The 72,089-nt window shown below is 48.0% G+C and overlaps 1 protein-coding gene across 1 annotated transcript; it reads left to right on the top strand.

Moving 5' to 3' along the window:
* The first annotated feature begins 21,825 nt into the window (after positions 1-21,825).
* On the top strand, positions 21,826-65,481 carry LOC142259099 (uncharacterized). The gene is made up of 3 exons (XM_075331615.1): positions 21,826-21,844; positions 22,958-24,273; positions 62,789-65,481. The coding sequence occupies exons 1-3, from the start codon at positions 21,826-21,828 to the stop codon at positions 64,493-64,495; spliced, it is 3,042 nt and encodes a 1,013-aa protein (XP_075187730.1). The 3' UTR covers positions 64,496-65,481.
* Positions 65,482-72,089: the final 6,608 nt, after the last annotated feature.

Here is a 72,089-nt window from a genome sequence, read left to right as displayed (position 1 = left end):
ACCCTTCTAACTTCCTAACCCCCAAAAATTTTGTTTCAGAAATTGCGCTAATGTAAAGTAGACATTTGGGAAATGTTATTTATTAACTATTTTGTGTGACATAACTCTCTGGTTTAAGGGCATAAAAACTAAAAGTTTGAAAACTGCAAAATGTTCATCAAATTTCTGATTTTTGCACAATTAAAAGCAAAAAATATCGTTCTAAATTTATAACTATCGTGAAGTACAATATATCACGAAAAAATAATTTCAGACTCACTGGGATCCGTTGAAGCGTTCCAGAGTTATAACCTCATAAAGGGACACTGGTCAGAATTGCAAAAAATAGCCTGGGCATTAAGTATAAAACTGGCTTCGTCCTTAAGGGGTTAACATGTAAAAAAACAGAAAAAAAAATCCAAATAAGAAACCAACTTCAACATCGAGTTTTTATTGCTGATGTCGAGCGATACTATGTGTATATAGCACACTGTGCTATATACAGGCTGTATACTACATGAAGGTGCTTAATGCTATCTGGGTCTGTACTGTGCTATATGGGGCTGTATACTACATGAAGTTGCCTAATGCTATCTGGGTCTGTACTGCGCTATATTGGGCTGTATGTTACATGAAAGTGCCTAATGCTATATGGCTCTACACTGTGCTATATACGAGCTGTATACTACATGAGGGTGCCTAATGCTATCTGGGTATGTACTGTGCTATATGGGGCTGTATACTACATGAAGTTGCCTAATGCTATCAGGGTCTGTACTGCGCTATATGGGGCTGTATGTTACATGAAAGTGCCTAATGCTATATGGCTCTACACTGTGCTATATACGAGCTGTATACTACATGAGGGTGCCTAATGCTATCTGGGTATGTACTGTGCTATATGGGGCTGTATACTACATGAGGATGCCTAATGCTATCTGGGTCTGCATTGTGCTATACACAGGCTGTATACTAGATGGGATGCCTAATGCTATCTGGCTCTGCACTGTGCTATAAGAGGCTGAATACTACATGAAGGTGCCTAATGCTATCTGGCTCTGCACTGTGCTATATTGGGCTGTATACTACATGAAGGTGCCTGATGCTATCTGGCTCTGCACTGTGCTATATAGGGGCTGTATACTACATGAGGGTGCCTAATGCTATATGGTTCTGCATTGTGCTATATGGGCAACGCTTAATGTGATATGGAGATTGCATAGTGCCATATGGGGGCTGCATAATACCATATGGGGGCTGCATAATGCCATATGGGGGCTGCATAGTGCAATATGGGGGCTGCATAATGCTACATGGGTCTACATAATACTATATTGAGGACTATGGGGGCTTCATAACACTATATGGAGGAGTATGGGGGCTGCATACTACTATAACCCAGGAGTTGTATGTCCCCTCCACCCCAGCGCTGTATACCCCCCAGAGCGGTATGTCCCGTGCACCCCAAAGCTGTATACCCCCAGAGCTGCATGTAACCCCCACCTCATAGCTGTTTTTCCCCCCACCCCAGAGCCACTGCCCCCTCTAGAGCTGTATGCCACCCATTGCTGTATACCTCTTTCCTCAGTAATATGTATGCCCCCCAGTAATGTGTATGTCCCCATCCTCTCTTGTGATATATATGCAGCAGTGTTAGTGTGCTCTATGTACGACCATGTCTGTTAGTGACGGCCACCAATCAGCGTGGCACAGACACATGCCCAGAAGGAGCTGGATGGAGACCTGCGGGGAGGTGAATGAGTCAGTTGCCGGCTTCCCAATATTAGAAATATCTCTAATGTGTCTGTGTGTGCATGTATGATGTGTATCTATGTACAGTTAGGTCCAGAAATATTTGGACAGTGACACAATTTTCGCGAGTTGGGCTCTGCATGCCACCACATTGGATTTGAAATGAAACCTCTACAACAGAATTCAAGTGCAGATTGTAACGTTTAATTTGAAGGTTTGAACAAAAATATCTGATAGAAATTGTAGGAATTGTACACATTTCTTTACAAACAGTCCACATTTTAGGAGGTCAAAAGTAATTGGACAAATAAACCAAACCCAAACAAAATATTTTTATTTTCAATATTTTGTTGCGAATCCTTTGGAGGCAATCACTGCCTTAAGTCTGGAACCCATGGACATCACCAAACGCTGGGTTTCCTCTTTCTTAATGCTTTGCCAGGCCTTTATAGCCGCAGCCTTCAGGTCTTGCTTGTTTGTGGGTCTTTCCGTCTTAAGTCTGGATTTGAGCAAGTGAAATGCATGCTCAATTGGGTTAAGATCTGGTGATTGACTTGGCCATTGCAGAATGTTCCACTTTTTAGCACTCATGAACTCCTGGGTAGCTTTGGCTGTATGCTTGGGGTCATTGTCCATCTGTACTATGAAGCGCCGTCCGATCAACTTTGCGGCATTTGGCTGAATCTGGGCTGAAAGTATATCCCGGTACACTTCAGAATTCATCCGGCTACTCTTGTCTGCTGTTATGTCATCAATAAACACAAGTGACCCAGTGCCATTGAAAACCATGCATGCCCATGCCATCACGTTGCCACCACCATGTTTTACAGAGGATGTGGTGTGCCTTGGATCATGTGCCGTTCCCTTTCTTCTCCAAACTTTTTTCTTCCCATCATTCTGGTACAGGTTGATCTTTGTCTCATCTGTCCATAGAATACTTTTCCAGAACTGAGCTGGCTTCATGAGGTGTTTTTCAGCAAATTTAACTCTGGCCTGTCTATTTTTGGAATTGATGAATGGTTTGCATCTAGATGTGAACCCTTTGTATTTACTTTCATGGAGTCTTCTCTTTACTGTTGACTTAGAGACAGATACACCTACTTCACTGAGAGTGTTCTGGACTTCAGTTGATGTTGTGAACGGGTTCTTCTTCACCAAAGAAAGTATGCGGCGATCATCCACCACTGTTGGCATTCGTGGACGCCCAGGCCTTTTTGAGTTCCCAAGCTCACCAGTCAATTCCTTTTTTCTCAGAATGTACCCGACTGTTGATTTTGCTACTCCAAGCATGTCTGCTATCTCTCTGATGGATTTTTTCTTTTTTTTCAGCCTCAGGATGTTCTGCTTCACCTCAATTGAGAGTTCCTTAGACCGCATATTGTCTGGTCACAGCAACAGCTTCCAAATGCTAAACCACACACCTGTAATCAACCCCAGACCTTTTAACTACTTCATTGATTACAGGTTAATGAGGGAGACGCCTTCAGAGTTAATTGCAGCCCTTAGAGTCCCTTGTCCAATTACTTTTGGTCCCTTGAAAAAGAGGAGGCTATGCATTACAGAGCTATGATTCCTAAACCCTTTCTCCGATTTGGATGTGAAAACTCTCATATTGCAGCTGGGAGTGTGCACTTTCAGCCCATATTATATATATAATTGTATTTCTGAACATGTTTTTGTAAACAGCTAAAATAACAAAACTTGTGTCACTGTCCAAATATTTCTGGCCCTGACTGTATGTTAGTGTATATGACTGTGTCTAGATTTATGTCTGTTTATGTGTTTTTGTGAATTTCTCTTTAGATATATATGTGTACGTATGTCTCTATGTGTATGTATCTGAGCATGTCTACGTGTGGATGGGGCCCACTGAGACTCTTTCACCCAGGGCCCACAAAAACCTGGAGCCAGCTCTGCTAGCAGGCCTGTGATGCCCCAGGTATGTGTACCGCCCCCGTGCCAGCGACCGAGCCGCTCAGATCCGGAGCCGCGATGGCTCGAGGGGTCTTCGGACCCAGGGGTTTGCATGGACACTCGAATTAAAGAAGAGAGAGGGAGATATGTACAGGGAGGATGTGTACGTTCGTGACACCACCCACGGTGCGTGTTACTGGGGGAGACCACCGCTGCTGTTGGGGAGCCCGATGGAGATGGTGGAGCAGCAGGATGTTTAACCCCTCCGTGGTTAGGGGGTTTGTGCCCCTGAGCCCGCTGGATTGTTGGTGATTGGGGTCCGTTGGGTAGAGGAAAAGGGGCTTTCAGTGTACTCACTCAATCCAGGAATAATAACACTGACAACTTGTAAACCAGAATTCTGAGCACCACTGCAGGTTAAAGGGACCACGCTTGGGTCCGTGCCCTTGGTGTTGCTGTTAGCCTGTGGCCCTTTCCTTGGCACCTGTTTTCCTCTAGTTGGACCCTTAAGCATAAAACTTTTCGGGTCCCGCTCACCCGTGTGGCTAACAGAGTGAGCTTGCTCTCAGGGTTCACGCGTAGGATTTCCTTGGACTGTATTGGGAAAGTCCTATTCCATCGGTGCGCTAGTACCCCAATTTTAGAGCGGGTTGTAAATGAATCTTGAAGTCTTCATCCCCGTCGGGTAAATTACCGGGAAGCGTGAAGCTACTTCCCGGCCTAGGGTCCACGTGCCCCGTCGTGTCCTGGCCCCTGCGCGGTGATGGCTCAAGGCTGCCGGCTGCCCCCTTGACACGATCCCCTGCGACCGGGGGTTCCAGCTCCTACCAGACCAACGTCTGCCACTTAGTAACTACAGGAGCCCTGCTCCAGGCCGGTGACCTCTCTCTCTCAGAGAGTCATCTCCACCTCCTTCTCCTTCCACTCCCGTTTCACACTTTCTTCCAAGTGTCACTTTCTCACTTTCCCCTCACCAACACCCCATCTGAGCGGCCCTATTCCCTTCAGGCCCCCAATGGTGTGTCTGATGGTTACGGTGTAAAGTGTTTCTAGGATTTTGATTGGCTAAGCTGTTAGCAACACGAAAGGACAAGAATCCGTAACCAAGGAGGAGTAGATACTGTACAGAAGGGAAGATTGTACAATACGATGTGACGACCTGATAGGCCAGGGCGTCACATTCCCCCTTGGTTAAACGTAGCTCGTCCCCGAGCTACAGGACACCAGAGGTTTATTTTTGTTTTTAAACTGCAAAAGGGGAAAAAAAACATTTTAAACAACACACTTTTATTAACGGGTTCCATCCCACATAGGGGAGGCACTTTACTTAAACGTTACTAAAAATTGTTAAGAGTTCGTCGCCCAATGGTGGGACGCTACCTGTTTCTATGGTAACGGAGGCTCAACCTACTCCATTGCAGCCCCTTCCTGCGACATTCCAGTCCCAATGTCCCGGATCCAATAACCCGCCACCCAAACAACCTGTTCCCCCTGGAATCCTATGGTGGGTCCATGGCCAGGTTAAGGTCCCGGGTGTTGTCTTTCAGATAACTCTGGTTGGCACAGGAGGTGCAACTATTATACAAGACACAAGTTTGTGTTGGTTACGCCAGTCCTGTGACCATGGTCCATTTTTACCTATATAAAACTTTTAACGAAGTCCATGTACCGGTTGTACACTTTTTCAACAATTTTTCTTGCAAATCAGGTAACTTTCACTCTTTTCATTAAAACTGGTTGATTAGGCACTCATTTACTAACATTTTCTATATGGAAAATAACAAACTATGGAAAATAACAAACGAAAGCACCGATAAATAACAATTCTATGGCATCGTAACTATTGGTACTCTAACATTTGTTTTAACACTCTTCTCTGTACCTCCGTGGAGGTTGCCCAAAGTTTGCACAGATTGACCTCCTTAACTCTGGGCTCTCGCTCCTCTCTAATGAAGTTTCCACACCCTCTACACGTCCCTCTCCCTCCATGCTAGGTGTAACTGGCAGGATCCTACGTGTACGTGTCAAGGGGACTGGTGATACTCTAGATGCTGGAGTGGATGCAGTGTCAGTAAGCCTTTCCTGCTCTGGTTCTTCCACAGGTTGTGGGAATGTTAACACAGGGACTATTAGTGCTCCATTCTGCATCGGCCAATTTTCTGGAAAATCACCTAGGATCGTGTGGATCACCTTCTTCCTTCTTTCCACCACTGGAGACTGGGACTGAGGCTCTTCTGCTCTTTTCAAAGGTTCTGGGCACTTCTTCAGGTAGTCTCTGGACACCGTAGCTGTAGTTCGTCCATCGTCTTTGCTAATCAAACAAGTCTTCTGATTTTCGAAATTGGACAACTGTATCACATACGGCTCTTTCTCCCACTGGTCTTCCAACTTGTGTTGTTTCCTCTTTCTTTTTAATACAATTTCACCAGGGGCGAAGGGGGCTGACCTAGCTTGCTTATTAAAATTCCTCTCTTGCCGCTCCCGGGTCTGATCCAAACTTTCTTCAACGTACATCTGGATCTGTTTGTACTGAGCTTGGCGACATGAGTCCCAATCTTCTCCGAATGCGTAAGTTTCAGGCAACTCTACCTCCATCTCTAGATCTACCGGGAGTCTTACAGGCGGGCTCTCATCAGGTAGGCTGGGGTACACTTGGTCAATCCTACTGGAATGTTATTATAAATGTCAACCAAATCTGGCAGCTTTTCGGGCCACCGATTCCGTTCTTCAAGAGGGAGGGTTTTCAGCAAATTAATTACCAGATGATTCATCTTCTCGCACATCCCATTTGTCTGTGCGTGGTAAGGTGTGGTGCAGATCTTCTTGCACCCACATAGGCTGCAGAACTCTTGAAAAATCTCGGCTTCAAACGCAGGACCCTGGTCCGTCAAAACTCGGTCGGGATACCCATGCGGCCTACAGAAATGGGCCTGGAACACCTTTGCTGCTGTGTTGGCAGTCAAATCCTTCACGGGCACCACCAACAGGAAGCAGGAGTAGTGATCAACTATCGTGAGTGCATACGTGGACACACATCTGCTGGAGGTCAATTTAACATGGTCCAGAGGCACAATCTCTAGAGTTTGTTTAGTGTCAATGGGTTGGAGGGGTGCACACTGGCTAGTGCCATCTCGTCTTCTCAAGGCGCAGGGACTGCAATTTCTACACCAGGCTTCTATGGAGTCTCTCATTCCTATCCAGTAGAAACGGCTTCTCAGCAACATCTCCAGCTTCTTCTTCTTCTCAGTGCCCGGCTCCGTCATGATATGCCTCCAGCACCACTGGGACATTTGACTTAAGCCTGCTTTACACGGGACAACTGATCGTGCGATTTCACGATCGATCGTACCCGCCCCCGTCATTTGTGCGTCACGGGCAAATCGCTGCCCGTGTCACACAAAGTTGTGAAACCCGCGTCACACGTACTTACCTGCTGAGCGACCTCGCTGTGGGCGGCGAACGTCCACTTCCTGAATGGGGAGGGACATTCGGCGTCACAGCGACGTCACACAGCCGCCGGCCAATAGAAGCGGAGGGGCAGAGATGAGCAAAACATGAGTAAACATCCCGCCCACCTCCTTCCTTCCACATAGCCGGCGGGAGCCGCGGGAAGCAGGTAAGCGATGCACGGAGCAACGTGTGATACCACGGAAACGATGAACAACCAGCGCCATGTTTCATAAACGATTTTATGAAACCTAGCGACGACTACACGACTCACGATTTTTGAGCGATACTGCGTCGCTAGGAGGTGTCACACAGGCCGACGTCGCAAGCGACACCGGATGTGCGTCACAAAACCGTAACCCCGACGATCTATCGCATGATAGATCGTCTCGTGTAAAGCAGCCTTTAGGGACCACGATCTGGCAGATTCTCTCATGAGTCTTGGAGTTGGTCCGACTTCTGCACAATTTACCTTGATGCAGGTAAAGCCGACTCCGATCTTGCCACAACTTCTTGGCCTCTTCTGGAGCGACTGGTCCAAGACGGGCATCAGGTCTGGTCAGCAGTACTTTGACTAACTTAATCACTGGGTCTCGATCCTGAGCCTCCAGCCAGCCATTGTGGGGCAACGGATTACAGGTCATCTCTTGTTGTCGGGCACTGGATCTGGATTGTTCCTCCCATGGAGGCTGGTGGAACGCAGGTAGCTCGACCTCTTCCAGGTCCTCTTCATTTCCACCATCATTGGACAAGTGAGGCATCCGGGATAGGGCGTCTGCATTAGTGTTCTTATGGATAGCCCTGTACTTAATAACGAAATCGTGTCGTGCGACCCATCGTTGCTCCAAAGCCCCCAACTTTGCTGTATCCAAATGAGTCAATGGATTATTATCAGTGTACAACGTGAACTTAGCAGCAGCGAGGTAATGTTTGAACTGTACAGTTACCACCAAGACAAGTGCCAGAAATTCCAATTAGAAGCAGCTATAATTCTCTGGATTTCTTTCCGTAGGTCTTAGCTTCCGGCTGGCATAAGCAATCACCTTTTCTTTGCCCTTCTGTACTTGGGACAAAACGGCTCCCAACCCTACATTGCTGGCATCAGTGTACAACACGAAGGGGAGGCCATAATCGGGATGAGCCAATATTTCTTCCCCGGTTAGGGCGGACTTCATCCTCTTGAAAGAATCTTCTTGTTCTGCGCCCCATTTGAACGGAGGCCCCAAGGATTTACCGTGTGCAGCCTGGCCCACCAGGAGATTCTGCAAGGGGGCCGCCATTTGGGTATACCCCTTCAGAAACCTCCGGTAGTACACCATCAGGCCTAGGAACTGTTGCACTTCTCTGACTGTAGTGGGCTGTGGCCAATTCTGGATGGCTGTGATCTTTTCGGGGTCCAGGGCCACACCTTCAGCACTCACCACATGCCCCAAGTACTGCACCTTTGGTTTCAACAAGTGACACTTGGACGGCTTGAGCTTCATTCCGTACAAGGAACAGAGCGTCAAACACCTCGGCCAGATGCTCCAAGTGTGCTTCGTAGGTCTTGGAGTAAACAATAACGTCGTCCAGATACAGCAAGACGGTTTCAAAGTTACAATGGCCCAAACAGCACTCCATTAGCCTCTGGAATGTCCCGGATGTATTGCACAGCTCGAATGGCATACTATTAAACTCACACAGATTCATCGGGGTAACAAAGGCGGTCTTCTCCCGGTCTTCCTCGGCAACTGCGACCTGCCAGTACCCGCTGGTAAGGTCAAGGGTGGAAAAGTACGTTGGGACTTTAGAGCGGCTAATGACTCCTCAATGCGGGGCAGAGGGTAGGCATCTTTATGGGTAATCTTGTTAATCTGGTGGTAGTCTACGCACATCCTCATGGTCCCATCCTTCTTCTTTACCAGCACCAGTGGGGCGGCCCACGGACTGCAGCTATCACGGATCACTCCTGCTTCTTTCATACTTCTGAGCATGTCCTTGGCACATTGATAATGGGCAGGTGGTATAGGCCTGTACCTTTCTTTGATAGGTGGGTGCGTGCCAGTGGGTATGTGGTGTTGTACCCCCTTAATTCACCCAAAATCCAATGGGTGCTTGCTAAAGACCTGCTCATATTCCTTGACCACCCTGTAGACCCCTTGTTTGTGATGTGCGGGTGTAGAGTCGGTGCCCACATGTAGCTCCTGACACCCCTTCTCTACTGGACCCTGGGGATCAGCGCCAGGATGTTGACTTTGCTCGCCTGAAGACCCTGTTGCATGAATGTCATCTGCATTTACTGTAAACAGCTTGGCTATGATGGCATAGAGGGGCAATGTGGCCTCCTCTTCCCCATAGTCTAGCACGCGCACGGGCACCCTCCCCTTCTGGACATCCACTACCCATCTGGCCGTGAACACAGTGGGCCAATGTTCTGAGTGTAGGGGTTCTACCACTGCTTGGTAACCCTGTCCCCGGGAGCCTATAGCTGCTCTGCACCATATCAACATTTCACTTTGTGGGGGCACTACTAGGGGGGTTGCATCCATTACCCGTACACCACCTATCTCACCTCCAGAGAGATTTACCTGTTGCCGCTGCAGGAGAGCACGGATCTCACGTTGCAGGACCCTCTGTCGCCCTGCTCCTGCAGTCTCAGACAGCTGTTGAAGCAAAAACAACACTTCACCCATGCAGTTCTCAATGACATTTGTTCCTAAAATGATCTTCGGGTTCCGATCACTATGGTCATTTTGTAATACTATCAGGCCTTGTCTGACTAATTCTACTCGGCCTACTTTTACAGTCACCTCCTTGAACCCAATTTGAGTCACAGGTAACCCGTTGACAGCATAGATGGTCAAACCGTCGTCTGGGGGCATCAAGTCATCATCAAGTCAGAACTTCTTATAGAGTACATAAGGGATAGTTGTTACCTGTGAGCCGGTGTCAAGAAGTGCAGAGGTAGGGATCCCATCCAATGTAATAGAGACGATGGGCCGTCCCCTGACATACCGCTCTCTCCAGTCTGCTGGGCCTTGGCAATTTATTCCTGGGGATTGGCCCTTGGCCCCAGGGGTTGCCCGTTTAAAGGACAGCTTCGTGCGTAGTGGCCGGTCTTGTTACATTGATAACAAACAGGTGGATCATACCGGTCACCACCTCGTTCTCTGTATGCTGAGGTCCGCTTTCTCATCGAGGGGACGTCCTCTGGGCAATCCGCCAGTTGGATCTCTCTCGAGGGATGGTCTTTGACTTCAGTAGCATGGCTTACAGGCGACATCCTTAGTTGTTGCACTTGGGTAGATAAATCGGGTACTACTCTCCCAGTTGCTGTTAAGGGAGTCGTTGCAGGCAGGGCCAGGGCAGAGGGCTTTACTTGTGCTGGGGAGGCATCGGCCTGCCAAGCCAGGAGTGGGGAGTCAGGAGTCTCTGGGGGCTGTAGGGCCTTGATTGCCCGTTCTTTCAGGATAGCAAAGTGCAAAGCAGGGTGCTCCAAAGCCCATAGCCGGAGCTGCTTGCGGTCCTCCACCGACCCGAGGCCTTTTAGGAACTGCTCCACTAGCATCTTGTTCCCTTCCGGCTCTCTGATATCGTTGGTCAGTCTCAGGGTCCGCAGCGCTGCTTGCAATCTCAAGGCGTAATCTCGGATGTTATTGTACTGCCCCGCGCTCGGCTGCAACCGAGCCGCTCGGATCCGGACTCGTTTGTCGGTGGCTCGAGCACCTCCGGACCGGGAGTTACTTTGCTCTGAAAGGGGATGGCGCTTTGAAGGGGGTTTAGGGTTACAGCTGGGGCCATGGTGTTTGTTGTTAGAGTTCATGACGCCACCCACGGGTTGTGCTGAATGTGGACACCACCGCTGCTGTTCACTAGGCACCCGGGGGAGATGTTGTGCAGCTTTGGTGTTAACCCCTCCGTGGGCAGGGGAGATAGCCCCTGGACCCGTTTGGTGTGAGGTATCGGTGCTTGGCGGTGCAGGGCGATGCGTGGCCTGAGGGCACAGTTGTACTCACTATTACAGATGCACAAGAGTCTCTGGTAAACCAAAAAGATGGTGGTCGGTGCCCGCAGCCGGCTGCGTCTGGTCCCCCAGGCGGGTTGGTGGTCTCCGCCTTTCTCCTGCACCTTCTGTGTAGCTATGGACAACCCGTGCTTCAGCAACGGGAGCCCGCTCCCCGGGATTATGTGTCGGGAGAGCCCGTTTGCCCACAGACGCTGGCCCTTTGGATCTCTTAGCCTGAGCGGTGGCTTTTTATCCCTTTTCGGTGGGCTGTTGTCTTCAGTCGGGACTTGGGTGGGAAAGGACCTAAAGTCCAGACCTCAATCAGTTCATTAACTGGATCCGGTAGTTTCAGGACCGCGTTTCAGGGTCTGAGTACCCCCCTTTGTGCTCCAGTTTCCAGTCGGTTCCCCGGTTCGGTACCGGCAGGCCATTACCCTGTCCCGGTCCCTTATAGTTTCACCGAGCCATCTTCCCGACTCCTGCAGGCTGAGGCCACCATCTGCCTCCTAGCCAGAGGTGACTGGGCTCCGACCCAGAGACCCGGAGTTAGGCGGGCTTTGCACGTTGCGACATCGCAAGCCGATACTGCGATGTCGCACGCGATAGTCCCCGCCCCCGTCGCAGGTACGATATCTTGTGATAGCTGGCGTAGCGAAAATTATCGCTATGCCAGCTTCACATGCACTGACCTGCCCTGCAACCGTCGCTCTGGCCGGCGACCCACCTCCTTCCCAAGGGGGCGGGCCGTGCGGCGTCATAGCGACGTCACACAGCAGGCGGCCAATAGCGGCGGAGGGACGGAGATGAGCAGGATGTAAACATCCCGCCCACCTCCTTCCTTCCGCATAGCCGCCGGCGGCAGGTAAGGTGATGTTCCTCGCTCCTGCGGCGTAACACACAGCGATGTGTGCTGCCGCAGGAACGAGGAACAACATCGTACCTGTCGCGGCAGCGTAATTATAGAAAAGTCGGAGCCTGCACCGATGATACGATAACGACACTTTTGAGCTCGTTAATCGTATCATCTAGAATTTACACACAACGATGTCGAAAGTGACGCCGGATGTGCGTCACTTTCGATTTGACCCCACCGACATCGCACGTGCGATGTTGCAACGTGCAAAGCCGCCCTTAGACTGGGGCAGACTTGGGCACAGGTCTGCCTCTGCACTTGTACTTCACTCCTCCACTCCTCAAACTAATCTAACTGTTTTTCCTGCCTCAGGAGCTGTGAACTCCTCGGTGGGTGTGGCCAACTGCCTGGCTCCACCCCCCTGGTGTGAACATCAAATCCTGAGGGAGGTGACTAGGGTTTTAAGGGTGGCTGATGACACCTTTTTAGGGCACGGGTGTTTGTGCAAGGGCCTACCTGTGACTATCTGGCTAGTCCAGGGCGTCACATTCCCCCTTGGTTTAATACAGACCGTCCGCGGGCTGTCCGACCACCACCGGTTTATTTTTGTTGTAACTGCAAAAGATAAACGGGAAAAACAGATACAAGTATAATAACATTATTTACATTATAAGCAAGTGTGGAAATCATCCCTTATGGGGGGCATGTTACTTTAACGTTGCAAACATAAAACATTTTTACTAAACGGGAACGGGTCCTTTCATTTGCCCACCCAAGCAAACCTACCCCTTGATGCTGCCTCTAAGAACAGGTCAGCACCCCTCTTCCCCAGTCCAGGAATCGGGTCCGGGTATTGCCCACAATGGGCCAGGTACAAAGTTCCATACCCGGCAGTCTCTCAGAGGTCCCACGTCCAGGGGACCCCTGGACCCGGAGGGTTGTCACCGGTTGCCATGGTGACGGGACCTCAGCCGAATCTACAGCAGGCCCTTCGTCCAACCAGCCTCTCCGGAAACCGTAGACATGAAAGGTGTTCCAGGGGCTTTTTACAAAGCCCAAAAGTTATTGGGTGGTCTGCAAGTTCTCGGCCTTGTCTATGTTTAAAACGGGGTTAACTGCAAAGTCCCAACGGGGACGGGAACATGGTAGCCGAGAACCGCTACCTTTTTAACATTCTTCAGTGGAGCTGTATGGCGGGGAAGGGGACTGGGGCCACCTTGGAACACTGCGGCTCACCCTCCTCTTCACGTCAAGGGCGAACCATACCCTCTCCCCGCAATGCCGGTTGGACGTGACCAGCTCTCCGTCTTCCAGGTCACGGTCCGGGTGACCCATCTGCAGGTGGGGGTACACATCTCGCCGGGAAACGAAGATCTCAGCCTCCAGGCCGGGCTCACAAATGAACCCCCATCCACAGCGGGGGTCGAACTGACGTACTTGGCCTTCCCGGGTCGGACCCCGCACCCTATAGGTGGCGCTGCGAAGATTTTCTTTTTCTTTGATGGTCCAGGCCAGCACCTCCGCTTTCTGCCTCTCACGGCCAGCGATCTCCCAGCCCATCTGGTTCAGCTGCCGCACCCAGTATGTAGCGTCTGCTTGCTCCCTCTGCGCAGGGGTTGGGCCCTTCTGGAGTTCCCCCGTACCGGCTACGACCGACACCTTAAGAGCTGGGGGACCCCGCAGTGTCGTGGCCTGCTGTGCTGCCTCACAGCGGCAACCCCGCGACGCCTCAGCCGAGGCCTGGGATCTGGGAACGACCAGAAATTCCTGCAGGGCCCACTTCCGGCCGGGATCCACCTCCTCTTTGGCCGGGCGGACTGCCGGGGCCGTGGGAAATCGGGGCGCGGTCACTTCCGGGACCAGTGGGTCCACTTTGGGAATGGGCACCGTCCGGGAGCTGGTCTTCCACGGGAGTGGAATCGGTGCGTGACGAACGAGCGGCCGCCCGCAGGCTGCCTCCCCAGGTGTGTCCTCATAGGCGGATGAAACGGACTCCGCTGCCGATGTCGGGGGCAGCGGACCGAGCGGGGGAGCAGCGGCAACCGACACAAGCGGGGAGGGAAGCAACATGGAGAGCGGGGGCAGACCGGGTCCCTCAGCCACTTTGGCCGGTCCCTCGGGAACACAGGGGCGTGGGTCGCTTACCCGCTCTCCAAAATTTGCCTCCACTTCACACACTCGCACGGCTGCAGCTATCTCCTACATCTCGGCCACCCATCGTTCCATCAGGAGAAGCACCTGGGCCTGCAAGCGGCAGCACATCACAGCCGTCCGGGCTTCCACCCACGCCGCTGTGCCAGGCGCGGGCTCAGGGGTTGCGGGCTTGCTAGACGGGGCGGACATGCTGCTTGTTCGGGGTCCAGGAACCAAACAGGTGGCAGAGTCATGGAGTCCCTGCCCTTTATCTTCTCGGTCACATGACACGGGGTCTTCACCCGCCCCCCCTTGGTCTTTTCGCGGCACTCCGTTTCTGGTGGGCAGTTTCGCTTTTCGGCACGGCGGGGCTTCAACTCTCGCGCTCTTTTCGCGGGGAAGAAGGCTTTGGCGGGAATCTTTGCGCCAAAAGATGATGGCAAGATGGTGGAATCCGAAATTTTTCAACGGGTCACCGCTGACTTCTACTTCAAGGCGCACTTCACCAGGTAGGTGATAGTATCCTGTTCGTGACGCCAGAAGAGTTGATGTGTACCGCCCCGCACTCGGCTGCGTCTGGTCCCCCAGTCGGGTTGGTGGTCTGCGCCTTTCTCCTGCACCTTCTGTGTAGCTGTGGATAACCCGTGCTTCAGCAACGGGAGCCTGCTCCCCGGCATTATGTGTCGGGAGAGCCTGTTTGCCCGCAGACGCTGGCCCTTTGGATCTCTTAGCCTGAGCGGTGGCTTTTTATCCCTTGTCGGTGGCTGTTGTCTTCAGTCGGGACTTGGGTGGGAAAGGACCTAAAGTCCAGACCTCAATTAGTTAACGGGGTCCGGTAGTTTTGGGACCGCGTTTCAGGGTCTGAGTACCCCCTTTGTGCTCCAGTTTCCAGTCGGTTCCCCGGTTCGGTACCGGTGGGCCACTACCCTGTCCCCGGTCCCTTACGGTTCCACCGAGCTGTCTTCCCGGCTCCTGCAGGCTGAGGCCACCGTCTGCCTCCTAGCCAGAGGTGACTGGGCTCCGAGCCAGACACCCGGAGTTAGACTGGGGCAGACTTGGGCACAGTCTGCCTCTGCACTTGTACTTCACTCCTCCACTCCTCAAACTAATCTAACTGTTTTTCCTGCCTCCGGAGCTGTGAACTCCTCAGTGTTCATGGCCAACCACCTGGCTCTGCCCCCCTGGTGTGAACATCAAATCCTGAGGGAGGTGACTAGGGTTTTAAGGGTGGCTGATGACACGTTTTTAGGGCACGGGTGTTTGTGCAAGGGCCTACCTGTGACTACCTGGGGCCGTTGCTTGCAGCTGTAGAACCTCATTCTCAGCTCCGCTTCTGTGCGGGTTTCAAATGCAGCTCCCAGTCTCCTGAAAATGGCGGTCACTGATGTCCGGTCTGCTTCAGTCCACATCTTCACTTATAGCTCGGCAGCATCAGTCAGCTGTCCCAGTACCACTGAGGCCCGCTGCCGCCCGTTTAAGGCATACATATCCAGAACGTTACAGATTTTCCTCTTAAATCCTTGCAGCGCATCTGATCGGCCGTCATACTGTGGGAGCCAGGCATACATACGGCAATGTTATCGGCATTATGGGGACAACTGCTTCAGGTCCCGGTGCCGCTGCCTGTTGCGACTGGAGCGGCGTACGCTGCGCCATCATTACCCTGGTCGGGCGGAGGCAGCACCGCCACACTCCCATCGTCTGGAACCGACATCTCCGCGCGCCACCTTGGTCTTTTCGCAGCACTCCCTTGCTGACCGTGGCCCTCTGGGAACTTCCGGTTACGGCCTCACTGGGAAGTCGAAGGGCGGGGCTTAGGCTTTGCACGCTTTCTTGGGGAAGATGGCGTTTTGGCGCGAAAAAATGCCAGAAAATGGCAGAATTGGCGGGAAACTTGACTCGAATTTTTCGGCTTTTAAGGCGCACGTCACCCAGGTAAGTGGGTCCTGCTCGTATCCTGTTCGTGACGCCAGGTTTTTCGAAAGTGTACCGCCCCCGTTCCAGCGGCCGAGCCGCTCGAATCCAGAGCCGCGGTGGCTCAAGGGGTCTCCGGACCCGGGGGTTCGCGCGGACACTTGAATTAAAGAAGAGAGGGGGAGACATGTACAGGGGAGATGTGTAAGCTCGTGATGCCACCCACGGTGCGTGGTAATGGGGGAGACCACTGCTACTGTTGGGGAGTCCGGTGGCGATGGTGGAGCAGCAGGATGTTTAACCCCTCCGTGGGTAGGGGGTTTGTGCCCCGGGGCCCGTTGGATTGTTGGTGAATGGGGTGCCATTGAGTAGAGGAAGAGGGGGCTTTCAGTGTACTCACTCAGTCCAGGAATAATAACACAGACAGCTTGTAAACCAGAATTCTGAGCACCACTGCAGCTTGGAGGGAGCACGCTTGGGTCCGTGCCCTTGGTGTTGCTGTAAGACTGTGGCCTTTCCTTGGCACTTGATTTCCTCTAGTTGGACAGTTAAGCCTGCTTTACATGTTACGATTTCGCATACGATATCGTATGCGATCTTAACCGCCCCCATCGTATGTGCGGTACATTCAATTTGTTGAATGTGCCGCACAAACGATTAACCCCATCACACTTCGAACGTCCACTTCCTGGAGTGGGAGGGACGTTCGGCGTCACATCGACGTCACGTGGCAGCCGGCCAATAGAAGTGGAGGGGTGGAGATGAACGGTACGTAAATATCCCGCCCACCTCCTTCCTTCCGCATTGCTGGCCAGGAGCAGCTGGACGCAGGTAAGATCTGTTCATCGTTCATCGTGTGCTACCCCGGGTATGATGAACAATCTGACGTTCAATTTTTAGGAATTGAACAACATGCATGCGATGAACGTTTTAAGGTTCAATCGCAATCGCACGTACCTGTCACACACTACAATGTACCTTACGATGCCGGATGTGCGTCACTTACGATGTGACCCCGCCGACACGTCGTAAGATATATTGTAGCGTGTAAAGCGGGCTTAAAGCATAAAACTTTTCGGATCCCGCTCACCCGTATGGCTAACGGAGTTAGCTTGCTCTCAGGGTTCACGCGTAGGATTTCTTTGGACTGTATTGGGAAAGTCCTATCCCATCGGTGTGCTAGTACCCCGGTTTTGGAGTGGGTTGGGGATGAATCTTGAAGTCTTCACCACTGTCTGGCAAATTACCGGAACGCGTGAAGCTACTTCCCGGCCTAGGGTCCACATACCTCGTCATGCCCTGACCCCTGCCCGGTGATGGCTCAAGGCCGCCGGCTGCCCTCCTCGGCAGTCCGTGCCCCTTGACATGTTCCCCTGCGACCGGGGTTCCAGCTCCTACCAGGCCCAGACCAACGTCTGCCACCTAGTAACTTCAGGAGCCCTGCTCCAGGCTGGTGACCTCTCCCTCTTAGAGAGTCACCTCCACCTCCTTCTCCTTCCACTCCCGTTTCACACTTTCTTCTAAGTGTCACTTTCTCACTTTCTCCTCACCAACACCCTCTCTGGGCGGCCCTATTCCCTTCAGGCCCCCCAATGGTGTGTCTGGTGGGTACGGTATAACGTGTTTCTAGGATTTTGATTGGCTAAGCTGTTAGCAACTCCAAAGGACCAAGATCCATAACGAAGGAGGTGTGGATACTGTGGAGAGGGGCAGATTGCACAACACCCTGTGACGACCTGATAGGCCAGAGCGTCACATATGCTTTCTAGGGTTATTGGGCAGTTCACGTCTCCACGCACATGCAGCCATAAACAGATCACTTCTGGGGGAGGGTGGGTTTTTTCCATTTTTTTTTGCTTGTGCACACTACATCCGATCATTCTGTTGTTACCCCCAGTGCAAGCCGATCAAACCCTGCAGGTGACTCACACTGGGTTGAGCACCGAGCGTACCCGAGTACCGCGATACTCCGAGAGTGGTTTACATTCATAAAGCCCCCGAACTCTGAACTCGAACTTAGTTTTCTTGGAAAAGTCGGAGTTTGTACTGATAGCCAAAATTCAGTTTCACTCATCTCTAGTGGTATTTTTGCATCAATGGAGTTGAGTGAGGAATTGTTTTTTTTTTTGATGAGCCAACATTTTCATTGATCCCATTCTAGGTACAATATGAATAATTGATCACTTTTCATTGTATTTATATGGCTATGATGATATCTCACCTCCTGTATCTGAATTAATTTTCCATATCATCTGCTCATCTCCTTCCCATTCAGGTCCTTATAATATCAAATCCTCTCAGTGGAGATCTTCTATATAACAGAATTCTCCTGATTGCCCCGTGAAGGATGGATATGGACAGGGACAAGATGGCGGAGAGGATATTACACCTCACCCTAGAGATCCTCTTCCGGCTTACTGGAGAGGTGAGAGATTCTGATGACGTCACATTACATCATTCTTATCTATGGGAATAACAGATGGACAGAACTGGAGAGGTGAGGACTCTGGAAATGTCTGGAGTGAGATTTATTACTGTGTCTCTCCATAACCAGGATTACACAGTAGTGAAGAAGACCTCTAGTGAGCGCTGTCAGGCCCCTGTGTCTGAGGGATGGGGAAGACCCCTGAGCCCAATCACGGGGCCTCCACCTCATCCCCCGATACATGAGGACATCAATGACCAGAAGATCCTAGAACTCACCTACAAGATGATTGAGCTGCTGACTGGAGAGGTGACACTGTTGGGAATGCTGGGACATTATACAGTAACGCTATGAAGGGATCGGGGGGTGACGGTATCATTGTATGTGTCAGGTTCCTATAAGGTGTCAGGACGTCACCGTCTATTTCTCCATGGAGGAGTGGGAGTATTTAGAAGGACACAAAGATCTGTACAAGGACGTCATGATGGAGGATCCCCAGCCCCTCACATTACCAGGTAATAGACAGTACTAAATACACACGGCCTATAATTATCTGTATGTAAGGAATGCATTCAGTCCCTGTATGTGTCTCCTCTAGTTCTATCCAGTAAGAAGACAACACCAGAGAGATGTCCCCGTCCTCTTCTCCCACAGGACTGTAAACAAGAAGATCCCGATGTTCCTCAGGATGTGTTTCCTCCAGCTCTATCCAGTAAGAGATATCTACTCATGTACTTTCTGCACTAATTTTGTGTTTACATTTTTAGACTTTCTGCTCTGGGGTTTTTTTCAGCTGTATTTTCTTTGCTTCTGCTTTTTCTGCTGTTTGTTTCTAGTGCCTTCTCTATGTTGTTATGAAGGCAACTCAAAGACCTGCAGAGGGTTCACGAATACTGTTTCCCCAAAAATACGACCTACACCAAAAATAAGCCCTAGCATGATTTTATGGGATTTTTGGAGAATGAAATATAAGCCCTACTCCAAAAATGAGCCCTAGTTACAGTCAGGGCCAGCGTTAGGAGGAGTTAAACTGCGCAATTTCTCAGGAACCCAACTCTCTTAGGGTCCCCATCAGTTGTATTCTAAGGTTGATTGTTTAAGGACCTTTGATGATTTCAAAGTCATGTGACATGATGTAACCAAAGGTCTCATCATTGCAGGAGTCTAAATTGAACAGAATAAAGGCTGGCATGCAGGACTGGTATTAAGGGAAAGGGAGAGCAAACTGGACAGTTTCACAGAACCCCCATTCATCTAGGTTCCCCAGTGTTTATATACCGATTATAGGACTGCTTAAGGACCTTTTTAACATCACATCATGTGATATAAGGTCTCTTAATTACAGAAGTCTAAAAATAAAGAGGCGATAGGCTGGTGTGTGTGTGTGTGTGTGTGTGTGTGTGTGTGTCTGTGTGTGTTCATGCAAATTTTAACCAGCTTTGCCAAAATAGGTGTTAGGGCCAGGTGGACGGGCAGACCCAGGAGGTGGATCCACTGGGCTGAACACCTCACCGAGGGCAAGGTGCCCGGTAGCTGGAGCATTAGCAGGACAGTCCGTTTAGAGGAGTGGAGTAAAGAAGTCCCTGGGACCACGGGGTCTCTGATGGTAGTTCGGGTGACGGAGCTCAGGTTCGGAGGCCGAGATGTTGTCAGGCAGAGTCCGGAACCAATGGAGCGAGAAGACGGGTCACCACAGGGATCGGAGATGGCAGGAGCTGACGGGATGGCAGGCCGTCACCGTTCGGGGTTCGGGTATCGTCAGGACCGGTTGGCAAGGCAGGATCGGCTCTACGAGAGAGATAGGTGAGTATATCACAGACACAAGGAGACCTGACTCCTAGCTTAGAAAACACGAAGAACAGGCCCCGCCCACTTGGAAAGGATCCCCCTTTATACCCAGTACCTGATCCTTCAATATCCTGTTGGAGGACACTGGCCCTTTAAGAAAGGGTCAATGACCGCGCGCGCGCCCTAATGCGCATGCGCGAGGCCCGGGTGCCAGAAGCCAGGGCAGGGAGCGGTGAACAGGAGGCAGGGGAGCCAGCCTGGAGCAGAGCTGCCGACGGGCGCCGGGAGCGGGGACCGAGCCGCCTGGGGAGCGCAGGTGATGGGGGCTGGAGGCTGTGGAGCGGGGGACGCCTGATAGAGGAGCCGGGGAGCGAGGCAGGGAAGCCGGGGAGCGTGGCAGGTGAGCCGGGGAGCGAGGCAGGGGACCCGGGAAGCAAGGCAGGGGACCCGGGGAGCGTGACAATAGGCAGAGTTACAGCCGCACACTGAAATACAAAGGTTTACAACTACCAAAAAAGATGTAATTAAATTATTGCTTTAGAGAGTGTGAATTACTGGCAAACTACCCTGGAAGGAATGGAGACACCTACAGAAGGAGATTTTACACCCTGATTCATCAAAGCAATTATGGCATAAACCACTTTGAAATTTCTCAAAAAAATGTGTGCAGCACAGAGTTTTAAAAACAATTGTGCAACTTTTGGAGGTTTCACGCCAATTTTAACCAGCTTTGTCAAAATGGGCAGAGCTTGGCCAGAAGAAGGGTGTGATGCCACCGCTTCTCTAATTCATAACAAAATGCAGTGTTCCCTATGCCAGAAATCTCACTCTAATCCATGATGTAATTTTTCAGTGTCCATCGCCAGTCTTGATGAGTTTGAGCTCTAATGTTTATCTGCATAGACCGCAAGAACCTGCTACCGGATTGGTTACAAAGCCTAAGGATGGGCCATCAACGTTACAGTCCCGGAAAACCCCATTATACAGTGTGTCCACCCATATCCTGTCCACCGCCATTAACTTGAGAACGGTGGCAGCTTTAGGCATAAAAGTGTTTTCTGGGTATATGAAACCACCTATAGCGCCACCTGGTTGAAAACAATGGAGTTAGCATTTTTATTATGAAATTGGAACGAGATAGAGAAAAAAAGTGAATTACAAAGTTGTAGGGCATACCTAGACACCACTTCTATGCCTATAGCTGCCGCCGTTCTCAAGTTAATTGCGGTGAACAGGATATGGGTGGACACACTGTATATCTGGCATCTGTAACTATTTTATTTTCGTCTTCGAAAAAACCCTCTTTGAAATTGTCTATGTTGTGGATCAATGTAACAAGGAGATGTTTGCAGGGTATGACAACTGTCATGGCGGCATCAGGATCTGTGGAAACTACACTCTGCCTGCTAACTTCTCTGATGTCTGTGAGCAGTGCAGGGAGATGCAGGTGTCAAACCACAGGCTTGGGCAGGCTAGTAAGAGTTATTCTCTGCTGAGCTGCTTGTTAATGTCTTTGATCACATGCTGTAAAGGGGAAAGTATCATTCGCTTCCCTTCTGTATATGCTGGCTGGACTATCTCATTAATGCCAACTATAGGTTACCTATACTTGTCTGGTGAGGTGTTGTGATCGAGATGTACGGGTTATTGTTGTGTACTATTGCTGTAAGCTGTTGTGGTGTTAAGCCTTGTTGTCTTTTTGTTGCTGCCTTCCAGCTCTTGCTTTTCTCCTTAGTCTCTCACTGTTTATTTCTGTGACTTTGCAATGTGTCCTGTCTGTCTTAATCTGTGTTTCCCGTCTTTCTTAATCTGTGTTTCCATCATACTCCTGCCCATTCCTTTCCCGGGGGGATAACAGATTAGATCTCTTCAGGAGACTAGTAAGGCACGGGACTCTGGCATCTCCATCTTCAGGGGTAATTCAGTGGTTAGGAATAGGTTAGTGTCCCCTAGCGTGAGGGACAGTATAGGAGCCCCCTGTCCCTCATTATCCTGCAGTCACATTGTGACAATCAATCAGATTATTTACTATAGCACATTCCAGAGAACTGGTGCTAGAAATGGAAGATCCGCATTAACGAAGATGTAACTCTTAAGGCCGCTTTACACACAACGATATCGCTAGCGATCTCGTTAGCGATGTGACACGCCCAGATCATTGCTACGATTTGCCGAGATCGCTCATAGGTCGATTTTTAGCAGTCACACGTACCCATCTCACAAACGACGCTACATCGTTCAGCGATATATTGTTTGACTATTGCGGTCGTGTGGACACCGTCACACAGCAATCCTCCCAACAATTCCGGCAATGACAGAGGCGTATATTTGTGTCCGCCTTATCAAGCATGCCTGCCAAATCAGAACGCAGTTGGTACCACCAATCAGAGCGGAGGAGGCATGGAGCATTGCTCGTAACGACACGCCCGCGTCGCTGATGACGGACACACTAACGATGTTGTTTGAAACGACGAACAATAGTTTGAAACTGAACGACGTGTCAACGATCAACTGTTTTTGCTATTTTTAAGATCGTTCGGAGTCGCTCATAGGTGTCACACGCAACGACGACGGAAGTACGTCGCGAAAACCGTGACCCTGACGACATATCGTCAGATAAATCGTAGCGCGTAACGGGACCTGAAGATGTCAAAATTGGACAACAGATTCAGAATACATTTTTTCCTCATTTAATTTCTGTTATGGTTTAAAAAAATAAATTTGCTTTCAAGATATTAAAAACTAATAACATTGTATTTATTTTTAGCAGATGACTGTATTTTGAGTTCGTATGGAAATCTATTATCTTCAGAATTTGAAACAGACAATCAAAGTGTCACACATGATACATATGAAGAGCATGCTGTTGTACCAGATATACCTCCAGTCCTTCCTCAGAAAGCTCTATCATCTAATCTTTTCAAACAAGTCCAAAATTCTGATTCATTACAGAATTGTCAGCAAAATAAAAGTTACAGTAGGGATGTGGAATATGAAACTGCTCCTACAAGGGAGAACCCATTTTCATGTCCAGAGTGTGGGAAATGTTTTATTCAGAAATCACAACTTGTTCAGCATCAAAGATCTCACACAGGGGAGAAGCCATTTTCATGTTCAGAATGTGGGAAAAGTTTTATTCGGAAATCAGCTCTGGTTAGACATCAAAGATCTCACACAGGGGAGAAGCCATTTTCATGTTCAGAGTGTGGGAAATGTTTTATTTGGAATTCAGAACTTGTTGACCATCAAAGATATCACACAGGGGAGAAGCCATTTTCATGTTCAGAGTGTGGGAAATGTTTTAGTCAGAAATCACAACGTTTTCAGCATCAAAGATCTCACACAGGGAAGAAGCCATTTTCATGTTCAGAATGTGGGAAATGGTTTAGTCAGAAAGCACAACTTTTTCAGCATCAAAGATCTCACACAGGGGAGAAGCCATTTTCATGTTCAGAATGTGGGAAATGTTTTATTCGGAAATCAGCTCTGGTTAGACATCAAAGATCTCACACAGGGGATAAGCCATTTTCATGTTCAGAGTGTGGGAAATGTTTTATTTGGAATTCAGAACTTGTTCGCCATCAAAGATCTCACACAGGGGAGAAGTCATTTTCATGTTCAGAGTGTGGGAAATGTTTTATTCAGAAATCAGACCTTGTTAGACATCAGAAAAATCACACAGAGATTAAGCCGTTTTCATGTTCAGAATGTGGGAAATGTTTTATTCAGAAATCAGACCTTGTTAGACATCAGAACAATCACACAGGGGTGAAGCCATTTTCATGTTCAAAGTGTGGGAAATGTTTTAACTGGAAATCAGAACTTGTTGTACATCAAAGATGTCACACAGGGGAGAAGCCATTTTCATGTTCAGAATGTGGGAAATGTTTTATTCGGAAATCAGAGCTTGTTAAGCATCAAAGATCTCATACAGGGGAGAAGCCATTTTCATGCCTGGAATGTGGTAAATGTTTTACTAGGAAATCAACTCTTATTGACCATGGAAAACTTCACACAGGGGATAAACCATTTTCATGTTCTGAATGTGGAAAATGTTATTCTCAGAAATCAGATCTCGTTAAACATCTGAAGAGGCAACACAGAGAAGGAACCTTTTTCATGTTGTGAATATTTGAAATGTTTAATTGGTAAATCAATTCTTGTCGACCATGAGAAAACCCACACAGTAGAGGAGCCATTCTTGCATTTGGAATTTGGCAAATGTTTTTATCATTACTCAGGTCCTGTTGTCAGATGAGTCACATGGGAGAAGGCATCATGATGTACTGTGAGTAAAAGGGTTTTATTGAAAAGTCAATTGCTCAAGTAAGACTTGGTCAGGGAATGCACCATTTTCTTTCTTTTCAAACTTACTGTATTATTATGATTATAAGATGCACTTAGGTTTTAGAGGAGGAAAATAGGAAAAAAATTGTAGCAAAAAACGTAGTCATGATGCACTGTTATGGGGGTGGGGAATCTGCTGCTGACACTGTTATGGGGGTAATATCCCCCAATTCTGTACTATTATCCCCCATCCCGAGGCCCTTCCAGTTATGTGTCTCTGATTTTGGTGCATATTTCGTTCTTCCTGGTATATATGTTCCTCATCTTTCTCCCATCCTGGTATATATGGCCTTCATCCTGGGCTCATCCTGGTATATATGATCCCCATGCTGGTATATAAGGCCCTCACCCTGGTATACATGATCCTCATACTGGTATGTATACCTCTCATCTTGGTATATATTGCAATCATCCTAATATATATGATCCCCATCCTAAGCCCATTTCAGAATATATGTCCCTTATCCTGGTATATATGATCCCAATCTTAGTACTTACAAGTGAAAATGGGCCCCCTTACCTCTTGGGCTGCAGGTTGCACCTGCCCCTGGCGTCATCCTGGTATAAATATCCCTCATCACACTGCAGAAATAAAAAAAAATGCTTATACTCACCATCCATCTGCTCCCCCAGTGTGTGGTGTTGTCTTTGATGTTGGCAAGTGAATTCAGTGTATAAGCGTCGCATCGCATGACATCATTGCCATGCACCTGCAGTTACACGCAGATATCAGCTGCCGGAATATTCACTGCTCCCCACACCTGGGATTATTGGCTTGGGGACAAGTGAATTATTAAAAAGAAGTAATAGTCACTGCTCCCCACGCCCATAATGCCATACACCCCTCGATTTTCGCTTCAGTGTCTAGAGGTAGACGGGATTATGGGAGTGAGGAGCAGTGAATATTCACTTTTGTTATTAGCAGGCACACTGTTCGCCGCAGCGCTGGTTCCTGCCTCCTGCACTACCACTCCTCCAGCCACAGCCAGGAGCATTCGGACTATGAGACAACCCCCCTTCCTACACATTTTTTTTGGGGGGGAGGGGGGATGTGTCTCAAAGTACAAAAATTACAGGAATTGGTTAACAATTAGTAAAAGTAAAAAAAAGTACAATAGGCAAAATCACATATTCTAAAAGGGCACAAATTATTGTGAATCTGTCTGACCGCTTCCGGCACCACCGTCTTTCACTAAACTTCTCTTACATTTCAGAATAAAAAATGTCAAAAGTCACAAAATGTTTGAACAACTAAGGTGTGTGTTGCACAAAATGAGTGACTTTTACACAATAGTTTGTAGCACAATGTGTTTGATGACTTTCCCTTTAAATAGTGCTTATCATCACAAAATATATATCATGGGATCCTTTATCAAGAATGCCTCAAAAAAACAAACCACAGAACTGCCGCTCAGAGAGAGCTGGAAATTACCTTGCTAGAGTTAGAGGCAGCAAACCAATCATATCCCACTATCCATCTTACCAAACGTATAACAGATATTACATTTCAACTACAAACTTTGTTGACAACAAAAACGGAGAGAGCACTAAGATGGACGCAAGCGACATACTACAAACTTTCCAATAAAATAGATAAACTATTAGCAAGAAAACTTTGTGATTAGGAAAGGATTAACTCAGTATACAAATTAAACAACAATCAGGGAGGCCAAACCTCCAAACCTGATAGAGTATACCAGTTATTTAATAACTTTTATCAATCTTTATATACCCAGCCAGCACCTGCTACCCCGAATGCGATAGATAGTGTCGCGGGCGGAGGGGCGCGCTCGGGTCCGGGGCTTCTGCTGCTGCTGCTCGGTAGCTCGAGCGGTGGGCCGGACCCGGGGACTCGAGCAGCGCTCCTCACCCATGAGTGAAAAGGGATGGTTTGTTTGGGGAGATAGTTCGTGACGCAACCCACGGGATGTGGTGATGATGGCTCCACCGCTGCTGGTGACGGGGATCCCGGGAGCGATGGTAGGGAGCAGCTAGGGTGTTGTCCCCTCCGTGGGTAGGGGTTGGTGTTCCCGGGGCCCGGGTGATGATACGGGACGGCTGGATAGCTGGGATGCAGGGTTGCAGAGGCAGCGCGGCGCGGTGCCGGATGGCACTGTTGTACTCACTCAGACAGAAAGTCACAAAGTCTCTGGTAAACCAAACGGCTGGATGGACGGGTCCCGCAGCCGGCTGCAGTGTCTTTGCTCTCCCCGGACAGGTGATGGTGGCTGTCTTTCCCTGCACCTGTGTAGAATGTGTTGACTCTTATGGTTTCCCAATGGTAGTCCTCTCCCCGGCGTATTGGTACCGTAAGAGCCCTTTTGCCCGCAGGCTCTGGCCCTTGGATCTCTAGCCTGTGGCGGTGGCTGTATATCCTCACGGTGTGGACTATTGCCTTCTAGCGGGACTTGGGTGTTAGGAAACCCCTGGGGTTCCGGTCACTTTCGGATAAACTTTGCAAGCCTAGTCGGGGTCCGATGGCCCTGCCTGTGTGCTTAACTTCACTCCGCTCCCCGGTTCGGTACCGGTGGGCCACCGCCCAACCCCGGTCCTACGGTTCCGCAGAGATCCGCCAACTCCTGCAGACGGCCACCACCATCTGCCGACCTTGCTGTCAGTGCCTGGGCTGCTACCCAGGCACACGCAGACGTTTTACTCCTCTCACTTTCACCTCCAAAACGAATTTGACTCCTTTTCCCGCCTCCAGGCCTGTGAACTCCTTGGTGGGTGGGGCCAACCGCCTGGCTCCACCCCACCTGGTGTGGACATCAGCCCCTGGAGGGAGGCAACAAGGTGACTGGTGTAACTGTCTAGGGAAGGTGGTGTGTGTGGTGTTATGTCTGTGACTACCTGGCTAGTCCAGGGCGTCACAATAGCTTTTTAAACTCCATAAATTTTCCTACCCTTACCTCGAATTTCTCAGCAACACTTTAAGCTAGAGTCACTAATGAAGAGTTCGAGGAAATGGTTAAAAAGTTAAAACTTCACAAAGCCCCCGGCCCGGATGGACTCTCAGCAGTTTATTATAAGAAATTCATTCACATTTTGAAACCCCATATTATAAACATATGTAATTACATGCTTGAAGGTAAAGCGATGCCCCTGGAATTTCTCTTAGCACATATAACTGTTTTACCAAATCCCAAAAAAAAGACCCCCTGCAAGTGAAAAACTACAGGCTTATATCACTTTTGAATGTTGACCTGAAGCTCTTTACCTCTCTTTTGGCTAGTAGAATTAATCGAGGACTACAAGCACTTATACCTCCAGACCAAGTCGGACTCATCCCGTTTTGCCAGGCACCAGACAACATCCGTAAGAATCTCAATATAATTCAACATGCCAGTAAGTCCAAATCGTCAATACTCCTTCTCGCCGTAGATATAGAAAAAACCTTTACCTCGGTAATGTGGCCTTACCTATATAGGGTGTTGGCTAGATTAGAGTTCACTGAGAACTTCATCCGAACTATACATTTTCTCTATAACAACCCCGCGGCGTACCTAAAACGTCCCACCACTAGCCCACAACCAATACGCATTGGACGGGGTACCAGACAGGGGTGTCCATTATCACCGGCCCTGTTTGCAATAGCGATGGGTGACTCAATAACTTGAAAACTATAGTAGCATACATTTTTTTTTACAAGAAATAGTTGATACCTGATTTTCTGATCCCATTTGGGGAAGATATTTTGAAAATAGCATAATGTCATTGCATCAAGAAATGTAACCATATAATGCTTTGATTTATTTGTCAGTGATTTGAATGACTCAATAAAAATCTGTTGAAACAAAAATAAATATTTACATTAAAAATTTGCAATAAGAAATTGATTTTGTAAGTCTTATTTTCATTTATTTTGAGGTATTGCCTTATTTAACATAGTTACCTAAATGGTCATAAAAAGTGATGTCAAACCGAAGGTCATTTTCGGATTCAGTGCACCCAAAAACATAAGGATTACGTGGAAAAAACAAAACATCTCTTGAAAAAACATTTTTTGCAGACCTGTGTTATAGATCCTTTTTCTACATTTAAAACAAAATATGCTCTCCTCATAATAAAAGCTTTTGAGAAAGGAATCTTAGGGGTACTTTGCACACTACGACATCGCAGGTGCGATGTCGGTGGGGTCAAATCAAAAGTGACGCACATCCGGCGTCACTGGCGATGTCGTAGTGTGTAAAACCTTTTTGATTTGATTAACGAGCGCAAAAGCGTCGTTATCATATCATCGGTGTATGGTCCGACATTTCCATAAATGCCGGTGCAGCGACGGTACGATGTTGTTCCTCGTTCCTGCGGCAGCACACATCGCTGTGTGCGAAGCCACAGGAGCGAGGAACATCTCCTACCTGCGTCCCGGCTGCAATGAGAGGAAGGAGGTGGGTGGGATGTTTACATCCTGCTCATCTCCGCCCCTCCGCTGCTATTGGCCGCCTGCCGTGTGATGTCGCTATGACGCCGTACGACCCGCCCCCTTAGTAAGGAGGCGGGTAGCCGGCCAGAGCGACGTCGCACGGCAGGTGAGTGCATGTGAAGCTGGCATAGCGATAACATTCGCTACGCCAGCAATCACAAGAGATCGCCGCTGCGACGGGGGCGGGGACTATCGCGCTCGGCATCGCAAGCATCGGCTTGCAATGTCGCAGCATGCAAAGTAGCCCTTAAAGAGAAGCAACCATCATCCAACATATTGTATAACGATTTAGAGCAGACATCAGCTGGATGGATTGCAATCTACAGTAAGTAATATTATTTTCCAAAATGTCATATTCTCATTTTTTATGTAAAGAGGCCTCCAATAGCCCTATACATCCCGCCTTCTCTGACTTACGTATAACCAAATAGTTGTTATTTTCTTGTTCATTTTCAGCATTAAATTGATTTTTTGTTAAATTATATACTTTATTTTTATTGGAGGAGACATAACGGTGCAGAACCAACTGATCCTTTTCTATCATATTCTAGAACATGTGTAATGATGGTACGCGAGATGTTACTGGATAATAATGAGGGTTTGAGGCCTTTGGTTTTACATCATGATCCCCCAACAATTCTTCCTAATTACGATCCTCATCCATGTAGTTTAGCATTACAATGTTCTTCTGTTCAGAGAAGGAGAATCCTTCAAATACATTAAAGGTTGTAAATTTATTACTAGAGTAATTCTGACCTGAAAGATTTCTATCCTCAGCAAAAAAAAAATGCCACTGACAAAATTTAAGCCCCTGTCCAGGACTTCAATCTGCTCAACCGATAAGACTGTGGGTGTCAAAACCAAAACACTATGTCACACCAGAGCGTACAGACACTAACACGAGGGTAACAACGGGAATGGTAAAAAAAGAAGGCCCTGATGATGGTGAGAGGGGACACCTCCTGCAACTCACCTGAGTCTATACCCTATGCTCCCTAACGTCTCTATACGGGTGCTTCCCCCCGTTATCATCATGTGCCTAGGCCTTTGCTAAGCCTGGCTAGTGAGAAGGTCGGCGAGAGCAGTAGTCTCACCATTGCAATACTACAACACATAGGTAAATAAGACAGAGGGAAAATAGACACAAAAAGGAAAAAGACTTCAAACTCTTCCAATGCAGCTAAACACCACAGCTGCAATAGTCACAACTCCTCAGCTTCTTCCAGAGACAGACTCCTTTCAAAGACGTCAGCATGGAATGAGAATCTATAACTGGCATCAGATGGTAAAATAAATTACTTTTTATATTGAAGGGGAGTAGTCACAAAAGAGATGCACCTGAGTTTAACCCTACAAAGCATAGCCAGATTGGAAAGAGTTCTTAACCCCTACAGCATTAAAAGAAAGTAGATTGACTCAAATAATGTTGTAGACCTATGAACAATAAGGCGCTATGACCTTCTGATCCCAGACTCACCAGAGGTCTCCCCAGAGCAGGACACACTCATGACACATTATCCATAAATTCATTCATAGTCAAGTTCATTTTTTCTTGTTCCATATTGGAGATCTTTTCATATCCTTCTTATTGGTTCTCCTTTTTCTCTTTCTTTTTCTGAATCCTGAAATTCTCTGAATGACGTATTAAAATGAACATTTTCTCTTTAAATTATCAGGATTACAGTCTGAAGATTCCAGATCTGTAGATTTTTGCAGCGTCCGTGCAATAGTTATTGTGTGAAGTTTTCTTTAAGATTTAGGCTATGTGCGCACGTTGCGTTTTTTCTTGCATTTCCGCAGCATTTTGAGCTGCAGCGTTTTAATGCAAAAATGCAGGCGTTTTGATTTCCAAGCAAAGTCTATGGGAAATAGGCATATTCTGTGCGCACTACACATCCAAAAACGCAGCATTTTTTGTGACAAACATTTGTCAAAATCTCTGCATTTGAAGAAGCAACATGTCAATTGTTTTGTGCGATTTGGCAGCATTTTGTTATCATTGAAGTCAATGACAGTTGTGAAAACGCATCCAAAATCAAAAGTCAAGCGTTTTACATGCATTTTTGGTGCTTTTTTGTCAAAATGTAAGCATGCGTTTTTGGCATTATAGTGAGGTCAAGAGGTTTCCTTTTGCCCTCACAGGCAGCTCGACTTTAAAAAATGAGTCAAACAATAAGATAAATTTATTTTTAACATAAATATTAAATCTCAAGCTTTTTATGAAAATTATCATTATAGTGTATAATTTAAAGCATGATTTTTTTTTCATTTTTTTCCTAGTGTTTGAATGTTCAAACTTTATTTAGTAGTGTCTTTGTCTTGAAAACGCACCCCATTTTAAGCACTGAAAAAGCATGAAAAACGCGGTCAATACGCGGCAAAAGCACAAGAAAAACACATGCATTTTTCATGCGTTTTTCATGCATTTTTCATGCGTTTATGTGGTCAGAAAGAAATTTGACATTGACAAATTCTGCCAGAGGATGCGTTTTTTTCTGCAAGGTACAGGACTCAATGTGTGCACATGGCCTCACTTTTGTGAAAGAAGGTGTTTGCCCGACATTGCGCTATGAGCCAAATGTCTATCATGGTGCAGAGAAAGGCGGCAATCCATCTCCCCCCTTTTGTCACGTGATAGTATTTTGAACACGCCCCTATCACGTGACAAAAGGGACGTCATCCCTGGAAGCAGCCCATACAGTCTAGCACTACCCTGAGCACAGTGTGACCGCTGGTGAGGTTTGCACGCTCACGAGATTATGGGCGGGTACTTGCTGATAACAATCACAGCCCCGCCCATAATCACTTGCCTGCGCACACGTCACCAGCGGTCACACTGCTCAATCCCCTGAGCCTGGCACTGGGCATGCGCGGGGATGGCTGGAGCAGTGGGCGGTGCATCAGATATGGAAAGGAGCGATGGGGGCGGCATACAGGACCAGGAGGCAGAATAACGGACGCCAGAAAGCCCGCCCCCGTGACACATTTACAGAATCTGAATACAAAAAGGTACCACTTTATAAAGCCTTTATTTTGGTCTCACATGGGGCACAATAATAACAGGGACCTTTCTAGAATGCAGCCCAGGAGCTGCAGAGGGGGAATCTTTTAGCTTTTGGGCGAAATTTCTGCTGACAGGTTCCCTTTAACCTGTAATTTAAAGTTAATAAACACACATCCTCGTACACACACGGCTCCGCTCCGTACACCTCGTACACACGCGGCTCCGCTCCGTACACCTCGTACACACGCGGCTCCGCTCCGTACACCTCGTACACACGCGGCTCCGCTCCGCACGCCTCGTACACACGCGGCTCCGCTCCGCACGCCTCGTAAACACGCGGCTCCGCTCCGCACACCTCGTACACACACGGCTCCGCTCCGCACACCTCGTACACACACGGCTCCGCTCCGCACACCTCGTACACACACGGCTCCGCTCCGCACACCTCGTACACACACGGCTCCGCTCCGCACACCTCGTACACACACGGCTCCGCTCCGCACACCTCGTACACACACGGCTCCGCTCCGCACACCTCGTACACACACGGCTCCGCTCCGTACACCTCGTACACACACGGCTCCGCTCCGTACGCCTCGTACACACACGGCTCCGCTCCGTACGCCTCGTACACACACGGCTCCGCTCCGTACGCCTCGTACACACGCGGCTCCGCTCCGTACGCCTCGTACACACGCGGCTCCGCTCCGTACGCCTCGTACACACGCGGCTCAGCTCCGTACGCCTCGTACACACGCGGCTCAGCTCCGTACGCCTCGTACACACGCGGCTCAGCTCCGTACGCCTCGTACACACGCGGCTCCGCTCCGCACGCCTCGTACACACGCGGCTCCGCTCCGCACGCCTCGTACACACGCGGCTCCGCTCCGCACGCCTCGTACACACGCGGCTCCGCTCCGCACGCCTCGTACACACGCGGCTCCGCTCCGCACGCCTCGTACACACGCGGCTCCGCTCCGCACGCCTCGTACACACGCGGCTCCGCTCCGCACGCCTCGTACACACGCGGCTCCGCTCCGCACGCCTCGTACACACGCGGCTCCGCTCCGCACGCCTCGTACACACGCGGCTCCGCTCCGCACACCTCGTACACACACGGCTCCGCTCCGCACACCTCGTACACACACGGCTCCGCTCCGCACACCTCGTACACACACGGCTCCGCTCCGCACACCTCGTACACACACGGCTCCGCTCCGCACACCTCGTACACACACGGCTCCGCTCCGCACACCTCGTACACACACGGCTCCGCTCCGCACACCTCGTACACACACGGCTCCGCTCCGTACACCTCGTACACACACGGCTCCGCTCCGTACACCTCGTACACACACGGCTCCGCTCCGTACACCTCGTACACACACGGCTCCGCTCCGTACACCTCGTACACACACGGCTCCGCTCCGTACACCTCGTACACACACGGCTCAGCTCCGTACACCTCGTACACACACGGCTCAGCTCCGTACACCTCGTACACACACGGCTCCGCTCCGCACACCTCGTACACACACGGCTCCGCTCCGCACACCTCGTACACACACGGCTCCGCTCCGCACACCTCGTACACACACGGCTCCGCTCCGTACACCTCGTACACACACGGCTCCGCTCCGTACACCTCGTACACACACGGCTCCGCTCCGTACACCTCGTACACACACGGCTCCTCTCCGTACACCTCGCACACACACGGCTCTGCTCCGTACACCTCGTACACACACGGCTCCGCTCCGTACACCTCGTACACACACGGCTCCTCTCCGTACACCTCGCACACACACGGCTCTGCTACATCCACACTGTAAACCCCTCCTGACCCCACACATAAACTTCCCCTCATCCAGCACCATGACAACCAGCACAGCAGAGTCCTGCATACACTGAGGAGCTGATCATGTGACCCCTGACTCCTCCCCTCCATGTGACATCATCACAGGTCCTGTAAGCACAGAGCAGCCATATATCTAGTGTGCGGCTCTGCAGGTGGAGGTAGGTGCAGGGTATTATATATCTAGTGTGCGGCTCTGCAGGTGGAGGTAGGTGCAGGGTATTATATATCTAGTGTGCGGCTCTGCAGGAGGAGGTAGGTGCAGGGTATTATATATCTAGTGTGCGGCTCTGCAGGTGGAGGTAGGTGCAGGGTATTATATATCTAGTGTGCGGCTCTGCAGGAGGAGGTAGGTGCAGGGTATTATATATCTAGTGTGCGGCTCTGCAGGTGGAGGTAGGTGCAGGGTATTATATATCTAGTGTGCGGCTCTGCAGGTGGAGGTAGGTGCAGGGTATTATATATCTAGTGTGCGGCTCTGCAGGTGGAGGTAGGTGCAGGGTATTATATATCTAGTGTGCGGCTCTGCAGGAGGAGGTAGGTGCAGGGTATTATATATCTAGTGTGCGGCTCTGCAGGTGGAGGTAGGTGCAGGGTATTATATATCTAGTGTGCGGCTCTGCAGGTGGAGGTAGGTGCAGGGTATTATATATCTAGTGTGCGGCTCTGCAGGTGGAGGTAGGTGCAGGGTATTATATATCTAGTGTGCGGCTCTGCAGGTGGAGGTAGGTGCAGGGTATTATATATCTAGTGTGCGGCTCTGCAGGAGGAGGTAGGTGCAGGGTATTATATATCTAGTGTGCGGCTCTGCAGGTGGAGGTAGGTGCAGGGTATTATATATCTAGTGTGTGGCTCTGCAGGTGGAGGTAGGTGCAGGGTATTATATATCTAGTGTGCGGCTCTGCAGGTGGAGGTAGGTGCAGGGTATTATATATCTAGTGTGCGGCTCTGCAGGTGGAGGTAGGTGCAGGGTATTATATATCTAGTGTGCGGCTCTGCAGGTGGAGGTAGGTGCAGGGTATTATATATCTAGTGTGCGGCTCTGCAGGAGGAGGTAGGTGCAGGGTATTATATATCTAGTGTGCGGCTCTGCAGGTGGAGGTAGGTGCAGGGTATTATATATCTAGTGTGCGGCTCTGCAGGTGGAGGTAGGTGCAGGGTATTATATATCTAGTGTGCGGCTCTGCAGGTGGAGGTAGGTGCAGGGTATTATATATCTAGTGTGCGGCTCTGCAGGTGGAGGTAGGTGCAGGGTATTATATATCTAGTGTGCGGCTCTGCAGGAGGAGGTAGGTGCAGGGTATTATATATCTAGTGTGCGGCTCTGCAGGTGGAGGTAGGTGCAGGGTATTATATATCTAGTGTGTGGCTCTGCAGGTGGAGGTAGGTGCAGGGTATTATATATCTAGTGTGCGGCTCTGCAGGTGGAGGTAGGTGCAGGGTATTATATATCTAGTGTGCGGCTCTGCAGGTGGAGGTAGGTGCAGGGTATTATATATCTAGTGTGCGGCTCTGCAGGTGGAGGTAGGTGCAGGGTATTATATATCTAGTGTGCGGCTCTGCAGGTGGAGGTAGGTGCAGGGTATTATATATCTAGTGTGTGGCTCTGCAGGTGGAGGTAGGTGCAGGGTATTATATATCTAGTGTGCGGCTCTGCAGGTGGAGGTAGGTGCAGGGTATTATATATCTAGTGTGCGGCTTTGCAGGTGGAGGTAGGTGCAGGGTATTATATATCTAGTGTGCGGCTCTGCAGGTGGAGGTAGGTGCAGGGTATTATATATCTAGTGTGCGGCTCTGCAGGTGGAGGTAGGTGCAGGGTATTATATATCTAGTGTGCGGCTCTGCAGGAGGAGGTAGGTGCAGGGTATTATATATCTAGTGTGCGGCTCTGCAGGTGGAGGTAGGTGCAGGGTATTATATATCTAGTGTGCGGCTCTGCAGGTGGAGGTAGGTGCAGGGTATTATATATCTAGTGTGCGGCTCTGCAGGAGGAGGTAGGTGCAGGGTATTATATATCTAGTGTGCGGCTCTGCAGGAGGAGGTAGGTGCAGGGTATTATATATCTAGTGTGCGGCTCTGCAGGTGGAGGTAGGTGCAGGGTATTATATATCTAGTGTGCGGCTCTGCAGGTGGAGGTAGGTGCAGGGTATTATATATCTAGTGTGCGGCTCTGCAGGAGGAGGTAGGTGCAGGGTATTATATATCTAGTGTGCGGCTCTGCAGGTGGAGGTAGGTGCAGGGTATTATATATCTAGTGTGCGGCTCTGCAGGTGGAGGTAGGTGCAGGGTATTATATATCTAGTGTGCGGCTCTGCAGGTGGAGGTAGGTGCAGGGTATTATATATCTAGTGTGCGGCTCTGCAGGTGGAGGTAGGTGCAGGGTATTATATATCTAGTGTGCGGCTCTGCAGGTGGAGGTAGGTGCAGGGTATTATATATCTAGTGTGCGGCTCTGCAGGTGGAGGTAGGTGCAGGGTATTATATATCTAGTGTGCGGCTCTGCAGGTGGAGGTAGGTGCAGGGTATTATATATCTAGTGTGCGGCTCTGCAGGTGGAGGTAGGTGCAGGGTATTATATATCTAGTGTGCGGCTCTGCAGGTGGAGGTAGGTGCAGGGTATTATATATCTAGTGTGCGGCTCTGCAGGAGGAGGTAGGTGCAGGGTATTATATATCTAGTGTGCGGCTCTGCAGGTGGAGGTAGGTGCAGGGTATTATATATCTGGTGTGCGGCTCTGCAGGTGGAGGTAGGTGCAGGGTATTATATATCTAGTGTGCGGCTCTGCAGGTGGAGGTAGGTGCAGGGTATTATATATCTAGTGTGCGGCTCTGCAGGTGGAGGTAGGTGCAGGGTATTATATATCTAGTGTGCGGCTCTGCAGGTGGAGGTAGGTGCAGGTTATTATATATCTAGTGTGCGGCTCTGCAGGTGGAGGTAGGTGCAGGGTATTATATATCTAGTGTGCGGCTCTGCAGGTGGAGGTAGGTGCAGGGTATTATATATCTAGTGTGCGGCTCTGCAGGTGGAGGTAGGTGCAGGGTATTATATATCTGGTGTGCGGCTCTGCAGGAGGAGGTAGGTGCAGGGTATTATATATCTGGTGTGCGGCTCTGCAGGTGGAGGTAGGTGCAGGGTATTATATATCTGGTGTGCGGCTCTGCAGGTGGAGGTAGGTGCAGGGTATTATATATCTAGTGTGCGGCTCTGCAGGTGGAGGTAGGTGCAGGGTATTATATATCTAGTGTGCGGCTCTGCAGGTGGAGGTAGGTGCAGGGTATTATATATCTCGTGTGCGGCTCTGCAGGTGGAGGTAGGTGCAGGGTATTATATATCTAGTGTGCGGCTCTGCAGGTGGAGGTAGGTGCAGGGTATTATATATCTAGTGTGCGGCTCTGCAGGTGGAGGTAGGTGCAGGGTATTATATATCTAGTGTGCGGCTCTGCAGGTGGAGGTAGGTGCAGGGTATTATATATCTAGTGTGCGGCTCTGCAGGTGGAGGTAGGTGCAGGGTATTATATATCTAGTGTGCGGCTCTGCAGGTGGAGGTAGGTGCAGGGTATTATATATCTAGTGTGCGGCTCTGCAGGTGGAGGTAGGTGCAGGGTCTCTATTATTTTGGGGACATCATCATTATCATTAACCCCTTTATGTCCAGTTCCAGACCAGTTTACTCCGGTTGTTGATCAGGCACATTTTCATATTAGAAAGGGGAGGAGCCAGCACTGCTTGATCAGACATGTCAGATGTGAGATAAATCCCCTCCCCCGGTCCCGCGTGTGGCCAAAGTGCCCCCCATTCCCCCTGCCCATACTGATCATCTAAGATGGTGGCCGAACGCTGCATTCATCCTCCTCCTCTGATTTCTGTCACATGTGACATGTCAGATGTGACAGAAACGTCCTCCCCAGGTCCAGCTAAGTCACCCTCTGTCACTCCCCGGTCCTCCCCCGGTCTCCTGATACGAGCTGCTGCTCTGTCCTTGTGATCCCAACTCATCCTCTGAAAAATATCGTCCGCATGCGCAGAGCGGTTCTAACCCCAGGACTTGATGCCAGGTGACATTACACAGCTGGTATCAACCCCATTTATTACCCCGTTTGCCACCACACCAGGGCAATGGGATGAGCCAGAGTGAAGTGCCAGGATTGGTACATCTAATGGATGCGCCACTGCTGGGACGGCTGCGGCCTGCTATTTTTAGGCTGGGAAGGGCCAAATAACCTTGGCCCTTCCCACCCTGAGAACTGAGAATACCAGACACCAACTGTCAGCTTCACCTTGGCTGGTGATCCAATTTGGGGGGAACCCATGTTTTGTTTTTTTAAATTATTTATCAATAATTTAAAAAAAAAAAAACTGCGTGGGGGGCCCTCTGTTTTGGATTACCAGTCAAGGTGAAGCTGCCAACTGTAATCTGCAGGCTTCAGCCATCTGCTTTACCCTAGCTGGCTATCAAAAATGGGGGGAACCCACATAGGTTTTTTTTTCATTATTTCTTGGCTAAATATAAAGTAAACACCCTTCACTGCCACATGAAAGTCACTAAAGGGTGCCAGCTTAGATTATGCTGGGGGGTGGGACATTAGATATGTGTTTGTCCATCCATCCATCCTAGCTTTTTAGGCTATGTGTCCACGATCAGTGTTTGCAGCGTTTTGGACACAAAGTCTTTTCGCTGCGTCCAAAATGCTGCGCTGTGCAGTACAAGCGCAATGGAAGGATTTTTGGAAATCTCCTGCCACTGTGCTTGTTTTATTCCTTAGCATAAACTGACCTGCAGCGCGGCTTCCTGAGCCTCAGGATGTCAATTTATGCTGTGGAGATGAGAGTTTCTTCCAAAGGGAAAATAGAGCTAAAGTCCTCAGCAGCCTGAACCTGGATCGTGGGCCCGGGCAACTGCGTTCTCCAGTGGACAATACTCGCATCTCTGCACGAAAGCTGACATTGCGTCTAGACACAGTGTCACCTGGTCATGAGCACATAGCCTAAAAGTGAGAAATTTGGCACTACAGCAACATTTTTGTGAAGTACCTGTGGGTTCAAAATGCTCACTATACCCCCGAATGAAATCCTTGAGGGTCTAGTTTTCAAAATGGGGTCACTTGTGGGGGTTTCTGCTGTATAGGTACCTTAGGGGTCCTGAAAATGCGACATGGTGCACGCAATTTTTTAAAATTTTTCCAAACTTCACATGGTGCTCCTTCTGTTATGAGCCCTCCCGTTTGTCCAAACAGAGGTTTTTAGCCACATGTGGGGTATCACTGTGCTCATAAGAAATTGGATTACAAAATGTGGCGTCCACATTTTGGTGTTGCAGCTTGAAAAAGTGAGAAATGTGGTGCTAAAGCAACATTTTTGTGGAAAAAAAAAAAAGAAAATTTTCATTATGACGACCTAACTTTATTAAATTCTATAAAGTACCTGTAGGTTCAAAATGCTCAATATATCCCTGGGTAAAATCTTTGAGGGGTCTAGTTTCCAAAATGTGATCACTTTTGATGGAGCTCCACTGTTTAGGCGCCTCAGGAGCTCCAAACGCGACATGGCATTCGCGAATGAATGCAGACAATTTTACAGTGAAATGGCGCTCCTTCCCTTCCGAGCCCTGCCGTGCACCCAAACAATTGATTTCCAGCACATATGAGGTATCTGTGTACTCAGGAAAAACTGCACAATAAATTGTATGGTGCATTTTTTCCTGTTACCCTTGTGAAATAAGAGCCTTGATGTCACTTTGATGCCCATTTTGTGCCAGTTTGATACTATTTTTTGCTGCTTTTAAGTGTATTCACATCAGTGCTCCGCACTGTATTGTATTTTATTATTGTGATTTTTTTTTAATGTTTGTTCTTAAACCTGTAAAAAAAAAACCCCCAAAAAATAAAAACCTAATAAAAAAATAAACCAACTTCAGCCTCGAATAAGAAACCAACTTCAGCATTGTGTCTGATATCGAGCGATATCAGTTTGAAAATAAGAGAAATGTCTGTTATTGCCACATAAATACCCTGCCCCCCCCCACTAACTGACAGCTGCTGAGCATTGGAACCTGCTGTCAGTCAGTGTCGAGAGCGCGGTATACTGAGCGGTGACTAGAACTGCATCAGTGCCACCCCTATGACTGAAAGCTGGACGCCGTCTCAATATATGTCTATGATCACATTTACATATTTCATAGCTATTTAGTAACACTTCTTATTTTGTATATATGGCTGTTTTTTACCTGGTCGGGGCTAATAACAGAGATTTGGATTGACAGTGGCAATGTCCTATATGTCACACATTTGGAAGGGGGCGGGGGGGTTAGTTCAGTTTATTTTTATTTTCATCGTCCTTCCCTTGTAACTGAGACTGATATAATGTCTCAGCGGTAACCATATCCTCTGTATATGGGGGAGGAGGCACCGTCAGCGCTTTGTACTCTGTTTCCTCGAAAATAAGACGTACCCGGAAAATAAGCCCTAGTAGGATTTTTGGGAGTTTTTTTGAGAATACTCATATAAAATATAAGCCCTAATTCAAAAATACACCTTGGTTGTGGTTCCATAATGAATTGTCCAAACATCTAAAAAAGTTAAAGAATACAGCAGGAGTTTTATGAAAGAAGGCAGACACCACCAAAAGAAAGCAAATATCCCCCCAAAAAAATAATTGCACTCACCAGGCCCCAAACCATTACAGTTGGCAAGTACCAATGGTGGATGGGCTCTCACACAGAGATCTGTGTCACTGTCAGGTCCCTCACCATTCCCGCTGCATTGCACCGCAGAGCTGTGTATACAGTGACAGAGAAGGCAGAGGCAGTAATAAACCGTCTGTGCCTTATGTAGAGATGGATGGATTTCATCTCCGTTGCTACATGATTGTGTGTAGCTGCGCGGCTCTTTTATTTTTCCTCCCACATTGCCGTATAAAGGATAGTTGGTTTTTGTTTGTTTTTTTTTAAATGACGCATAGGTTTTAATTTTACCATAAAATCTACTGGAAATTAAGTAAAAATTCAAAGTGCAGTGAAATGGTGAAAAAAAGGTAATTCCATCATTGTTTTTACTCCGTTCACGATGTGCTGGAAGTGAGCGGTCAGCGTGATTCTCCAGGTCAGTGTGATTACGGCAATATCAGACATTTCTTATTATCTCAGTGGTGACTAGAGATGAGCGGACCCGTGGACGTTCGGCTTCTGCTGGTCCAGGGGAACATTTGTAAAGATCGGTTCTGGACTTGACCTGAACTTTATTTGAAGTCACTGATTGGCAGTTCGGGTCTCCGCCCACATGCAGCCATAAACAGATCACTTCCGGGTGAGGGCGGGTTTTTTCAGTTTTATTCCTTGGTGCACAATACATCTGATAACACGAGAGTGGTTTCCATATGTGAAGCCCCTGAACTCCAAACCTGAACTTTACTATCTTGGAAAAGTCTGAGTTTGTACCGAAAACTGAACTCCAGGTTCACTCATCTCTAGTAGTGAATAAAAATCAGAGTTTTCTAAAAAAAAAAAAAAAAAAACCAAACATAAAAAAATCGGCTTGTGTCTCCATTTTCCGACATCGGAGTTGAGTGACGACTTGTTTTTTGCTTGATGAACTCATGTTTTCATTGATACCATTTTAGGTGCAACTTCATTTCATGTTGAAATTTTTTCTACTGCCCAAATTATATCGTCCCTTCATTATTATCTCGATTAATGTTACATATCGGCTCATCTCCTTCCCATTCAGGTCCTTATAATATCAGATCCTCTCAGTGGTTTTATTCTATATAAGAGAATTCTCCTGATTGCCCCGTAAAGGATGGATATGGACAGGGACAAGATGGCGGAGAGGATATTACACCTCACCCTAGAGATCCTCTTCCGGCTTACTGGAGAGGTGAGAGATTCTGATGACGTCACATTACATCATTCTTATCTATGGGAATAACAGATGGACAGAACTGGAGAGGTGAGGACTCTGGAAATGTCTGGAGTGAGATTTATTACTGTGTCTCTCCATAACCAGGATTACACAGTAGTGAAGAAGACCTCTAGTGAGCGCTGTCAGGCCCCTGTGTCTGAGGGATGGGGAAGACCCCTGAGCCCAATCGCGGGGCCTCCACCTCACCCCCCGATACATGAGGACATCAATGACCAGAAGATCCTAGAACTCACCTACAAGATGATTGAGCTGCTGACTGGAGAGGTGACACTGCTGGGAATGCTGGGACATTATACAGTAACGCTATGAAGGGATCGGGGGTGACGGTATCATTGTATGTGTCAGGTTCCTATAAGGTGTCAGGACGTCACCGTCTATTTCTCCATGGAGGAGTGGGAGTATTTAGAAGGACACAAAGATCTGTACAAGGACGTCATGATGGAGGTTCCCCAGCTCCTCACATCACCAGGTAATAGACAGGACTAAATACACACGGCCTATAATTATCTGTATGTAAGGAATGAATTCAGTCCCTGTATGTGTCTCCTCCAGGTCTATCCAGTAAGAGGACAACACCAGAGAGATGTCCCCGTCCTCTTCTCCCACAGGACTGTAAACAAGAAGATCCCGATGTTCCTCAGGATGTGTTTCCTCCAGCTCTATCCAGTAAGAGATATCTACTCATGTACTTTCTGCACTAATTTTGTGTTTACATTTTTAGGCTTTTTGCTCTGTTTTTTTCAGCTGTATTTTCTTTGCTTCTGCTTCTTCTGCTGTTTGTTTCTAGTGTCTTCTCTATGTTGTTATGAAGGCAACTTAAACACCTGCAGAGGGTTCATGAATACCCAGTTTCCTTGAAATTATGACCTACCACGTAAATAAGCCATAGCATGATTTTTTTGGGATTAAAAATAAGCCCTAGTTACAGTCAGGGCCAGCGTTCAGAGGAGTCAAACTGCGCAACTTCTCAGGAACCCCACTCTCTTAGGGTCCCCATCAGTTGTATTCTGATTTTAATTGTTTAAGGACCTTTGATGACTTCAAAGTCAAGTGACATGATGTAACCAAAGGTCTCTTAATTGGAGTAGTCTAAACTGAACAGGACACAGGCTGGCATGAAGGACTGGCATTAGGAGAACGGAAGAGCAAATTGGGCAATTTCATAGGGCCCACATTCTCCTAGGGGCTTCAGTGATTATATGCCAATTATAGGACTGCTTAAGGTCCTTTTTGATGTCATGTCATGTGACCAAAGGTCTCTTAATTGCAGAAGTCTAAAGCTGAAAAGGAGACAGGCAGGTGTGTGTATGTGTGTGTGTGTTCACACCAATTTTAACCAGCTTTGCCAAAATAGGCAGAGCTTGGCCAGAACAAGGGTGTGATGCCACCGTGTCTTTACTGTGACGGGGTATGTGACAGAGCAGTAAGGGACACCAGGCTGAGGAACAATCCAAAGGGCTTTATTGGAACCACAAAGATAAAGCACCAAACATGAATATAAATCCTTAAAGTCTTCAAGGAGTCCACAACAAAAGAACAGATCCGGGGCGCCTTCCAGTATTCCGACGCCAGGGCAAATATGGCAATGATCCTTATATGAGTTCCTTGAGTCTAAAAGGGTGGAACAAAACACAATCCGATGTGGCCACTGATCTCCAATCTGTAACAGTTCATACACAGGCACTAGGATCTAGCCTCAGCTATAGTTCCTAGTCCTTCTCCAGCCGAGATCCAACAACTGACTGACTTGGGTCTCATTGTTCTCTCCTCCTGGGATCAGCCCTTTACGTGGGCAGAAGGGCCCACCTCCCCCCTGGACATTTGATACCTGAAAGGATTCTAGATGTCCTGGCTCTATTCTGTCTACCAAGTTGTGGATTGGATGAGTCCCATGCTGAGAACAACAAACAATCCCCCACCACAAGTAGTACATACAGAACAGTCGATGAGAGACAGACTATTACACCATGAGCACAGGCGGGGGAGGGACATGCTGTTACAACCCCTTCCCCCCTCAATTTGTGTACGGACTAGTGACCTCAACAGGTCGCTTGTCAAGTACACGTAAACATTGCGGACCTGACTCCTGACATGTCTTCTCTTGCCTGGACAATCCATCGGTATTTTGTGTTGGCTCCATCTTCTTTAGTGTATGGTGGAGGTATAGAGTTGAAGGGGCAGGCTCCAGTTTGTATCCTCCTTGGCTTAAACTCTGCTTCTTGCACTCACAAATTGGCATTGTAGATCTCCCACATCATTGCCTATGAGAATGGAATGTCTGCAGGAAGGCCGCTGATCACACTGATTATGCATTGTTTTGCCCCAAAGCCGTAATCCAGGGTTACACTCGCTCTTGGAATATATCTCTGAGTCAGTGGCGTAACTAGAGTTTGATGGGCCCTGGTGCAAAGTTCGGACCGGGGCCCACCCTCTATGTACACCGACACTTGGGGTACGGGACAATGACACTGACACTCGGGGTACAGGATAATGATGCTGACACTTGGCTCTTACCCTCAGCACCCAAATTTCCCATGATCTGAAATCCCTCTATCAGCACCCAGCTTTCCTATGTTCTGATACCCATCTTGTCCTCGGCATCCAGTTTCCCCATGCTCTGCTATACATCTTTCCCTCAGCACCCAGCTTTCTCAATAACTCTCTTAACTTACTAGGCCTAACTGAAACCTGGATTCAGGATTCTGATACTACTTCCCCTGCTGCCATCTCTCATGGTGGCTTACACTTTTCCCATTCACCAAGACCTGGAAACAGACATGGTGGTGGAGTCGGCTTACTCCTGTCCCCACAGTGCACCTTCCAGGTCATCCCCCCAGCTCCATCACTCTCATTCCCATCCTTTGAGGTTCACACCATCAGGCTCTTCCATCCCCTTCCCCTCAGAGTAGCTGTCATATACCGTCCACCAGGCTCACCCACCCAGTTCCTTGACCACTTTTCAGCCTGGCTGTCACACTTCATGTCCTCAGAGTTACCAACCCTGATCCTAGGAGACTTTAACATCCCCATGAACAGCCCCTCCTCCCCTTCTGCATCCCAGCTTCTATCTCTCACCACCTCCCTTGGCCTCTCACAGCTCTCATCCTCTGAGACACATGAAGATGGTAACACCCTTGACCTGGTCTTTATCCGCCTCTGCTCAATCTCTCACTTTGACAACTCACCTCTTCCCCTCTCTGACCACAACATCCTCTCCTTCAAGCTCACAAACCCTCGTCCGCCCCAGCACACTCCCACCAATCACACATTCAGAAACCTACAGGCCATCGATTCTCAGACACTTTCAGACTCTTTACACACATCACTGTCCCCTATATCCTCACTTTCCTGTCCTGATCTGGCTGTAAAGCACTACAATGACACACTCAGGACTACGCTAGACCAAGTAGCGCCCCTCACCCTCAGAAAGACCAAACACAGAGTAAAACAGCCCTGGCTCACATCACAAACTCGATTTCTCCAGCGATGCTCCAGGAGCGCCGAACGCCTATGGAGGAAAACCCGCACACCAGAAAACTTCATCCACTACAAGTTCATGTTAAGGACCTATAACTATTCCCTTCACCTCGCCAAACAGACCTACTTCACCAACCTTGTTTCCTCACTTGCCAACAATCCAAAAAAACTCTTTGACACCTTTCACTCCCTCCTCAGTCCCAAAGTACAGACCCCTGTCACAGCCCTTCATGCTGATGACCTGGCCTCGTATTTCACAGAGAAAATAGAAAACATCCGCCAAGAGATCAGCTCCCAGCCACCAAGCCCTGTGAATCCCATCCCTCCCCATATTCCATCCAGCTCACTTTCCACATTTGACCCAGTCACAGAGGAGGAAGTCTCCAGGCTCCTATCCTCCTCTCGTCCTACAACTTGCCCTACTGATCCCTTCCCCACACCTCTACTCCAGTCCCTCTCTCCGGTTGTCGCCACTCACCTAACTAAAATCTTCAATCTCTCTCTCTCTTCGGGTATCTTCCCCTCCTCCCTCAAACACTCTATCATTACTCCATTATTAAAAAAACCTTCTCTTGATCCGTCCTGCACAAGCAACTACAGACCAGTCTCCAATCTCTCCTTCATCTCTAAACTCTTGGAGCGCCTGGTCTACTCTCGCCTCACCCGCTACCTCTCCTCTCACTCTCTTCTAGATCCTTTACAGTCTGGCTTCCGCCCTTTACACTCAACAGAAACTGCCCTTGTCAAAGTGACCAATGACCTATTGACAGCAAAACGTAACGGTGACCACTCTCTGCTTATTCTTCTTGACCTTTCTGCTGCCTTTGACACTGTTGACCACCATCTCCTTCTCTCTATGCTCCACTCTATCGGCCTAAAGGACACTGTTCTTTCCTGGTTCTCTTCCTATCTTTCTGGCCGCTCATTCAGTGTATCATTTGCTGGCTCCACATCTTCTCCTCTTCCTCTCACTGTTGGGGTCCCTCAAGGCTCAGTCCTTGGCCCTCTTCTTTTCTCCCTCTACACTGCCCCAATTGGTCAGACCATCAGCAGATTTGGCTTTCAGTACCATCTTTATGCTGATGACACACAGCTATACACCTCCTCCCCTGAGCTCACCCCCGCTGTACTACAGAACACCAGTGACTGCCTGACTGCAGTTTGCAATGTCATGTCTGCTCTCTATCTGAAACTTAACCTTTCCAAAACTGAACTTCTTCTTTTCCCTCCATCTTCCAACTTTCCTCAACCTGACATCTCCCTCTCTGTGTGTGGCACAACGATAAGTCCTAGGCCGCAAGCCCGCTGCCTGGGGGTTATACTTGACACTGATCTTTCCTTCACCTCCCACATACAATCTCTTGCCCGCACCTGCCGCTTGCACCTCAAGAACATCTCTAGAATCCGCCCCTTTCTCACAATGGAAACGACAAAAACCCTCACCGTGGCCCTGATCCACTCTCGCTTGGACTACTGTAACTCTCTATTAATTGGTCTCCCCCTAACTAGACTCTCTCCCCTACAGTCAATCCTTAATGCAGCAGCCCGGGTCACCTATCTGGCTAACCGCTACTCGGATGCCTCTGCTCTGTGCCAGTCATTGCACTGGCTGCCCATATATCATAGGATCCAATTCAAACTGCTTGTTCTCACCCACAAAGCTCTCCACAGTGCAGCACCCCCCTACATCTCCACCCTCCTCTCTGTCTATCAGTCCACCCGTTCTCTACGCTCTGCAAGCGACTTTCGACTAACATCCACACTAATTCGAACCTCCCACTCCCGGATCCAAGACTTCTTCCGAGCTGCACCAACCCTCTGGAACGCTCTACCCCAAGAAGTTAGGACAAATCACAACTTACTCAGCTTCAGACGCACCCTAAAGACGCATCTTTTTAGGGCGGCCTATCACACTCCCTAATCAGATTCGATTCACATAGTCCCTCTACAACCTCTCACAACATAGCTCCACATCAAACTCCATGGCACCCAAAGGCATCTCAAGGCTCGGGCCCACTGGTCCAGGAAACCATTATCCAGCCCCATTTCCGTGAGATGGTTGGATTGTCATTGTAAATAAGCACTTGAACCTTGCCTCTCCCCCCATCTCATTGTAGATTGTAAGCTCTCACGAGCAGGGTTGTATTTTTTTTTCCCCTCTAAATATTGTATTTCTATAACTGTTACTTGTTTGTATATGATCCTCCTGAATTGTAAAGCGCTACGGAATATGTTGGCGCTATAGAAATAAAGATTATTATTATTATTATTATTATTATATCAGAGCATGGGAAATCTGGGTGCTGAGGGAAAGAGCCCTTTTCCCTCAGCACAAAACATTCCCATCCCATGCTTGTATCTTTGTCCCACCTTTTATATAGTTCTCCAAATACTATAATGGCCCCTACATAGCCTTCCATATTGTATAAAGTGTCCGACATATCCTTTCATATATTAGAATGCAGCTCCATAGTCCTCCATGTATTATAATGCATTTCCCATAATTCTCCATATATTATAATTCACCCCATAGTAGTCCATATATTATAATTCACACCAGCCCCCCCATGTATAATGCAGCCAGCCTCCCAGGCCTTCATTTATAATGCAGCCAGCCTCCCAGGCCTTCATTTATAATGCAGCCAGCCTCCCAGGCCTTCATTTATAATGCAGCCAGACTCCCATGCTCCATGTATAATGCTCGCAGCCAACCCCCCCATGCTCCACGTATAATTCAAGGCCCCCCCATGCTCCATGTATAATTCAAGGCCCCCCCATGCTCCATGTATAATGCTGGCAGCCCCCCATGCTCCATGTATAATAATGCTGCCAGCCCCCCATGCTCCATGTATAATGCTGGCAGCCCCCATGCTCCATGTATAATAATGCTGGCAGCCCCCCATGCTCCGTGTATAATGCTGGCAGCCCCCATGCTCCATGTATAATAATGCTGGCAGCCCCCTATGCTCCATGTATAATGCAAGGCCCCCCATGCTCCCTGTATAATGCAAGGCTCCCCCATGCTCCCTGTATAATGCAAGGCCCCCCCATGCTCCCTGTATAATGCAAGGCCCCCCCATACTCCCTGTATAATGCAAGGCCCCCCCATGCTCCATGTATAATGCAAGGCCCCCCTATGCTCCATGTATAATACAAGGCCCCCCCATGCTCCATGTATAATGCAAGACCCCCCCTTGCTCCATGTATAATGCAAGCCCCTCCATGCTCCATGTGTAATGCAGCCCCACCCCCGGCCTCTGGCCACCATGTACGCAAAACAAACAAAAAAAAAAAACAAAAATCAAGTTCTTACCTTCCTCCTCCGCTCCCCCGCTGCTCGTCCTCACCTCTCCTCCATTCCCCTGCTGCGGTCGGCGTCCTCCCGTCCTGTGCTCTGTGCTCTCAGCACAGCAGTCGCACAGGAGTGACGTCACCATATAGCACAGGGGAGAATGATGGAGCATGGAGCGACGCTCTATGCTTCATCATTGCTGTGCGCGATGACGGGGGAGGGTACTTTCACACTTGCGTTCAGCGGAGTCCGTCACTATGGAGAATAGCGCAGTCCGTTAACGCACTGCGCTATTCTCCATAGACTTGTATGGACAACGCACTGTAACGCAAGTGTCTGCGTTGCATCCGCTGGACGACGCGTCGTTATTTTGACGCTGCGCATGTAACTTTTTTTGAGCAGCGCAATCCGTAGGATTTCACTGCGCATGCTCTTTTTTTTTTTTTTTTTTTTTTTTTTTTTTTTTTTTAAATCACAAACTTTATTTTGTCTTGCAGTGGCCTTACGTTCAGCTGAGCGCCCGGCCGCCGACATGCCCGGCCGCCGGCAAGTGAGAGCGCTCAGCTGAGCGCCGGCATGCCCGGCCGCCTGCAAGTGACAGCGCTCAGCTGAGCGCCCGCCCGCCGGCATGCCCGGCCACCGGCAAGTGACAGCGTTCAGCTGAGCGCCCGCCCGCCAGCATGCCCGGCCGCCGGCAAGTGACAGCGCTCAGCTGAGCGACCGGCCGCCGGCTATTGAGAGCGATCAGCTGATCGTTCACAATAGTCTGCTGCCAGTAAAACTGTAAAGAATAAAATAAAAAAAAAAAAGCAGCTTTCTGCCACACATCAGCGCAGCTCCTCTCTGACAGAAAGGAGCTGCCTGCTGATCTGCAGAGTGGGCCCCTAAAAGCTTCCGGGCCCAGTTGCAATCGGGACCTCTGCGACCGCGGTAATTACGCCCCTGCTCTGAGTACCTCCAGCCAATTCAATGGCAATTCCTGGTCCCTTTTGAATTGCTGCTGGTTGAATTTCTCGGGGATCAACTATAGTGAGCTCTGCTAGCAGCTTCTTCCACTGAGGCTTGATAGTGAGCACTTCATCAGCTAGAGCTGCAGCTTGTTTTGCTGTCTCTGGTCTCCTCTCACATACCCATTCCTGGATCTCAGTAGGGCACTTGGCATAGAACCGTTCTTTTAGGATAACCTGGAAGAAGGTCTCCCAAGTTAAGGCTCCCTCTCCCTCCAGCCAGCGATGACATACTTGTTTTAGTCTGTGGGCATACGTTTTGAAAGACCCTTACCCATCACTGGCTAAAGTACGGAACTGAGTCCTGTAAGTATCTGAAGTCACGGCATAATGTTCCAATATGGTTTCTTTAATGGTTCCATAATCGTAGTTCCACCAAGGGTCTATAATTCTATAAGCTTCAGCAGCTCCACCCTCTAAGAGCCCAACCAGGTGTCTGACTTGTTCCCTTTCCGGGACTTCCATTAATCGCCATTGGTGCTCGAAGTCCTGGAAGAAGCCCTCAATGTCGTCTGCAGCTTCATTAAATGGCTTAAAGTCCTTGCGGGACACTCTGGGGAATTCCTTTATGGTGGGTGCTGTGGTTACAGTCTGTCTCGAGCTTCTAGCTGCTTCCATAGCAAGGTGCCTCTCCAGCATTGCCCTCTCCTTAGCTCTGCAAATAGCCTCCCTCTTATCTTCTATGGTGGCCTCATCTCCCAGCAGTGCCATCTCCTCCTCATACCACACAACCCACTGACTTTTTTGGGTATTTACCTCCAGCTCTTGTCTTTCCTCCCCTTGCTGTGGAGATACTTCCTCCGTGCCATCTTGCAGGCGAGCGTCTTCCAAAGCCTCAATTAGTTGCTCCTTGGAGAGTCCTTTGTAGTCGACTCCTAATTCACGGGCCTTTGTTTTTAGGCTCCCCGCAGTCCAGTTCTTGTACTCTGAGATTCTGGTTCCAGACGTTGATGGGCCGTAGTCCTCCATTCCTTCTGCTCTGATCCCACCGATGCCAACCAGTTTGTAACGGGGTCTACAACAGAGCAGTACGTGACACCAGGCTGAGGAACAATCCAAAGGGCTTTATTGGAACCACAAAGATAAAGCATCAAACTTGAATATAAATCCTTAAAGTCTGCAAGGAGTCCACAACAAAACAACAGATCCTGGGCGCCTCCTGGTATTTCGACGCCAGGGCAAATATGGCAATGGTCCTTATATGAATTGACTGAGTCCAAAAGGGTGAACAACAAAACACAATCCCACGTGGCCACTGATCTCCAATCTGTGACAGTCCATATAGCCTCAGCTATAGTTCCTAGTCCTTCTCCAGCCGAGATCCAACAACTGACTGACTTGGGTCTCATTGTTCTCTCCTCCTGGGATCAGCCAATTAGGTGGGCAGAAGGGCCCACCTCTCCCCTGGACATTTGATACCTGAAAGGATTCTAGATGTCCTGACTCTATTCTGTCTACCAAGTTGTGGATTGGATGAGTCCCATGCTGAGAAGAACAAACAATCCCCCCACCAGAAGTAGTACATACAGAACAGTGGAGGAGAGAGAGACTATTACACCATGAACACAGTCGGGGGAGGGACATGCAGTTACATTTAAATCTTAACAAACTGTAGCATTCCCTATGCCAGAAATCTCACTCCAGTCCCTGATGTCATTTTTCAGTGTACATTACAAAATCTTGATGAATGGAGCCCTAATGTTCATCTTCATAGACCGCAAGACCCTGCTACCTGCTTTGGTTATAAAGCCTAAGGGCGGCTTTGCACATTGCAACATCGCACGTGCGATGTCGGTGGAGTCAAATCGAAAGTGACGCTCATCCGGCGTCACTTTCAACATCGTAGCGTGTAAATCCTAGATACGATGAACGAGCGCAAAAGCGTCCTTATCGTATCATCGGTGTATTCTCCGACATTTCTATAATGCCGGTGCCGCGACAGGTACGATGTTGTTCCTCGTTCCTGCGGCAGCACACATCGCTGTGTGTAAAGCCGCAGGAGCGAGGAACATCTCCTTACCTGCCGCCGGCTGCTATGAGAAGGAAGGAGGTGGGCGGGATGTTTACAATCTGCTCATCTCCGCTCCTCCGCCGCTATTGGCCGCCTGCCGTGTGACGTCGCTATGACGCCACACGACCCGCCCCCTTAGGAAGGAGGCGGGTTGCCGGCCACAGTGACGGTCGCAGGGCAGGTGAGTGCATGTGGAGCTGGCGTAGCGATAATTTTCGCTACGCCAGCTATCACAAGATATCGTACCTGCAACGGGGGCGGGGACTATCGTGTGCGACATCGCAGCATCGGCTTGCGATGTCGCAACATGCAAAACCCGCCTAAGGATAGCTCATCAATGTTACACATCTGGACAACCCATTTAAATATCCGGCATCTGTCTCTAACAGAGGCGGCTCTTAGCCTTTTAAACTTGTATGTCCATTTTTGACAGCATCATCAAAATGGAACTCCCACATACCAACTCCTGTCTGCGCCCTGTGATGCGATTGCGGGACGCTGAAGAGTTACTAAGTTCCCCATCACTGCTGTATTGTTACTCTTCTCAAGCTGAAAATATAAAATTAATTACAACTAGAGATGAGCGAGTACTGTAATATTCGTAATCGCTATAATCGTAACGAGTACTTTGTAATATTCGTGTATTCGTTCTGAATAGGAAGTACAGTGCAAGTCAATGGGAAATGCGAATAATTTTCTGCTGGACCCAACAAAGAGGTCTGGGGGCCTGAGGAAAAGCATGAAATGGATGGGAAAGTGTTGTAACTGAATGGGGAGAGCCTGGAGGATATGCCTGCATGCATTTCTGACTCACATATGAATTCTGGGAATGAGGATGTCACATTATTACGCCACTTACAGATGCACATGAACACTTACCACACCTTACCTAAATTGCATTTTACAGGCCAGAAACGTTAAGAAACAGTTTTTCCTGCATAATCAATTGTATATAACGCTAAATAAACCAGAGAAAAAAAGTCCCTTTTAACTTTTGTTCACATGTAGTGTTTTTGACTTTTTTTACTTTTATAATTGGGAGGGGCCTGACTTTTACATTTTGTAGGTCCGTCTGTCATACATAATTTCTAGTTCGCTATTCCCCAGTACTTTACAAGGCCAGCTAGAACGTGCCCATTGGTATCTTGATCATTCACTTGAGAGGCCTCAAGTGGTCCTGTAACATACAGTACAGACCAAAAGTTTGGACACACCTTCTCATTCAAAGAGTTTGATTTATTTTCATGACTTTCATGAAAATTGTAGATTCACATTGAAGGCATCAAAACTATGAATTATTAACACATGTGGAATGAAATACTTAGCAAAAAAGTGTGAAACAACTGAAAATATGTCTTATATTCTAGGTTCTTCAAAGTAGCCACCTTTTGCTTTGATTACTGCTTTGCACACTCTTGGCATTCTCTTGATGAGCTTCAAGAGGTAGTCACCGGAAATGGTTTTCCAACAGTCTTGAAGGAGTTCCCAGAGATGCTTAGCACTTGTTGGCCCTTTTGCCTTCATCTCGATTGGGTTCAGGTCTGGTGACTGTGGAGGCCAGGTCATCTGGTGTAGCACCCCATCACTCTCCTTCTTAGTCAAATAGCCTTTAAGCAGCCTGGAAGTGTGTTTGGGGTCATTGTCCTATCCAATCTACAATTTTCAGAGTCATAAAAATAAAGAAAACTCTTTGAATGAGAAAGTGTGTCCAAACTTTTGGTCTGTACTGTACGTCTTGGAGGGACTCCTGTTACTTATACATTTGGGTAGTCCCTCCCTCATTGAGACTCAGATGATGGAATACATATTCCATAGCAGTTTACAATGTGCCCATTGTAGCGTTGAGCTTTACCCTCCCCCTCCTTCATTTCATTCTGTGGCCCTCAATTCAAGTTTTCAGAGGGCCTGCAAGTGTCAGGAAAGCTGAGTTTGGTGAGGGCCCTGAAGTGGCCCAGTAACCTACGTTTGGGAGGGACTGTGCTCACTTATACATTTAGGCAGTCCCTCCCCCATTGAGACTCATATGATGGAATACATATTCCATAGCAGTTTACAATGTGCCTATTGTGGCACTGGGCTTTACCCTCCTCCTCAAATTTTTCGGTCTGGAATGTGAACGTGTGTAAGCCAGAATAGCGAGAGCAGATACTGTCTTGGATGGCAGACAACAAGGTTTCTTTGCATTTTTCAAGCAGTAACAAATCTTCCATGACCACACAGTCTACTGTTGATACACAGAAGGGTGGCCCATCCAATCTTCAACCTGGTTCTCCTTCCTCCCCCCATCATCAGTCACATGAGACATATTACCCCTAGCTTGGCCACTCTGAAGATCTGTTTTGTACATATCCTTTGGTTGGCTCTGGCTTCTCACTATGCAGCATTGAAGAGTGATGGGAGAAGGTGGCGTGCGTTGATGCGCAAGTATTTGAGGACCTACAGCCAGAAGAAAGTCACTTTGAGGAACTTTATTTACTGTCTCCTGAGGTGGAGGCTGCTGATGATGAGACACAGTTTCCATCAGGTCCGCCTACAATCTCAACTGTGTAGGAAAATGAGATGGAAGATGAGGTGGTCGATGATGAGTCCACTGATCCAACCAGGACCGTTGACATGCATAGCCAGCACAGCAACACAAAGGAAGATGGATATGTCCACCAACACAGGCACCAAGGGGTAGTGGTTTGCCCAGAGTGAGAACTTGGTCAACTGTTCCGAAGTGCACCCCCACTGTGGACCAAGTCAGGGCAAGGAGGCCTTCAGCCGCTGTCTGGAAGTTTTTTTTCTGAAAGTCCTTCAGAGAAAAACATTGTAATCTGTAGCATCTGCCATCCAAGTTGAGCAGAGGCCAGGGCAAAGGCAACCTGAGCACCACGAGTATGCAGACCCACATGGCAGCCAAGCACCCCAGTAATAATAATAATAATCATAATAATAATCTTTTTTTCTATAGCGCCAACATATTCTGCAGCGCAATTCAGAGGCACATATCTAAGCAGGTAACAGTTATGAAAAATACAATAATTATAGCAAAAAAAGACAAACCTGCTTATGAGAGCTTACATCTACAATGAAGTGGTGGAAGAGACAAGGTACAGGTGCTCATTTCCAATGACAATCCAGCCATCTCAAAGAAAAGATAACCCGTACTGCTGCCCCAAAGGGGCTCAAGGAAGGGCAACACGACTAGGAGGGATGCTAGGCCAGAGGGTGTAGCAAAGGGTTAAGGTGAGCTATTTTGGGCGGGAAACCAGGAGGTGGGGCTACAGGAGTTATAGGGACATTTGATTGGTTAGGGGTAGGTCAGTGTGGGTTAGTATATATAGGGCAGAGTGTTGGGGGTTGGTCATTTGGCACCTGGAAGACGTCTGGAATCGAGGATGGTCCGGTAGGAGGCCCCCGTCAGGAAGGATGCCGGCTGTGGCGGAGTGGCGTGGGCAGCGCTGGTTCCAGTGGACGCGGCAGTGGTGGACGTCGGACGAGTGGGAGGCTGAGACGACCGGGCTCCCGTCGCCGGCTCCAGAGCCCAGCAGGACCCCTCCGGCGGCAGCAGTAACAGTACTCTGGACGGCAGCGGCACCGAGGATGTCTGAGGGAGGCGACAACGCAGAGAGTGCAGCGACTAGGGGGTGAGTGACTTCACCGCACTTCTCTGTTACGGCGCGGGGTCGGCATGGTGATGAGGGCGGCGCGGCCATGTGACCCGCGTCGCGATCATGTGGTACGGCGTCGCAATCACTTGGCCCTGGCGTCTGGATGATGTGGTCATGTGGCCCGGCGGTGCGGTCATGTGACCGGACGGCGAACCCGGAAGTGCGGCCTGCGCGTCCACGCAGGGCCGGTGCGCGAACCCGGGCAGCAGCAGCAAGGATGCCGGGGAGAGGACAGCGACGAGGCGGTGAGTGACGTCATCGCCTTTCTCTGTTGCGGCGCGGGGTCGGCATGGTGATGTGGCCGGCGCGGCCACGTGACCCGCGGCGCGATCATGTGGTCCGGCGTCGCAATCACTTGGCCCCGGCGTCCGGAGGATGTGGTCACGTGGCCCTGCGGTGCTGTCATGTGACCGGACGGCGAACCTGTAAGTGCGGCCTGCGCAGGGCCGGTGCGTGCTCCCGGGCAGCGGCTGCGGCCTGCGCAGTAGTGCAGGGCCGGTGTAGGATCCTGGACAGCGGCGATCGTTGCAGACGACTGAGAGCGTCATGACGGAGGAGCGGCCGGAGCTGCCTAACTACTGCTCTGGGTCGGCAACATCTTGAAGTTGGCTTCCAGCCTGGGCAGCCGGTCAACCTTGCCGGTGAAGCTGGTGAGGTCCCGGGGCCTGGGGCTGCTTGGCGCGGAGGATCATTGACGGCTGTTCCGGGGACACCTTGGAGTCAGCCTGGTAAGATTTATGGTTCACTTGCACCTCGTACTCGGTTTATTGATTAGGTGGGGGGGTTGGTGATGCAGCATACTTGGGTTTGTGTTTTGATAGTAGTGGGGGGAGTTTGGTTTTAAAGGTCTTGGTTCTGGGAGGTTACAGTTGATTACAAGTTGTCGGCCCTGCAGCGAGCTCAAGTGCTGATTGGCATTTCTGCCTTTGGCAAGTAGCGCTGGGGTGCTGGGGTTAACTATAGTGTTATGGTTGTCGGGTAGTCAGTCGTGCTTTGGTGCAGGCATTGTGGCCTGGCTTAATATGGGGAACGGTTGTAAGCCTTGTAGGATTGTTTGGTGGTCCTATGCTGGCAGGTCGACCAGGACAAGGGCCTTGAGCTCGGGGTGGTTTCCTGGATGTTGAATGGGAGTAGTTGCTGCTATTATGGAGGTTAGTGCATTTCTGGGTTCGGGGGTGTATACGCCGACGGTTTAATGTCATGTGGGTTAGCCGGGGTCGTTGGGATTGTTGCATTAGTCTATTTTATAGCAGTGGTGGACCCTGCAGTTACTTCGGTGCTTTGGTAAGGTCCAGGTGCAATGATTTCAGATGAAGTTCATATATCTAATAAAAAAAAATTAAAAAAAATGGTATATGTATGTGTATACATGTATATACTCCCCTCGGCACCGATAGAGGCATGTATGGGTAGTATTTCTCTGTTTGGGGCTACCACGGGTGGTGCACGAGTGTTTTCTGTTTATTAAAGCAGTGGGGGACCGTTGTTGCAGGCTGCAGAGGAGTGAGCCTGGCCGGTCGGGGTTTATGAGGAGTCCCCTTTTAGTGACTTCTGGGTTGTCTCGCAGTAGAGACTAGCTGGGTTGTGAGGGGTCATAGCGTGTCTTATCTTAATACCGTTCATTGGTACATTTCTGGGGTCAGGGGCCTGCCTAGTTCTTGACAGGAGGAACAATGGCATGGCAGTATGCGCTGGGTGAGTTATCCTCTCGATAAGATAATAGTTGTCCACTGTTTTCAGTTTCCGGTACGGTTTGAGCTTTCCCTGGTACAGTTTTTGCGGATGGATACAGCATGGGGTGGATTCCGGCTTGCTCGGAGTCGGGTAATTTGCAGTTGTCTTAGGTGTTGTTTGGCTGTTCTGGGTTTCGGAACAGAGTTCGGCCTGGCCGAACCCTTTATGGTTTTATGTCTGGTTGGCTTTGGAACCAGCGGGGTGCTTCATCCTGGGCCGCCCAAGCTATGGGGCAATATTGCATGGGTTTTGCCACACCAGGCGGGGTGTGACTGTTTGGGCAACCGTGGGCGGGCATTAGAGTAGAGCCCGCTTGCATGGAAGGTTTCAGTCCCGGTTGGCGGTATACGTTGCGGCGTTGCCCATTGTTTCGTGTTTTCAGCAGCGTGATAGTTTTGGGCATTGTGTGCAGTCCTTGGGGATTAGTGGGTGCTGCTGGCAGGCTTCTTACCAGGCTGGGATTTCTCGCCGACGGGCATATGCACTGGCAGTGTTTCACATTGGTCTTTGTTGGTATATGAGTGAGCAAAAGTGGAAGGCATATTGCGGATTCTGGAATTTGTAAGGTTCAGCTAAGGGGGTGGAAGGTTATCATTTCACGAAGACCGGGGTTCCAACGGTCATTGGGGGATATTGTTTGGGTTTTTCCAGGTCGGTTTCATGTATTACAGCATATTGTTGTGGCTGGGATCATGGCTCCTCTCAATATCAGGCATGTTTGGATTGTTTCCTTTGTTGTGTAGCAACTGACGTTAGAGGTGACGGGATTTGTACATTGGCAGAGGATAATTTGGGTCAGGCCTGTTATCCAATGCTGCATGGGTTATTCGTACCACTGGGTGCTGCTGGCGCCTGAGCCGTTAAGGCCTGGGACCGACGGTCGTGATGTTAATGTGGGCTTTTCGTGCCAGGGGGACACATTCTACTCGAGACACAACATTGTTTTTTGTTTTGGGGGGACTGTTTGGGAAGCCAGCATAAGTCATGTTGTGGCTGGTTGCCAACGTCAGCTTATCAGACTTTGTGCATATTGGGTTTTGTATGCCAGGTGCATGCACTGAGGGATTTCGCAATTAGTATCGTTTTGGTGATTGTATGGCAGTCGTGTGCAATAGGCCATTTACCAGGCACAGGTTTTCTTTACACAGGTGGGCCTGATGGTCGTAAAGTGACACGTATGACGAACGGCTGCCAGCGAGGGATTTTTGGTGCTGAATGAGTTGGGGGTGAGAAGCTTGATTCAGCTTCTTAGTTCGGAATTGTCAGGGGGTTCCTGGATTTCTTTGCGGCAAGGGACAGCGTTGGCGAATCACGGCTGTCGTTATAATTTTCAATTGGCTGGGGGGACACGTACAGGGTTCAATTAGCGGAAGCAAGGATCCTTTGGACCGCATGACAAGTCTTATCGCTTTCTTGCGATTTTATGAGTGTTCCACAGGTGGGCTTTACAGTGGTAATTCCGGGCACAGGTTAATGACCTATTCAGTTTGTGGAGAGAGGTCGGTTGTTTGTTTGGTATTCGGGTCTGTTTTCAGGCATCATATTAACTGAGGGTATCCCATGCAGCAGTTTGCACCCCAGGCCTGATTGGTTCATGTTTGGGCAGTACTTGAGCGGTGAGGTGCCCTGTTCTGTTAGAAGTTTTCGACCTTCTTTTGGGGGTACAGATGTTTTGATCAGCGGTAATGTATAGGGGTTCAGTTTGGTTGGACGGGCTTCAGTGTTGGCCCTGGGGCATTTAGGATGTTTTAACGGATTGTGCTTGGGATGGCCATGTCGTCGGATATTTAAGGACTGTTCTGTCCCAGCAGAAGGAGCGACCACGGTTGTTTTGTGCGGCATCCGGGCGGAAGGGACTTGGGCACCATACTGTCAAGGGGCCTGTTCCATGACACCAGGCATGACCGCCTTGGGTCTGTGTTTGTCCGTCGGGGTGTTAGTGCCCATGTGGTCACTTGTAGGGCGTCACTCCTTTTTGGGGACATCTTTGTTGGTTGACAAAGTGTGTTTCCATAAGATGGTCAGAGATTAAGTGAACCCACGTGGGTTCCCAGTTGGTTACATCAAGGTAGGTTGGCTTGGTTCAATTGTCAGTTTGTCTACATTTTCAAAGATGCCTGCAGTGTGGCGGTCTCAACGAAGCAGAGTTCGCGTCCAATCCTTTCGGGATAGGGCAGGCGTCTAATGCTTCTCGTTGGGGACTGGTCGCGCAGGCTGTTTTGGGCAGATGCTGGGGGCCAGCTGGGTACCGGGCAGCCGGCCATGTGAGGGAAGATGGTTCTGGGGCAGGGGAGCTTTGGAGTCTCCAGTTAATTTTGGAAGTTTAATGGGGTGGTTTCATCTGGATGGTGGAGACAGTCAGGTATTGGTTAAACGGAACCGTGGTGTTGGCCCTGGATGGTCTTTGGTGGCTGGACTCGCACGTACAAGGTGTCATACGTGCTCGCTGTGGCGGAAAGGAGGGGGGTATTTGAAGTCGGTGGATTGCACAAAGAGCGGGGGGGAACCCAGTGCAGGAGCGGGTTACCCCTGGTGGTGCAATGGTGTGTTGGTTAAGGTGGGTCCCTGCTGTGCTGGGTCACAACGGGACATGTTAACGTGGGACCCTGCTGTGCTGGGTCACAACGGGGCATGTTAACTTGGGTCCCTGCTGGGCTCGGTCCCAGCAGGGCAGTGGTTGGGCAACACTCGGCTGGGTGTCCTCGAGTCGGTGTGGTGCGGCTGAGGGCACATGGTGGAGCTGATGTTGCAATCATGTACAATGGTACTCTTCAATTACCCCCCCTCCTTTGCTGGTGGTTATGTTTTATTGAATTATTTACTAAGTTTATGGTTAAAGTGTTATTATTTTGGTGATAATAAACGGGGCTGCTGTGGCCTTTACATCCAATGTCACGTAGTCTTGTGTTTTATTTTAGGTTAAGAGGTCAAAGGAGGTAAGGCCGTCAGTCAGACTTTCCATAGTCATGGATGATAGATAAAGGTTGCTTGAACCAGTCAGCCAATCTTTGAGATACTTTTGGGTGGAGTTTGATAGAGAGTTATGTTGTGAGAAGTCGTGGATGGACTATTAGGAGTGTGATAGGCCACCCTAAAAAACTGTGTTTTTAGAAAACGTCTGAAGCTGAGTAAGTTGTGGTTCGTCTTGGTTTCTTGGGTCGGAGCATTCCAGAGGATTGGTGCAATTCGGGAGAAGTCTTGGATCTGGGAGTGTGAGGTTTGGATTAGTGTGGATGTTAGTCAAAAATTGTTTGCGGAGCATAGAGAACGGGTAGGGTGATAGACAGAGATGAGAGTGGAGATGTAGGGGGGGGTGCCGCACTGTGGAGAGCTTTGTGGGTGAGAACAAGCAGTTTGAATTGGATCCTGTGATATATGGACAGCCAGTGCAATGACTGGCACAGAACAGAAGCATCTGAGTAACAGTTAGCCAGGTAGGTGACCCTGGCTGCAGCATGAAGGATGGACTGTAGATGAGAGAGTCTAGTTTGGGGAAGACAGATTAATAGAGAATACCAGTACTCAAGGCAGGAGTGGATCAGGGCCACAGTATGGGTTTTTGTAGTTTCCATGGTAAGAAAGGAGCGGATTTTAGAGATGTTCTTGAGTTGCAAGCGACAGGAGTGGCCAAGAGATTGTCTGTAGGAGGTGAAGGAGAGATCGGTGTTGAGCATAACCCCCAGACAGTGAGTGTGCTGCCTAGGAGTTATCATGGTACCACACACAGAGAGGGGAGGTTAGAAGATGGAGGGAATAGAAGTAGTTCAGTTTTGGAAAGTGAAGTTTCAAATAATAAGCAGAAATGACATTGGAAACTGCAGACAGACAGTAGGTGGGCAAAACACCAGGGTACTAAATTTGTGTCTGCGGGTCAAACCACTGCCATGTCACCTGTGCTACATCCTTCACAATCTGCTGTCCAGGAAGCAGGCACTCATACATCCTGCCCACAATCTGTGATTGCACAGACACAGTAAACATTAACCACATCCACTTCCTTGTCCCAGCGAAGTGTCCAGTTGTCCGTGCCTGAGAGCTTTGAAAAGAAGCGTAAATACCCAGCCACGCATGCACAGGTACAAAACCTAAACTCACACATTGCCAAATATCTAGCCATGGAGTTGTTGGTTGCCTTTTAGGTTTGTGGGAACACAGTATTTCCGTGATCTCTAGGCTGTGGCTGCCCCATGATACAGTGTTCCCAGCCCCCACTATTTTGCCCGGTGTGCCGTCCCTTCGTTACACAAGTACGTGTTTAAACAATCTCAATCGTGCTCTGACCAACGCCGTAACCGGGAAGGTCCACCTAACAACAAACACGTAGACAAGTTGTTGTGGACACAGATGATAAATATCTGTCACGGCACACTGGGTGAACCTGGTGGAGGCTGGGATAGAGTCGCAAACTGTAACATCACACATTCTACACATGCCAAGAATAGCGAGCCCAACTTCTACCAGTGTTTCCGCCTCATCATATGCCACTTCCTATCTCCCCTCCTCCTGCTCCTGCTCCTCATGTTCCGTACTATTCTGTGAATAGTAACAAATACACTCGCTCATCAATAATTACAACAATCAGTAAATGCTGTAAAGAGAAATATTGATGAAAATGCCAGATGTGCTTTTTATGGTCACTACTCCTCCCTGATCAGTCGCGCAGCAGCAGGAACTGGGGAATGGATCGGATACAGGTGAATTGTCACATAGGAACTAATAATTATTTATTACATGTGGCTTTAACTATTTTATTTTTGTCTTTGAAAAAAACAACCTCTTTGAAATTGTCTATGTTGTGGATCAATGTAACAAGGAGATTTTGCAGGTTTTGCGAACTGTTATGGCGGCGTCAGGATCTGTTGAAACTACACTTTGCCTGCTAACTTCTCTGATGTCTGTGTTGCAGCGCAGGGAGACGCAGGCGTCGAACTACAGACTTAAGTAGGCTAGCAAGAGTTAATCTCTGCTGGGCTGCTTGTTAATTTCTTTGATTTCATGCTGTAGGGGAGCCAGTATCATTCGCTCCCCTCCTGTATATGCTGGCTGGACTATTTCATTAATACCATTTATAGTTTACCTATACTGGTCTGGTGAGGTGTTGTGATCCAGACTTACGGATAGTTGTTGTGCATTATTACTATGAGCTGTTGTGGTGTTAACCCTTGTTGTCTTTTTGTTGTTGCCTTCTTGCTCCTGCTTTTCTCCTTAGTCTCTCAATGTTTATTTCTGTGAATTTGCAGTGTGTCTGAATTTTGGTTTTTCCATCTGTCTTAATCTGATTCCATTATACTCCTGCCCCTTACTTCACTGGGGGATAACAGATTAGATCTGGTCAGGAGAATAGTAAGGCACAAGACTCTGGCATCTCCACCTTCAGGGGTAATTCAGAGGTTAGAGAGAGCCTAAGGTCTCCTAGCATGAGCCACAGTATAGGAGCCCCCTGTCCCTTGTTATCCCGCAGTAACATTGTGATAGTCACTCAGATTATTTACTGTTTGACATTTAAGAGAACTGTTGCTACTGGAGAGATATCTTGGAGACAGGAATGGGAGGTCCGAATTAACGAAGATGTAACTCGTAGATCTCGAAATTGGAAAACAGATTCAGAATACATTTATTTCTAATTTAATTTCTGATGTTATGGTTTAAAAAATATATTTTCAAAATAATATTAAATAATAATAACATTGTGTTTATTTTTAGCAGATGACTGTATCGGGAGTTCAGATGGACCTGTAATATCTTCAGAAGTTAAAACAGATGATCAAAGTATCACACATGCTACATATGAAGAGCATGCTGTTGTGCCAGATATACCTTCAGTCCTTCCTAGGAAAGATCTATCACCTGTTCTTTTCAAACAAGTCCAAAATTCCAATCATCAAAAAATTCACACAGGGGAGAAGCCATTTTCATGTTCAGTATGTGAGAAATGTTTTATTCAGAAATCAGATCTTGTTGAGCATCAGAAAAATCACACAGGGGAGAAGCCATTTTCATGTTCAGTGTGTGGGAAATGTTTTATTCAGAAATCAGAACTTGTTTGGCATCAAAGATCTCACACAGGGGAGAAGCCATTTTCATGTTCAGAGTGTGGGAAATGTTTTATGCAGAAATCAGTCCTTGTTAAACATCAGAAAATTCACACAGGTGAGAAGCCATTTTCATGTTCAGAATGTGGGAAATGTTTTATTCAGAAATCACACCTTGCTATACATCAGAAATATCACACAGGGGAGAAGCCATTTTCGTGTTCAGAATGTCAGAAGTGTTTTATTCGGAAATCAGAACTTGTTTGGCATCAAAGATCTCACACAGGGGAGAAGTTATTTTCATGTTCAGAGTGTGGGAAGTGTTATATTCAGAGATCACATCTTGTTTCGCATCAGAAAAATCACACAGGGGAGAAGCCGTTTTCATGTTCAGTGTGTGGGAAATGTTTTATTCAGAAATCAGTCCTTGTTAGACATCAGAAAATTCACACTGGGGAGAAGCCATTTTCATATTCAGAATGTGGGAAATGTTTTATTCGGAAATCAGATCTTGCTGAGCATCAGAAAAATCACACAGGGGAGAAGCAGTTTTCATGTTCAGTGTGTGGGAAATGTTTTATTCAGAGATCACATCTTCTTTCGCATCAGAATAATCACACAGGGGAGAAGCAGTTTTCATGTTCAGTGTGTGGGAAATGTTTTATTCAGAAATCAGTCCTTGTTAGACATCAGAAAATTCACACTGGGGAGAAGCCATTTTCATGTTCAGAATGTGGGAAATGTTTTATTCAGAAATCACATTTTGTTGAGCATCAAAGAATTCACACAGGGGAGAAGCCATTTTCATGTTCAGAATGTGGGAAATGTTTTATTCGGAAATCAAATCTTGTTCAGCATCAGAAAAATCACACAGGGGAGAAGCAGTTTTCATGTTCAGAGTGTGGGAAATGTTTTATGCAGAAATCAGTCCTTGTTAAACATCAGAAAATTCACACAGGTGAGAAGCCATTTTCATGTTCACAATGTGGGAAATGTTTTATTCAGAAATCACATCTTGTTGAGCATCAAAGAATTCACACAGGGGAGAAGCCATTTTCATGTTCAGAATGTGGGAAATGTTTTATTCAGAAATCACACCTTGCTATACATCAGAAATATCACACAGGGGAGAAGCCATTTTCGTGTTCAGAATGTCAGAAGTGTTTTATTCGGAAATCAGAACTTGTTTGGCATCAAAGATCTCACACAGGGGAGAAGCCATTTTCATGTTCAGAATGTGGGAAATGTTTTATTCAGAAATCACACCTTGCTATACATCAGAAATATCACACAGGGGAGAAGCCATTTTCGTGTTCAGAATGTCAGAAGTGTTTTATTCGGAAATCAGAACTTGTTGTGCATCAAAGATCTCACACAGGGGAGAAGCCATTTTCATGTTCAGAATGTCAGAAGTGTTTTATTCGGAAATCAAAACTTGTTGTGCATCAAAGATCTCACACAGCGGAGAAGCCATTTTCATGTTCAGAATGTCAGAAGTGTTTTATTCGGAAATCAAAACTTGTTGTGCATCAAAGATCTCACACAGGGGTATAATATATACAGCAGATAATCAAGGGGTCCTCAAAAAAACCACTAAGACAAAATACCCCATAAAACATCTTTATTGCAAAAATTAGCAATCCCACAATCCTAAAACAATAGTACACAAGTGTGTCCCAAAGGGAATCAAGGGAAAGGCACAAAGGTAAACGCCCTAAACAGATTGTTCCATAACATAACCCCTAGGGAGGTTTCTCAGATAAACATTATTATTTCCCGACTATATCCCTGTTAAAAATAGGATTGACGTGAATAATCAGCCCAGTGCTTAAAGATTATTCAGAGAAGAAAAATGAGGTAAAATACATGGGTTTATTTAAAATTCAAAAATCATTAAAAATGATACAGTAAAATAATGCCTTGTTAGTGAAAGAGTGAGTATTTAAAAAGAGTCCATTGTATCTTACATATAGCTGTGATGTCACGGCAGTGATGCTTCTTAGCAGTCTTCCATCAGTTTACTTGTGACAATGGTAGGGCCTTCTATCTCCCATAAGCCGTGGCCAGCTTATATACTGTTTTGCCTTGGCTATCACTCACCTACTCGTGGCTAAACACGGTTCTACAGTGAGCTTCAGAACCCAATATACAACTCATTTCCAATCTTGATTTTGCATGATGCAATTATCAATATTTGAATATGAGCTTTAAGTTGTAATGGATATTTGCACATAGCTTGAAACACTCTCAAGGCTTTACTATGGATATTTTAGTTCACCATATGTCCTGGCAGCCGGTAATGTATATGTCTCCTTGTCAAGGTTGCAACTAATTACAGTTCTAGCTAGGAGAAAACAGTCTTGAACTGTCATACTGAATAATTACCAACAGGTGGTTGGCCCGCTTCTTCAAAATCAATTCGTACTCTAAAATTTAACCCTGTACATTCAAACCATAATGGCTTAGGCTAAGTTCACACATCCTGTGTTTTCAATCCGTCAGGTCCGTCAGCAACGGATCAGTCATTTTCAAGATGTCAACTGATGCAACTGATGTGTTTTTCACAGGATTCCTTTCACAGGAATCCTGTGAAAAAACGGATCAGTTGCGTCCGTTACATCCGCTGTGCGTCCGTTTTTTGACGGATCAGTCATGATCCGTCTGTGTTTGGGACAGCCCAGTGGGCGTGCCAAGCATGCTGGGCATGCTCAGTAGAGCATGACGGAATCCTGCGCTGGATTCCGTTGTAAGACGGATTACGACGGAATCCAGCACCATAGACATGCATTACAAGCTTGACGGATGGCGACGGATTCCTGCGCGGCGCGTTAATTTTGACGGCCCGAAAAACGTTACATTCTGCGTTGCTCCCCGCTCGGCGGTCAGTCAAAAACGACGGACCGCGACGCAGCGGATGCAACGCAGGGTCATCAGTCGCAATCCGTCACTAATAGAAGTCTATGGGGAAATACAGGATTCCTGCAAAATATTTTGCAGGATTCCGTAATTCCTCAAGGCTACGGATTGTGACTGATGCAAAACACAGGATGTGTGAACTTAGCCTAAAATGTAAGATTCATTAAAAATATTCATGAATCCTTATTATTTTACAATCCCCCCTGAAATGAATTTTTGAGGAATCCCTGGAAATCATAATTCATTTTCTCACCATTCGCATCACATTCATTCTTTTGAAGATCCTGGGCCAACACCTTGATTGGCAACCATCCAACATGAAGCTTTTTGTCAAAGAGTTATGTGTTTGCGTCTTAGCATTTCTCTTAGGATATTATCTTCTTTCTTCATCTCTATTTTCATATTCTTATATATCTTTTGCACATTGCAATAACTTGATAGATAATGCAAACCAAAACTAATAAAAATATGATTATAATAGGAATAAATAAAATATTCTCTACTGCTGTCTTCACAGAAGGCTGTGACCAAGTTTGTACTGATTTTCAAAAACCTTTCCACCAAGTTTTACCTGACATTGCGTTCCATTCGTGTTCAATATCATCCAGTTTACCTTGTTCATGCTGGAATATAATTTCTGCTTCCTTTAATTGTTTTGTTAATAAATCTAACAATCCCTTGTCCTTCTTTATCTCACTTGTCCACATATCCCAAGGGAAATCATTAATCTGTGATAAATTGAATTGTACTGGGGATACCGTTAAGTTTCTTTTTCCTATAGAAGTGATATTGAAATTTCCTTCCTTCTTTGAAATAGATCTCACATTTCCCTCTATACAATACAATCCCATAGGTAATTCTGACTTATGTACACAAGAAGGGAAGAAAGCAGAAACCATCTCTGTCACAGACATGACCTGGAAACAAATCTTATTTGGACTTACTGGGGTCACCAGATCATGTATTGTCTGTACAGTCACTATTCTGGCATGACAAGAGGAATGATTATGGAAACATGAATGATAGATCACCTTATCCTGTCCAGGTAAACACATCGCCTTAGAAGCAAAATGTAAACATGAAGAGATGTCTAATTGTTCAGTGTTTACTCCATCAAATGCACAATCTGTGTATTGCAATTGATAAAACACTAATTGTGTATTACTGACAAGAACCCCCAAAACTGTTGCAGGAACGATCGTTCCTTCTCTTCCGATCACTGGGATTAGTGATGTTCCTACACAAATGTTTTGTTCACATCATAACCACTTATTTACCCACAAATCTGTGTGATTTAATGCAAAATTATACTCTGCAGGTAAATTCCTCAGTATTTTGTAGGATTGTCCAGCAAACAGGTCCAAAATTTAAAAGTAAAAAAAAAGTTTTTTCTTTATTTCATTGTAAATAAAATTCTATTATGTCAAGTACACAAAGCATAGAGCAGGAGGACGCGTTTCGGATATCACATCCTTATTCTGTCTCCACACAGAACATAATAAAACAAGCCTTTTAAACAGAACACTGAGACTATCACAGAGCAGGTGCATTTATACGGAGACTTGATTACACACAGGTGGATTATATAATTATATTTATTATCTTGACTTGTCCTCCATTCTAGGCCCATAGTAATTCAGATTTTCAGGCGGGTTTCCAAAGATCAACATTCCTCCATAAAAGGAAGAGTGACCATCCTATTATTCGTGACTTTATCTCAGACACAGGTATTAAACCCCTACATAATTACTCTTCAGATATCAACAAATCTCAAGATATGTGGTTCTTCTTCGAACAGCTGAAAAGTTTTATAGTGTCTATGGCTAGGAGGGTAGACATCTATAGGGCACTCACACCCTTTGAGACCCTTTGCCTAGAGAAGGATCCTCCAGGCCATACCATTTCGACCTTGTATGACTTGTTTCTCAGATGCAGAGGTGCGAGGGACGGCTTGCCTGGGTACTTTGGGAAATGGGAGAGAGAGTGGGGGAGGTCATTCTCGGCTGAGGAGCGGACCAAAATCCTTCTCTTTATTGGTAAAATTTCGCTGAATGTGATATCACAGGAGAGGTGCTACAAGATCCTATCTAGGTGGTATAGGTGTCCTGTGAGTATCCATGCTGCCTTTCCATCAGCCTCTGATGTGTGCTGGAGATGCCAAAAGGAGAGGGGAACCCTCACTCATATCTGGTGGTCATGTCCCCCGGTGAGATCATTCTGGGAGAGCATTTTCCAGTTACTCAATAAACTATCCTTGAGGCAGATCCAGCCCACAAAAGAGTTAGCTCTCCTGTCCCTCGGGAATGTTTCTGCTTCAGGGTTTAGGAAAGGTTTATTAAGACATTTTTTAACAGCTGCCAGAAACCTAATTCCAAGATATTGGAAGCAAACTAGAATCCCATCACGGGATGAATTCATAGCAGAGTGCAATGAGATCCTCAGGATGGAGACCTTGATAGGTCAGACACTCGGCAACAAGGACAAAGTTGATGCTACGTGGGCCCCGTGGATCATGTTCAGGGACTCACCGGATATGGGTCTATGGATTCACGGGGGGCAGGTATGTAGGTAATTTTCCATTCTCTTATTTCTGTACCTAGAAGGTTAGCCTTGAAAATGTGGTTTTGATGTAGGAGGGCGCGTCCACTGGGGTGGGAACCCTTTGTACCCTTCCCCTTTCATCTTACTTTCCCATGTTTCTGTTGTCTTTACTGTCTCTAAATTCTTCTTCCACCTCCTCTTCTTTATCTCTTTATTTTTCAACTTGTTCTTCCTATTTCAGGTAAATAGCAGTATACCAAAACAAGGATCCACAGTAATTGACAGAATTAGCTGGATCAAAATTATAAGAAAAGGAATAGACCTAAAAAATAACCTTTAATAAATATGCGGATAAAAGTGAGCTAGTGCTCACGGGTTAGAAACAGAGGTGGCAACACAACCACCAAAGGCTAAAATTGAGCTATATATAGAAGGCCCAAAAATAAGCGCTATGTCTCAGAATGGTACCACGGCAGGAATCACCTAATAATTACTGGTCACCACCTGAGGCATAGACACAACCAGAACCAACAATCAGAGCCCCATCCCAGGGAATATGTTTGTCTGTGTGTATCAAAAACAATGGAAAAACTCTTGTACCTGTATAAACCGTATATAGCTTAAATCCCACTCCAAGTGGGAACGGTCTTACCAGGTCTGGAGATTCCACGGGCATTTAGTGCAGGTTAGAGGTTCAGACAGGGGGCTGCTTCCTCAGCGCATAAAAATCCCTCTGAAGGCTCAACCCAAAGGCATATATTCACCGTGCCCACTCCCAACGTTTCAAAGGCAGATCATCAGGGGAGTTCCAGTGGGGAAGTGCAGTCAACCGGTATTGCCACCGGATGACAATCAAAAGGTGCCCAGATCACTGTAAAGGAAATACATAGAATAAACCTTAGGGCCGTCAATCAGGCCATATTAGTCAAGCCCATAGGTTCCCAACACTCACCGCATCGTGGCGTACAGATCCGACCCAGATTTCATAAATGCCGCGCTGAGCGTCTACAGGACGCTACTTAAATAGCACGGCGCATGCGCAAATGGGTGCGTCATCGGTGACGCGCACTCCCAGAGAACCTTCGGGCCGGAAGTGACGCGTCATCGATCACCGTCAGTGACGCTCACTCCCGGCATGCATTTGAACCGGAAGTGACTCGTCATCAAGCGCCGCGTCGCCACATAGGCGTCACAGCTAATACCCGATGTGACAACATCCGGGTATATGGAACGCAAGCTCTGAATTTATACAGACTGAAACCGGATACGCCCATAATGGTATGAGCGTTCCAGTATACGAGCCGCAGAACCAATCAATCACAACTAGGCACGCAGGTTCAAGACCACAGACGCGCCGGTATACGAAACATTATGGCAATGGTCAGACTTCACACAAAAGATAATTAAAAACAAGGAGTTTGGCCAAATATAGTCATGGAAGATGTCCAAAGAGGCCAAAGAAAAGGCCAAAAAAAAACCAGGGGGGAAAATTTACATCAGCAGGGCGAGACTCATTACAACGCATAACAGGGGCAGAACTCAGTACTCGAGTATGGAGCAAGCCTGATCCATATAACAAGGGTACATGAAATACCACATCAAAAAAAGGGGGGGGTAGTTAGTCATGTGGGGAGAGGTAAGTGGGACTTAGGACCAAAAAGCCCACCTTCAGGGCTGGAATTCTCAGGGGACAGTCAAAGTCAAGTTGGAAAATAAGAAACTAGAGTGCACACTAGTCACTCACCCTGACTACAAGGCCCTACCTATCATGTGGGGGTCGGCACCCTAAACAGCTCCCCCGCCTATTGGTGCCCCCACTCGGGCGTCGGCTATCCCTCCTATGAATTCCCCTAATTCTAGGGTGCTCCTAAAAAAGGTATGAAAGACAGAGATTCATTCAATCCTCCCGGTGTCATTGTGTCCAGACTGTAAATCCAGAAACACTCTTTCTGGAGGATAGTCATATCCCAATTACCACCCCTACGAGGGGGGGGAATGAGATCAATGCCCATTACTCTAAAACTTCCCAGGTCACCGTTCTGACAGGTATTAAAGTGTCTCGCCACAGGTGTGTCGTTCTTCTTCAGAATGTCTCCCTTATGCTCGCCCACTCTGCGTCTCAGTTCCCTGATAGTCTTGCCCACATACATTTTGCCACATCCACAAGTCACCTTGTACACTACCCCTTTCGATTTACATGTTATTAACGACCTAAGGGAGTAAACCCTGGTACCACTGGAGTTCTTGAAATCCTTGCCTTCCTCAATAAACCTACAGTTTATGCAGTCATGGCATTTGAAACATCCTTTTGTTCCAGTTGTTGTCCTCGTCGGTCTGTTTTCCTCAAAGTGACTATGCACCAATCTATCACCTAGAGATCTTGCTTTTCTAAATGTGATTGACGGGTAGCTGAGGAGAAGCTTATTGATTGTGGGATCCATGTGCAATATAGACCAATGTTTGTTTAATATCTGTCTCAGGTCCGTTGCACCGTTGTTAAACGTTGTAATGAATCTCAGAACATCAGAGTTATCATTGTTCCTGCCGTTGTGTCTGGGATAGGTAGTCTAACGGAAAAATTGAGCATTTATGTAGACAGAATCTTAAGACCATTCGTTCTTTCACTTAATGGGCATTGATCTCATTCCCCCCCCTCGTAGGGGTGGTAATTGGGATATGACTATCCTCCAGAAAGAGTGTTTCTGGATTTACAGTCTGGACACAATGACACCGGGAGGATTGAATGAATCTCTGTCTTTCATACCTTTTTTAGGAGCACCCTAGAATTAGGGGAATTCATAGGAGGGATAGCCGACGCCCGAGTGGGGGCACCAATAGGCGGGGGAGCTGTTTAGGGTGCCGACCCCCACATGATAGGTAGGGCCTTGTAGTCAGGGTGAGTGACTAGTGTGCACTCTAGTTTCTTATTTTCCAACTTGACTTTGACTGTCCCCTGAGAATTCCAGCCCTGAAGGTGGGCTTTTTGGTCCTAAGTCCCACTTACCTCTCCCCACATGACTAACTACCCCCCCCTTTTTTTGATGTGGTATTTCATGTACCCTTGTTATATGGATCAGGCTTGCTCCATACTCGAGTACTGAGTTCTGCCCCTGTTATGCGTTGTAATGAGTCTCGCCCTGCTGATGTAAATTTTCCCCCCTGGTTTTTTTTGGCCTTTTCTTTGGCCTCTTTGGACATCTTCCATGACTATATTTGGCCAAACTCCTTGTTTTTAATTATCTTTTGTGTGAAGTCTGACCATTGCCATAATGTTTCGTATACCGGCGCGTCTGTGGTCTTGAACCTGCGTGCCTAGTTGTGATTGATTGGTTCTGCGGCTCGTATACTGGAACGCTCATACCATTATGGGCGTATCCGGTTTCAGTCTGTATAAATTCAGAGCTTGCGTTCCATATACCCGGATGTTGTCACATCGGGTATTAGCTGTGACGCCTATGTGGGGACGCGGCGCTTGATGACGAGTCACTTCCGGTTCAAATGCATGCCGGGAGTGAGCGTCACTGACGGTGATCGATGACGCGTCACTTCCGGCCCGAAGGTTCTCTGGGAGTGCGCGTCACCGATGACGCACCCATTTGCGCATGCGCCGTGCTATTTAAGGAGCGTCCTGTAGACGCTCAGCGCGGCATTTATGAAATCTGGGTCGGATCTGTACGCCACGATGCGGTGA

This window comes from Anomaloglossus baeobatrachus, assembly GCF_048569485.1.
Source record: "Anomaloglossus baeobatrachus isolate aAnoBae1 chromosome 5 unlocalized genomic scaffold, aAnoBae1.hap1 SUPER_5_unloc_26, whole genome shotgun sequence".
Classification (NCBI taxonomy): Eukaryota; Metazoa; Chordata; class Amphibia; order Anura; family Aromobatidae; genus Anomaloglossus; species Anomaloglossus baeobatrachus.
This window is presented reverse-complemented; position numbering and strand designations above follow the sequence as displayed.

What these genes read in the sequence shown, in the direction of transcription:
- LOC142259099 (XM_075331615.1), top strand. An exon ending in AGAAATCAGATCTCGTTAAA is followed by an intron (nt 24,274 to 62,788) that starts CATCTGAAGAGG and finishes CAAAATTCCAAT; the next exon opens with CATCAAAAAATTCACACAGG.